General features: G+C 39.4%; 3 protein-coding genes across 3 annotated transcripts; 1 reads left to right on the top strand and 2 right to left on the bottom strand.

Annotated features, from left to right (window-relative positions):
• Positions 1-7,280: 7,280 nt before the first annotated feature.
• Positions 7,281-9,411, bottom strand: RWDD2B (RWD domain containing 2B; the record flags this gene model as incomplete). The annotated part of the gene is made up of 4 exons (XM_080696685.1): positions 7,281-7,515; positions 8,553-8,915; positions 9,037-9,104; positions 9,205-9,411. 4 exons carry the CDS (start codon positions 9,409-9,411, stop codon positions 7,281-7,283), a joined length of 873 nt encoding a protein of 290 aa, XP_080552811.1.
• Positions 9,412-12,633: 3,222 nt separating this feature from the next.
• Positions 12,634-52,752, top strand: USP16 (ubiquitin specific peptidase 16; the record flags this gene model as incomplete). The annotated part of the gene is given in 20 exon segments (XM_080696471.1): positions 12,634-12,694; positions 12,792-12,877; positions 19,276-19,514; positions 19,516-19,559; positions 27,951-28,132; positions 30,542-30,645; positions 32,721-32,824; positions 34,647-34,837; positions 35,573-35,668; positions 36,795-36,925; positions 37,247-37,334; positions 38,615-38,693; positions 40,404-40,495; positions 41,249-41,305; positions 42,708-42,884; positions 46,330-47,005; positions 48,495-48,589; positions 49,675-49,761; positions 52,364-52,520; positions 52,628-52,752. Coding segments are annotated over 20 exon segments (2,871 nt in total).
• Positions 52,753-54,273: 1,521 nt separating this feature from the next.
• CCT8 (chaperonin containing TCP1 subunit 8) lies at positions 54,274-70,197 on the bottom strand (the record flags this gene model as incomplete). Its single annotated transcript, XM_080696250.1, has 15 exons — positions 54,274-54,351; positions 57,623-57,742; positions 58,043-58,207; positions 58,288-58,359; positions 58,816-58,931; positions 59,015-59,102; positions 59,178-59,244; positions 60,160-60,338; positions 61,593-61,730; positions 62,801-62,862; positions 62,974-63,154; positions 63,836-63,985; positions 65,957-66,036; positions 67,157-67,247; positions 70,138-70,197. The coding sequence occupies 15 exons, from the start codon at positions 70,195-70,197 to the stop codon at positions 54,274-54,276; spliced, it is 1,647 nt and encodes a 548-aa protein (XP_080552376.1).
• Between the last annotated feature and the right edge of the window lie 1,892 nt (positions 70,198-72,089).

The following is a 72,089-nucleotide window of genomic DNA, read 5'->3' as shown; positions in this document are numbered from 1 at the left end:
ACGGTGTTCTTTAGTTCTTAGGCATCTTTACTGACCTTTTGTCTGGATGATCGGTCTAATGTTGTGAGAGGTGTGTTGAAGTCTCCCAGTATTATTGTATTGGGATTTATGTGTGACTTCATGTCACAAAGAGTTTGACTTACAAAAGTAGCTGCACCTATGTTCAGGCATAGATGTTGATTATTGTTATTTTCTCTTGCTGGATTATTCCTTTTACCAGTAAAATATAATCTTTGTCTCTTCTAATAAGTATGGGTTTGAAGTCTAACTTGCCTGATATCGTAGTTGCTACTTCTGCTTGCCTTCGAATACTGTTAGTGTGAATTACCTTGCTCCAGACTTTACCTTGAGTTTGTTCCTATCTTTACTTGTAAGGTTTGTTTCTTGTAAGCAGCAGAGGAATGGATTCTGGTTTTTAATTCATTTTGCTACTTTATGTCTTTTTATTGGGGAGTTGAGATCATTTACATTCAGTGTGATTATTGAGAGATAATATTTAATTCCTAACATGCTAAGATTTTATTTCTGTTTGAGATACTGTTTATTCTTCTTTGCTTAGTTGTCTGCTGGATGGAAAATCTTGTTTCTTTGGTTCTGGCATGTATTAACTATTTCTTCTTTGTAGTTAATCTCTTTGAGTATTTTCTCTAGTGCTGGTTTTGAAGACATAAATTCCTTCAGTTCCTGCTTGTCATTGGAGCTTCTTATTTCCCCATCTAATTTGATAGATAGTTTTGCTGGGTAGGAAATTTTTGGCTGGAAGTTGTTTTTATTCACTTATGGTTATTAGTGCACTGATCTGGAGCTGTTGCGTGTGTGGTGTGCTCGCCGCTGCCTCTGGCAATATTGTGCTGCTGCCATGCCCTTGGCAGGCGTGAGGCTGGCGTATTTCTTTTCTGGTTTTGAGCTCCGTTCTGAGTTCCTGGAGGGCATGATGAGCTTGGCCACTCGAAGTTTTAGATATTCTTTGCACTGAAAAAACTGCTGAATTACACCCAAATGATCCGCAGCCGCTCACTTCAGCTCCTTGTTTACCTGTCTTCTCTGGAGCCTGGGGGGTTGTTGAGTGTGCTGATCTGGAGCTGTTGCAGGAGTGGTGAACTCGGTGACACTGCTGGCAATATGCTGCTGCTGCTACACCCTCAGCTGTGAGGCTGGTATATTTCTTTTCTGGTTTTGAGCTCCGTTCTGAGTCCCTTTCTTCTCTGAAGCCTGGTGCTATGAGGTAAGGTGGCACCGGCACAGCTCCACCACCACAGTGCAGGCTAGTTTCTTTTCTGGTCTCTGGCTGTTCTTATAGCCTTCTTTTACTCTGTCCCTTGTATTTACAGTTTTTACTTCTCTGCTGATGTTTTTTTGTGGCTATGAAAAGCATTGATTTTGTGGTAATAGAGATCGATTGTTAGCGGGACTCATAAATGCTGTTTTTCTCAGTCGTCATCTTCCCCGAAGTTCTATTCTTTATTTTTGAAGCAGTCTCACTAAGTTTGTGGAATGCCTCACTAAGTATCTGAGGCTGGTCAAGAACCCAGATCCTCCTGTCTCAGCCTCCCAAGTACTGGAATTATGAGCATGTGCCACTATACCCAGCTTCAGGGTAGTTTTGATTTGTATCTCTCTGATTGCTAATGATGTTGAACATTTTCTTTGCTTATTTATCAAATGTAATTTGACTTAAGCCTGGTGTGGTAGCGCACATCGGCAATTTCAGTACATAAGAGGCTGAGACAGGAGGATTTAAGATTCTAAGCCAGGCTGGGCATGGTGGCACGCTTGTAATCTCCGTGCTTGGAAGGCGGAGACAGGAGGATCTCGAAGCCAGCCTCGCTGGATTAAGAGACCCTGTTTCCAAATAAAAATATAAAAAATAGGTCTGGGAGTGTAGCCCAGAGGTAGAAGTGTTTCCAGGAACCCCAGCCCCCCCCCCCCCCCACATACACAAAATCTAGGCCAGCCTCAGCAATTTAGTGAGACCCTGTTTCAAAATAAAAAGGGCTGGGGAGTAGCTCAGAAGTACAATGTTCTTTGGGTCTGCTGATGACAAGACTGGCTTTGACTTTGTTACTTAAGGCTCAACTAATTTGTATTTGTCGAATTCATTTTAGATTTTTGTTTCCTTGTTTGTTTTGTAGGATTTAGAAAATACTATTGGGGCCAGGTGTGGTGGCGCACACTTGTAATCCCGGCATTTGGGTTGCTGAGACAGGAGGATTGTGGTTCAAGAACAGCCTCAGCTACTACGTAGTGAGTCCCTTTGCAACTCAGTGAGACCCTTTTTCAAAATAAAGGATAAAAAATAGGACTAGGGATGTAGCTTGGAGGTAAAATGCCCCTGGGTTCCATTCCCAGTACCGCAAAAAAGAAAAAAAAAAAAAAAGAATACTGTTTGTATAGCAGTTACTTTTTTGCTGCATGAAGGGTGAAACTGAGGGATGCTTTACTACCAAACACTTGGGCTGTATAGCAATTACTTTTACAAATAAAAATTGGCAAATAGCTAATGTTTCTTGCCCTTTCTTTCTTTCTTTCTTTCTTTCTTTCTTTCTTTCTTTCTTTCTTTCTTTTTTGCGGTATTGCGGATGGAACCCAGGGGCATTCTACCTCCAAGCTATACCCCCAGCCCTATTTTTTATTCTTTAGTTTGAAACAGGGTCTCACTGAGTTGCAAAGAGCCTCACTAAGTAGTGCCTGAGTTCTTGCCCATACTTCTGATTCCTTATGGAAAACCTACCTGTTGAAAATTATTTGATTTTGAATTAATTGCTTTGCCGGATTTGTCATTATAGATAATTCCAGTTCAAATTACATAGCAGATTAATACAATAACAAAATTTTCATCGTGGAATGAATACACGTACAATCATACTATACACTTCTATATTTATTTTTCATTTTTGCTCCTATCTGAGATAAACATTGCACTGTGTCTCTCCCCAACCAACTCTGACCCTTAAAGGAATATCTGACACATGGTACTTATCTGAGTACTAACAGTTGGTAAATACTTAATAAATATTTAAAAAACTGATTTGTGGAGGCCTCAAACATCAAGCAAGGCTTTTATTTGACCATAGGTCAAGTTGCCAAAAACAAATGTACAAAAGGCCATTTCCAAGCAAAAATATGGTCAAAATCCAGTTCGCCCAAATCAAATTTTCCAAATTACTAATTTGATAAGACCAGTTAGAAAAGGTTAAGCTCTACCCCTATCTCAGCCTCTGTGAGGCAGGCCCAGGAGCTGAGCCCAACCATCCCAAACTGGAAATGAACTGCAAACTCCATTAGAAAATACTCCATTCCCAGCCTTATTTATTTATTTATTTATTTATTTATTTATTTATTTATTTATTTATTTAGGTGGTACTGGGGTTCCTGGAAGCCCTTCTACCTCCGGGCTACACTCCCAGACCTATCTTATACTTTTTTTTTTATAAATATTTGGAAACAGGGTCTCCTAAGCCAGTGTGCGCGGCTGGCTTAGAACCTGCGTGATCCTCCTGTCTCTGCCTCCCAAGTGCAGGGATTACAAGCGTGCGCCACCATACCTGGCTCCTTTTTATTTTGAAACCAGGTCTTGCTAAATTAACTTATACTGGCCTCCAACTTGTGATCCTCTTGTCTCAGCCCCTGGGACTATAGGCACGCACCACAGTGCCTGACTAACAAAACTGGTTTTAATTTCATAATAAGATGTCTAGAGATAGGCATGGGATTGGTGTTGGGTGAGCAGCCCAACAACATGGGGACTAACATTTCTTGACTCTTCCTGTCCTCATGACTCTAGGTCCCGCCATCACTGTTGTTTGTGGCAGAAAGATGGGGAAAGGTTGCTTGGCTGCCATCTATCACTTTTTTCCCCCCATTACTGGATATTGAACTCGGGGGCGTTCTATCTCCGAGCTAAACTCCAGCCCTACTTTTTAATCTTTTCTGTGAAAAAGGGTCTCGTTAAGTTACAGAGGGCCTCACTAAGTAGCCAAGGCTGGTTGTGAACCTGTGATCTGCCGGGGTCCAGCCCTAGAAGGAGTTGGAGGTCTGCTAGTGGTGGGGTGAGGAGTTGGTGGAGTTTGGTGGAGAAACAGCACACAGACTCAATGGAGGGTGAAGCTGCTCTCTTTATTTTTGATTTTGGCAAGCAATATATATATTTGGCTATATTTTATTATTACAATTTTTTCAGAAATAATACAATGGTAAATATATAAAGAACTAATTCATCAAGACAAGATGGCAGACAGCTAGGTTTTTTTTTTAAGAGACCATTTCCTCTTACAAGCAACCAAGTAAAAGATCAGAAGTTTATGCTGGGTGTGGTGGCACATGCTTGTAATCCTAGCATTGGGAGGCTGAGACCAGAGGATTGCAGTTCACGGACAGCCTCAGCTACTTAGTGAGGCCCTCTGCAACTTAGTGAGACCCGGTTTCAAAATAAAGAATAAAAAATTGGGCAGGGGGTGTAGCTCGGAGGTCAAACGCCCCTGGGTTCCATCCCTAGACCCACACACAAAAAAGTTTATTATTAACTACTAACGCAATATCATAGTAATATTCTATAAGCATTATCTGATTGATATATGCTTTTGTTTTTAATTAATAGGCACCACTGAGAAAAGGAACATTTTATACTTTTCCACGTCCCAAGGCTGTGCCTGGGTACCCATCTATTCTGCTGCTGTGCACATACCCAGTGTATGACCAAGGGGTAGGGTTACTGGTGGGTCAGTAGGCACTCTGTATCTAGGTGGGTACCATAGCCTACCTTTGATTCCCAGAACTCATGACGGTGGAAACAACTTGTCTTGGCTCTGTTTTAGTTTAAAAAAATTTTTTTTATTTTAAATATCTGCTTGGGAAACGCCTGGGGAGGATCAGTTACATTTAAGGCTTGTTCTGATTGTAATTGTCTGAGTCTTTATAGAATCTTTTGTTAGCTTGGTCATTAATAACATGTCTCAAGTACCTTTTTGGTAACAAGGCCAAATTCAAGAAATCCCCAAATACCCATGCCTAATACTGTTCCCCAGGAGATGCCGTGTGCCTGTTCCTGGGAATGTCTGCCGTGCAGCATTCAGCTAAAATGAGCCTTGCTCAAGTTTAGATTGGGAAGAAGACGCAGCAGTGATCCTCCTGTCTCAGTCTCCCAAGTACTGGGATTATAAGCATGTGCCATCAAGGCTGGCTCATTTATCACTTTTATTATAGGGAAGGAAACATTTTCCCCCAAATAATCCTGTAGATGTGCCTGAGGTCATCTGTGGTTCTAGCAGAGGCTAGAAGGGTTCCAGTACGCTTTCCCACATTCTTCTTTGAAGGTGGGTGAAGAACAACACTGGCAATGGCTGGCAAGTTGGACATTATCTTTATGTGTGTGTGTGTGTGTGTGTGTGTGTGTGTGTGTGTGTGTGTGTGTGTGTGTACTGGGGATTGAACACAGGGGCATTCTACCCCTAGCTACACATCTATTCCTTTTTTTTTTTTTTTTTTTTTTTACAGTACTGGGGGTGGAACCTAGGGGATATTCTACCTCCGACCTATACCCCCAGCCCTATTTTTTATTCTTTATTTTGAAACAAGGTCTCACTGAATTGCAAAGAGCCTAAGTACCTGAGGCTGTCTGCGAACTGTGATCCTCCTGTCTCAGTCTCCCAAATGCTAGAATTATAAGCGTGAGCCACCATGCTTAGCTTCCAGCCTTATTTTATTTTGAAACAAGTTCTCATTAAGTTGCTGAGGGCCTTGCTAAACTTCTGGCACTGAACTTGAATCTATGACCCTCCTGTCTCAGCCTCCCAAATACTGGGATTACAGGTATACACCACCATGCCTGGCCAACATTTTCACATGCAATTAATTTCTCTTTCAAGTTGGGTAGTCAAAAAATTTCTAAGCCAGGCATGGTGGCACACACTTGTAATCCCAGTATTTGGGAGGCTGAGACAGGAGGATTACAGGTTCATGGCTAGCCTCAGCTACTTAGTGAGACTCTCTTCAATTTAGAATAAAATAAAGAATAAAAAACAGGGCTGGGTCTATAGCTTGGAGGTAGGATGCCCCTGGGTTCCAAAAAAATTCAATTAATAATTTAAAGATTATAATTCGAAACTTGGTTCTTTTTTTTTTTTTGTGTGTGTGTGTGTGTGTGGTACTGGGGTAGAACCCAGGGGCTTTTCTATCCCTGGGCTATACTCCCAGACCTATTTTATACTTTATTTGGAAACAAGGTCTCACTAAATTGCTGAGAGCCTCACTCAGTAGCTGAGGCTGGCTTGGAACCTGTGCGATCCTCCTGTCTCAGCCTCTCAAGTGCTGGGATTACAAGCATGAGCCACCATGCCCAGCGAAATCTGGTTCTTTTAATCATGACTTTTTTTGTGGTATTAGGGATTGAAAACAGAGACATTCTACCTCTGAGCTACATGCCCTGCCCTATTTTATTTTTTGCTTTGAAACAGGGTGTGTCTGTTTCACTAAGTTGCTGAGGCTGACTGCAAACCCACGATCCTACTGTCTCAGCCTCCCAAGCTTGTATACCAACACACTCAGCTCATAATTTTTTTTGTGTTTTTGGTACCGGGAATAGAACCCAGGGCATTCTACCTCCAAGCTACACCCCCAGCCCTATTTTTTTTTTTTTTTATTCTTTATCTTAAAACAGGTTCTCACTGAGTTGCAAAGGGCCTCATTAAGTAGCTGAGGCTGTCCACGAATCACAATCCTCCTGTCTCAGCCTCCCAAATGCTGGGATTACAAGCGTGGCCACCACACCCCGCTATGACATATTTTTAACACGTGTTCCCGTTATATTACATTTTTCTGTTTTAGCTCTCCATTAACATTATAAAATAGAACTAAAATAAAATTAACTGTTCATTTTAAAATTATTTATTTTTGTAGTGTTGGGGATTGAACCCAGTGTCTCACATGTGAATAGGCAAGTGCTCTACCACTGAGCTACATCTACACCTTCTTAAAAAATTATCATTATTATTATTTTGTAGTACTAGGAACTGAAGTCAGGGGTATTCTTCCTCTGAGCTACACTCCCAGCCTTCTTATTTTTGTCTTTTTGAAACAAGGTCTCACTAGTTTGCTGGGAGTGCTGATGTATTGTTGAGGATGTCTCCAAAACTGTGGTCCTCCTATCTCAGCCACCCAAGTACTGATTGCAGGCATGTAACACCAAGCCTGGCTTAAAATTACTTAATCTTTCAAGAAAGAGTTGAAAAAAACCCTCAAAAGGTCAACAGTGAGAAAATACTTTCAGCCACACTTCTGCTCAGTCACTGTCCTTCAACACCAAAGTAAATCTGGAAAACATCCCCGCATCCTTTGGCATTTAAGAACTGATACAGCTGACCAAAGTCCATGTGGCTGCTTCTGGCTCCATTGACACTGAACACTTTTTCTTCAAAAATGGAAAATTTTCTTTGTCTTTCCATTCCATCAGTTTTACCATCAAAAGGAATGTCTTCTCTATGGCGAATTAAGATCCTCTTCCAGTTTAATTTTCTGAGTCTGAAAAGAAAATTTCAATTTTCTGAGTCTAAAAAAAAATTTTCAAAGTAGAAATTTCCAAAATGTGTTGTGTATTCTAGAGCACTGAAAACAGAAGTTATAAAACAGATTTATAACTGCCTTTTTCTTTAAGTAGAGAAGTCTACTTTTATCTCACGTGGGTTTATTATAGTCAGAGGAAACCGCTGACTTTTAAAGTATCCAAGGAACTTCTCTAAGTATCAGTAAAAAAAATATGAAATGCGTGACAATTTTAATGCTTCTAGAAGGTCCTTTGTTTCATAGGTTTTTATTTATTATTATTATTATGATTTATTTATTTTGTATGTATATAGTACTGGGGATTAAATCCAGGGGCATTCTACTTGTGAACTAGTCCTGGAGAGCCTTGCTAAGTTGCTGAGGCTGACCGAGAACTTATAATCCTCCTGTTTTAGCATCCCAAATACTAGGTTAACTGACATGTGTCATCACACCCAGCTTCACAGGGTTTAAGTTTACAGTATTAGGAGGATAATGGAAAAAATCAGATCCAAGAAAGTGGATGGGGTTTTACAGAGAATCCCAGGCAGGACTGGGCTTAATTCATCCAAACTATATTTACAGAATGCCAACTATGTGCTCTATGTCAAGTGAGGGGGTAAGGGCTGTGTGTGTGTGTGTGTGTGTGTGTGTGTGTGTGTGTGTTAAAGGAGATGGAACCCAGGGGTGTTCTACCTCTGGGCTACCCCCTAGACCTATTTTATATTTTATTTGGAAACAGGATCTCACTAAGTTGCTGAGAGCCTCACTAAGCTACTAAGGCTGGTCTCAGACCTTTGATCCTCCTGTCTCAGCCTCCCAAGAACTGAGATTAAAAGCGTGTGCCACCAAGCCTGGCTTCGGGGTAAGGTTATGTGTGATTTCTGCTTTATGCAGTGACTGGAAACTGAAACCCCCTAAAGATATATCCCTGGGACATACTTATTTCTCTATCTCTACTATCTTCTTTCCTATTGCAATTATTGGCATGATATATAAAATATGTGAAAGCAAACCTTGACCAGAATTCTTCACAGGCACTCTGTGGGCCTTCTACACAAACAACACCAGGTTTTCCAGGCATGCTAAACCCAGACAGAGAAAGCTCCTTTGCCCACTCTAGAATATTCCTTCTCTTGTATTTGTTGTAGATATGATGGCTATAGATCCAGAGTCTCGTAAGAATGCAATCAACTGGCTGGATTATATTTTCTGTGGTGGAAGAAGATGGAGCATCTCTGCTGACATAGTCAGAGGCATGTTCTCTAACCCACTCTGTGGCGTTCAATATACAGACATCTCCGGAGCAATTCTTCTGCAGGTATGTGGTCAGATCCGTGTTTAGCTGAGTCTGTTGTGATCTACTTAATAATACTGACCTGATCGAAAAGACAAAGGCAAACAAATCGATTTTCTTGGAAGAGAAAATAAATTCAAGAATTCCCTTTATTCTCTGATGCATTTTCACCTCAAAAGTTGGCCAGTAGTTTAAAAACATACCTGACAGTAATTTCAGGCAGGACTTCAGGGTATTTAAAGGGAAGAACGCAAGCCAGAGAAAACATCACCTGAGAAAGGGAAGAGACAGGAGAAGAAGGAAATGACTGCCATAAGTGTTGTTTTAAATCCTGACATGTTTTCATTCTCCCCAAAACAAAATTGAATTACCGCTGCTTCCTCAGATATGTCCAGGTTCATGTTGATTGTATAGTAGACTTTTGAAGATCGCCCTTCCATTGTCCTCTTTTCAACACAATCTTTCAGTTCTGCTAAAGCCAGGTGATCGTGCACTACGAGCTCATTCTCACCGGGGAACATACTGGCCAGCAGGTCTATCTCAGAGAGCTGGGCCTCTGCCTGTTCGAACACACTCATTTTTAAACACTTGTAAGTTCCTAAGGAGGTAACGAGGAGAGAGCAATTGACATACACAATTTTGGGAGAACTCAATAGGTCAACATGGCACTTATGAATTGAAGGTATGTGATTTCTTTGTAAAATGTAAAATTTAATCAGTTTCACTCCCACCTGCCTCCATTGTTCTACTTTCAGAGGTAATATTATGCTAAGGATCAAACGTATGGAGCAATCCAGTGAAAGAGATAAAAACTCTTAATAACTAGGTTCTAAATACCTTTGTATGTGTAGATTCCCAAAGTGGGAGATACTAGCCCCTGGTGTCACTAAGATGAAATGTAAACAAATAAATGAACACAAATTTGTCTCTGTATTTGTTTAATAAATAAATGAACACAAATTTGTTTCTATGTTTTGCTTAGAGAAGGTAGATTTTCAGGGAGCACTGAGTAATTCTTTTTTAAAGGAGGTGGTAAGCCAAAATAAGTGTGGACCTCTGACAGTTGATCTGGCATTTCCAGCTACCACAATGACCAATTTTATTGAAATAAACAAATTATGTAGTAGAAAAGCTATATTGATGAAACAGCAGAAGAGAGGATGTGACTTGTTACACTGGAAATCCAGAATGAAGAGAATAAGAAAGCTTAGTTATATGAATAATTAATTTTTCCTAAGCAAATATTAATATGTATTCATTTTTAAGAAGTAGAAGATTGTAATTAAGAGAAAATAAGGGCTAATCATCCCCTAGCTCAGATAATGCCCGTTATATTAAAGAAAGTACAAGGTTTGACAATTCAAATGGTACAAGAAAGCTAAAACATAAAGATTTAGTCTCCTGCTAGTGAACGTCTCCCTTACCTGCTAAAAGCCTACATCCAAGGCAGAGTCTTGATGTTTCTTATCAGAAAACTAAAAATGTTAATTGCATCATTACATAGGTTAAAAAAAATCAGAGCCAGACACAGTCTCTAAAGATGGAGTTGAGATGCTTAAACCTACAGAAATGAAGGACTGTATAGACATGAATTACTATAGTTCCATAAAATCTCTAGGCTTTTTAGGGGGAGATAAGGAAACAATAAATTTGGTGTTTATTAGAGAAAATAAATAATTTTTAATTGTAGTGGTTTAAAGTATGGACTCTTATCAAATTGTCAAGGCACAGCTCCTAGCTCTGCCTCTTATCAGCTGTGTGACTTTGGCCTTAGCTTATCTGAGCCTTATTCTACCCAGCTCTAAAGTGGTAATGAAAAGATTGCTATCAGGATTCAATAAGACTGTGTAGAAAGTGCATAAAAGAATAAGTGGTAACAGCAGTAAGAGGTATATGAGTGTTGGCTACTTTATTTTTTTTGCAGTACTGGGGACTAAACCCAAGGGCATTCTACCTCCAAGTTCATCCCCAGCCCTATTGTTTTTATTCTTTATTCACTTATTTATTTTTGGTGGTCCTGGGGATGAAACCCTTCTACCTCCGGGCTACACTCCCAGACCTATTTTATATTTTATTTGGAAACAGGGTCTCTTAAGCCAGCAAGGCTGGCTTTGAACCTGCACGATCCTCCTGTCTCCGCCTCCCAAGCGAGGGGATTACAAGTGTGCGCCACCATGCCCAGCTTATTCTTTATTTTGAAACAGGGTTTAAGTTGCAGAGGAACTCACTAAGTAGCTGAGGCTGGCCGCAAACCTGCAACTGTCCTGTCTCAGCCTCCCAAGCATTAGCCACCATGCCTGGCTTGTTACTTTTATTATCCACTAAACACATGTTTCTCAAACACCTATTACATGCCAAGCATTTTCACTGTCATTACGAATATAACAGTAAATACAACTAGCAAAAAAACTCTGCTGTGATAGATATTTAATCTAGTGGGAGGAGCCCATGAAATAAAAAACCAAATGTATGTGCCCCCTGGATAATTATTATGAAGAGTAAAGAGAGTAACAAGAATAAGGAGCAACAGTGGGGCAGAGGGAAGTTAGACTGCATACAGTGTTGACAGAAAAAGTGGCAGTAAAAAAGAGACCCAAAAGAACAGAAGAAGGAAACCACATGCTTTTTCAAGGCAAAGAGAACAGCATATTCAAAGGCTGGGAGGCAGGAAGGTGCTAGTCCACCTGGCTAGAGCAGAGTGAGCTTGGAGCAGTGTGAAAGAAGAGGCTAAATGACTATGGGGTCGATTACTTTGGGACTCTGAGGGCGTGGCCAGTGTAACATTGAAAATGGGGTGGGGGAGTTGTGAAGGAGGTAAACACCAGCTGAAGTATCAGAAAAAGCTGCTTTAATAAAAAAACTGGCACCTTCAGGTGAGGTCAGGTAGCTTGGACTAGGAAAGCGGTGCTCAAGGCAGTGAACAATGTTCTGGACCTACAGAGCAGAGCCACACGATTTACTGATTAGTTATAAGAGCTGTGTAAGAATGACCCCAAGGTTTAAGCTACAGGAAAGACAGACTTACCATTTACTTAAATGGGGACAATTTTGGAAATCTGAGGTTTGGCTTCTGACACAAAGTAATGAAGTGCCTACTAAGCCACCTGTTAAGTAGAGATATCCAGCAGGCAGTAAGACTAATAATTAGAGTGTTTACTAGAGATTTAGCTGGAGGTATAATTTTGGGAGCCATTAATATTTATTTTTCTTGTTGGGGTACTGACGATGATCCCAGAGGCATTCTACCTCCAAACTACACCCCCAGCCCGATTTTATTTCCTATTTGAAAACAAGGTCTGGTTAGTTTGCTGAGAGCCTCACTAAATTGCTGAATTTGAACCATCCTTCAGTCTCAGCCTCCTAGGTAATGGAATTACAGGTGTGTGCCACCACGCCCGGCTCATCAACTTATTTAAAGAGAGTGAAGTTTGGAGACAGTGCCACGTGTTTGGCGTCTGGAAGATGAACGGGAACTAGTAAAGCAGCATGAGGGGGAGAGACCTGTGTAAGGCCAACTATGGAAGTGATTTACTTATTTGCCAAATTATTTTCATCGAGATTTTAGCCCGCCCTGCTCAAAGAATTTTTTAAGCCAAGATTTCAGTGATTGCTAAAAAAACAGAGAGTGAAACCTGAGTCTCCCGGGTGGAGTCTTTTTCCTTGGCAGATTTTTTCTTTTTTTAAAAAGCCGGACACAGTCTCCAAAGACAAAGTCTAGATGCCCTGAAAGTTGCCCAGCACTCAGGCGCTGTTGCTCCTAAGAACTGATTAGGCCTAGGAAGAGATGTAGGCGGGGCCAGATGTCGGCTCTGACCAATGAACGGACCACAGGGCACGCACCTTGCAAGTTCCAGGAAGGTGGTATGGTGCCTGCTGGGGAGAAAGAGACCTCTGTCTTGTTTGCTGCTGGCACCCTCTGAAAGACTCACCTAGAGCTGCGGCTCCCTCATTGTTGTAGGTCTGGTTTTTCTGGCCGCACTGACACGTCAGTTTCTCTTAGGAGGGGACAAAGTTCCAGGGCACGGTGATGGGGTGGCGGTGGAAGTGAGCTAGCCCACTCAGGCGCCTGCGCGCTGGAGGCCGTGAGTCCTGGATGCTAAGACTGTCCTGAGGTCAAGGCTGCAAAACACGGTGTCTTGTTTTTGTCGGATTTGGAACCAGAGAATGATTTGGCCTGTAACGTGCTTATGGGTTGCAGTTTTCATTCTTATGCTCCATTGTCATTTCTCAGCTGCTTCCGCTGTCCACGTATAGAGGAAGCTATTTAATACGGCCGGGATCGGTCCATGAATATAACTCTCCTTAAATGGAACTGTGTGAACAGACCTGGATTAGAGAAAGATGGGTAGAGAAGGCAATTACAAATCCGTTTTTTTTTTTTTTTTTTTTGCGGTACTAGGGATGGAACCCAAGGACATTATACCTCCGAGCTACACCCTCACTCCTATTTTTCATTCTTCTTATTTTTCGAAACAGGGTCTCACTGAGTTGTGAAATGGCCTCACTAAGTAGCTGAGGCTGTCTGTCAACAGGGATCCTCCCGGTCTCCACCGGAATGCTGGGATTACAAGTGTGTGCTACCACCAAATTCAGCTTTTAAAATACCCTCTCACAGCCGGGCGTGGTGGCACACGCTTGTAATCCCCGCGCTTGGGAGGCGGAGACAGGAGGATCGCGCAGGTTTGAAGCCAGCCGCGCTGGCGTAAGAGACCCTGTTTCAAAAATATAAAATAGGTCTGGGAGTGTAGCCCGGAGGAAGAAGGGCTTCCAGGAACCCCAGTACCACCAAAAAAAAAAAAAAAAAAAAAACCCTCTCACCCTTGGGGATAGTTTTTGACCTTGAACTATAAAATAGTCAGGGTGTCGATGTTCAAGCCCAATAACCAAGCTGGGAGGAACCTGTGAATGCAGATTTATCTGTTAATAAAAGGACAGTTTTATTATTTATTTATTTATTTTTTGTGGTACTGGGGGGTGGAACCCAGAGGCTTTCTACCTCCGGGCTATACTCCCAGACCTATTTTATATTTTATTTGGAAACAGGGTCTCACTAAGTTGCTGAGAGCCTCACTAAGTAGCTGAGGCTGGCTTCGAACCTGTGCGATCCTCCTGTCTCAGCCTCCCAAGCACGGGGATTACAAGCGTGTGCCACCACGCCCGGTAAAAGGACAGTTTTAAAAAGACTTCAATATGAGAGTAACTAGAAAATTTTTTATTCCCAATTCAATTACATGTGTAACAGTTTAGGATGTCACTGTGGGTTCTTGTTCTTGACTAGCTTAGGGGAAAAAAAATAGCCAGATATGCACTGCTGCAAGCTTAAGTTTTATTTCAGGTAGAAGGGGCAACAAAACAAAGCACTATATCAGAGGTGACACAAAGTAAGACGCTGAGGAAACACAAATATTTTTTATAAGACTTCATTTTCAGCCGGGCGTGGTGGCGGAGGCTTGTAATCCCAGCATTCGGGAGGCTGAGACCGCAGAATCGCAGTTCGCGGACAGCCTTAGCTACTTAGCAAGGCAGACCGCAACTCAGTGAGACCCTGTTTCAAATTAAAGAATAAAAAATTGGGCAGGGGGTGTAGCTCAGAGGTCAAATGCCTCTGGGTTCCATCCCCAGACCTGCCAAAAACAAGACAACAACAACAACAACAACAACAACAACAACAACAACAACAAGACTTCCGTTATCTACTTTCTCACATCCTGCTTAGCCAATAAGCCTTTTTTCCCAGCAGCTAGCCAGTTATGTCTGCTGTGTAAGCCTTTTCTGTTAGGCTTCTTTGTTCATCCTCACAGGGACAGACAGGTCTGACATAACTGATCAAAATGTGTTACTTAAGCAAGGTCAGGGGCTGCATGGTAGAAGCCTGCTTTAGTTTTGTTTTTTAATTCTTAAAGTTCTCAGCTTCTCCTTATCTCTATCTGCTGAAATTTACTTACTATATTGAAAACTTGTTTTAAAGTAAAGAAAGACACTCCACAGGTTTTGAGGTTATTATTATTTTTGTGGTACTAATAATTAATACTGCATTAATATTAATAACTTGCTTGTTTGCTTCTTATCTTTCAACAGTTTAGTCTAAGCCCAATTTTTCATTCATTATTATTATTATTATTATTATTATTTTTTTTTTTTTGGTGGTACTGGGGATGGAACCCAGAAGCCTTCTACCTCCGGGCTACACTCCCAGACCTATTTTATATTTTATTTGGAAACAGGGTCTCTTAAGCCAGCTGAGGCTGGCTTTGAACCTGCAATATCCTCCTGTCTCAGCCTTCCAAGCACGGGGATTACATTCATTCGTTATTTTGAAACAGGGTCTCACTGAGTTGCAAAGGGCCTCACTAGGTAGTTGAGGGTGTCCTTGAACCCCGATCCTCCTGTCTCTCCCAAATACTGGGATTACAAGTGTATGCCACCATGCCCAGCTTCTATAATTCTTTTTCTAAGGGCAGATATCTGTATTTTAACATTCAGTGTTTAGCTGGGCTAACATGCCAACTTTTAGCTGACCAAGGTCAAACTTGGCTGCAGCTCGTGGCTGACAGCTTAGACAGAGAAGAGGATTTTATTGATCTGCCTAACTATGGAAGCTTGTTCTTATTAGCAATGAATACCACCGTTATCAGCAATCAATACAGGCACAATCCCCATCAATATGCAGTACACTTTTCTTTATAATGCTTATTTTAGAAATATAAGATTTAGTTCAAGGACAGCCTCAGCTACTTATTGAGGACCTGTTTCAAAATAAAGAGTTAAAACTAGGGCTAGGGGTATAGTATGGAGGTAGAATGCCCCTGGGTTCCATCTCCAGTATCACACACACACAAAAATATAAGATTTGTAAATCCCGATATCCATTGATACTAGACATCCCTGCTAATTTTCACACTTTTTTTTTTTTGTGGTACTGTAGATTAAACCCAGGGGCATCTATCTCTGAGTTATAACCCCTACCTTATTTTTTTATCCTTTACTTTGAAACAGTCTCACTAAGTTGTGGAGGGCTTAAGTAGTTGAGGCTGGCCATGAACCTGTGATCCTTCTATCTCAGCCTCCCAAATACTGGGATTACAAGCATGCACCACCATGCCTGGCTCATTTTTTTTAGACAAACGTAAGATAGTACATGGGTTTTCATGTACTTTTTCATGCATTTTTTTTTTTTTTTTTTTTTTGTGGTACCGAGATTCCCGGAAACCCTTCTACCTCCAGGTTACACTCCCAGACACCTATTTTTTATATTTTTATTTGGAAACAGGGTCCTTAAGCCAGCGAGGCTGGCTTCCAACCTGCGCGATTCTCCTGTCTCCGCCTCCCAAGCACGGGGATTACAAGTGTGCGCCACCATGCCCGGTGAGCTGCATCTTTTATTTGATGATTTTTAGGCACTTTTCAAATATTTTTCTTCAACTATTATGAAAAATTTCCAGCATAAAGCAAAGTTTAAAGACCTTTTACAGTGAAACAGTAAGGCAGTTTTCAAGAGAAAAAAGGACCTTCCCCTCTGTTTACATAGAACTGGAAGGGTACTATTGTAACCTAGTAGGTAGAGTCCAGGAATTTTGATCAACTTCCTATAAAGCAAGAACATCCCTTATGACAAAAAAATGTGCTAGTTTAAATGTTGATAATATTGAGCCTAGAAACTCTAGCCCAGAGGCTATCATAACTCTGTTCTACCTGCTTTGTCGGATATCGTATCAATCCATCTATTTTGATACATAGCAAAGAATTGCAAACATTAGGACAGTTCTACCTAAGTACATCAGCAAATGCATACATCTGACCTTTTAAGATATATAACATTACCATCACCTCAGAAAGTTCATGCTCCAAGTCAGCCCCTACCCTAATTCCCTCAAAAAGCAATCACTCTTCTGCTATTGTTTTCCAATATAGTTTTGTCTGATTAATATAGAAATGTTGCAGTAGTGCTCTTGTGTGCGACTTCTTTTTGTATTTTTTTTTTATTCCAAGTACTGATGTTGAGAATTAAACCTACTGAGCTACATCCCCAACTCTTCATTTTTTATTTTGAGACAGGGTCTCAATAAGTTGCCCAGGCGGGCCTTGAACACAATTTTCCTGAGTTGATGCTGCTTTCAGTATAATATAGTAAAGATTCATCTATGTTCTTGTATCAGTTTCTTTTGACTAGTAGTTTTCCATGATATGGATATGTCAAGTTTTCCATTTTGTATATGTGTGTGTGTGTGTGTGTATATGGGGTACTGGGGATTGAAACCAGGGCAGTCTACTGCTGAGATACACCCTCGGCCCTTTTTATTTTTTGTTCTGAAATTAGCTCTCCCTAGGTTTCTGAGTCTTGCCTAGTTGCTGAGGCTGGCCTTGAACCTGTGATACTCCTATATTAGCTTCTCAATGGAGCCATATCTGACTCCATTCTTGTTTTGATAGAAACCTAGGCTATTTCCAGATCTGAGGCAGGAAGTGTTTACAAACATTCTTGTACTGCATTTTATTTGTAAAGACTATTTTGCCAATACATATAAAGCACTTAATATGTTCCAAATATTTCTACATACTAGAATTAGAGAGAAGAGCTAAACAAAGATTCCCCATCTCTCACAGAGCTTACATTTATTTGCATATTTCTGCATATGAACGGAGAAGGGCAAGTATATAGGTAAAGAGAAAAATACCAGATAGCTGCTGTGCAGAGATATAAAGTAAGATGTGAATGATCCACCAAGCTCCTGAATTTCCTCATGTTGAGCATGGAAACTAGAAAAATGACCTTCTGGCCCAGACTGGCACTAAACTGACATTCTAGGCTATTAAATTTAGATCAGCCTGGCTAAACCTACCTATGTATATCTCCTGGCTTTTCTTTCTATAAGTTCTAATGAATTCTGTAGGATGGAGAAACAAACTAGCTGTTTCTTCTGTTTGATAAACAAACAGAATAAAATTCACTTTTCAATTCTCCATCCGTTCTTTTTTCCTTCTTTGTTGTGTTGGGGATTGAGCCCAGGGTCATTCTACCTCCAAGCTACACCCCCAGGCCTATTTTATTTTTTATTTGGAAACAGGGTCTCACTAATTTGCTGACAGCTTCACTAAGTTACAGAGGCTGGCTTCAATCTTATGATTCTCCAGTCTCGGACTCCCAACTACTGAGATTACAGGTGTGTGCAGTCAGGCCTGGCTCTTTGCTTTCTTTCTGTGATCCGGTCAGGCAGCTGAATCCCACCATCTGGGATCCAGGCAGGTTCCTTTGCTTGGCTGCTGATAATACAGTGACTATGTTAGCGAGGAAACTCAGTGAATATCTTTGAGAGAAACTAAGGAGTGAAAGAATAAGAAGATACCAAACACCAAAGATCAAGGCAGATAATTCAGAGCAGAAGTATATTGGCCCCAAAGTTATGTTTTACAACAGGGGCACACCTGCTTTCTCCTCGAAGTTGGAGCTTCGAGGAGAAAGATTTTAAAAATTACCACAGGAGCAACGAACAGGGAGGCCAGTTCTCTCCCCAAATTTAACCAAACATTACTTTGGCCAATTAGGCTAGGAAGCCACGGTATTCATTTATTTATTTTACAGTACTGAGGATAAAACCCAGGGGTATTTTACCTCCGAGATATACTCTTATATTTTTTATTCTTTATTTTGAAACAGGGTCTCACTGACTTGCAAAGAGCCTCACCAAGTAGCTGAGGCTGAGAACCATGATCCTCCTGTCTCAGCCTCCCAAATGTTGGGATTACAAGTGTGCACCACCACGCCCAGTATTTATTTCATTAAAAATGTCTATTGGTGCATTGTAGTCATACATATTAATGGTGTAAAAGATAGTGTAGGCATATAAGCACACATCACCCAATTAGCCCTTACCCAATTCCCACCCCATTCACTCCCTGCTCCTTCTAATGTTTTAAGACACTCTCTTAATCTGCTTCCTTGTGGTTACTACTAAGGTTGGATAGTTCATTTATTTTACGACCAATTGTTCCTTTATTGTGAATTACCTGTTTACATCCCTTGCCTATTTTTCTATTGACACCTGCCTCCCTTGTCCCCCCGTAACGATCCCTGTGTCTTCTATGTTTTCTAAACTGCAGGGCTGAGAAGCCCAAGTTTAATCGTCTCACAGAAGGCTTGGCAAAGAGCCAGCACTTAGATATTTTCAACAAATAAACAGTAAATGCTTGACAATGCTACCCTCCATTTGTCTTCAGTACCTTCCTTCAGCTTTGCTTTAAAGAATTGCTGAATCTCTCTCCCTGCTTTACCTGTTCATTCAGACAGGATGCGTCAAGGTTAACTGAAGACAATTTACACACTCAATTTTGGAAGCTGCAAAAAAGGGAACGGAAACTTAAACGGTTTCTCTTAACCAGCCTTCAAGACGCAACGTACTTAACACAGGTAACGGTGCAGGAGCCTCTGATCCTCAGACCTCCAGGTACCGACGCTCGAGAAGAACCTCAGGAGCTCAGAAGAGTCCTACCGGCCAGGCCCGCCCTCCGCCCGCGCTTCCGGCGCGCAGTGCGCAGGCGCCGACTCGCGTCAGCGCGGCGGGGCGGGGCCGAGTCCCTTCCCAGAATGCCGCGTCCCGGAAGTTGCTGATTTTACGGGTCACTCTGGGTTCGGCTTGTCGCTGTCTGTTCGTCCCCGGGAGGAAGACGGAGCCGGCGGCCCCGCGGAAAGGCCCATTAGGGGATGCAGTTATGGGCGCTGTGGCCGTGGGTGAGTTCTGGTCCCACCGACTCGCAGTCGCCACTCTGCTGCCTTCCTGCTCTCGCAGAGCCCGGATTTAGGGGTTTCAGTCTCGTTCTCGGCTGGAAGGCCCCTCGCTTACGTTATCCTGTCCCTTCCGGTACCGCGCTCTCGTTGGCCGCATGTCCTGTCAGTTCTAGGACTTGGCCAATGCGGGTCTGGGCTTCTGGACCCGGGGACCCCGAGATTCCCCGTGGGTGCCCCGCAGTAGGAAGGGAAGGGAAAGGAGGTGTGGCGGCACCGGGGGTGGAGGTGGGCGGCTGGCTTGCGGCCGGGAGCTCTCCGAGCTGGGTCTGGGCGCGCAGCTGCGTCCATGTGCTTAGTTGGGAAATCAGGAGCTGTCACCTCTCCGATTGAATGCTGCTAGCAGAGCACCCGTCTACGCTAAACTTGAAAGCCACCCTTTACGAAAGATCTGCTGACAAAGTTTTCCACACCTTAAATGTGTAATGGAACCGACTAGGCAGGAAAAGACTGGGAAGGCTTGGTACAAAGGGAAGGGAATCGAATACAAGAGCTGGAAGGACTAGCTTTGATTTACATTTTGCGTGGAGTTCTGTAAAGAGTAATTTGTCTAAGACGTTAATTCTTCTTAAGACGCACCTGAGAAACCTCATAGATTTATTGATGTTTTATAGCTGATGACAAAGTATTTTCCTTGCATGACTCATTAGTTGCCCTTATAGTTGTCAGAAATTCACTAGAGCTCTTTCTGCAGCATTTAAGTGAGACCCTGTGCTTTTGCCTGCGGCAATTACAATTAGCCCTTTTTCTTTGGAGTGTGAGCTACTGCAGTCCTTAAACCAGATTTACTAGTGCTATCTTCACCACTGCCTGCTTCTGACTTCTTCATTCTTATCTCTTTTCTTTTTCACCAGATCTTGTTCGCTTCATTCTCATGTACCTACTTTTGTACCTTGTAATCATCTTTTATGCCTCAGGTATTATTCTGTTTTTCTATTTTAATGCAACAATTGTTCTCGGTGAACTACTGTGTACTTACATTTTGCTTGATGCTATAGGCAGCTCAGAAGTAATGCCTGCAATCATTTCTTTTCATCAAGAATAGAAAGAAAAATAACATGTTCAGATTAAAGACTTAAGCCAGCCGGTGGTGCACGTTTGTAATCCTGGCATTTGGGAGGCTGAGACAGGAGGATTGCGGTTAGTGGATAGCCTCAGCTACTAAGAAAGAGAGAGAGAAGAGAGAGAGAGAGAGACACACACACACACACACACACACACACACACACACACACACACTTAAGCGGTCCACCATAGTATCTGATAGAGGGACCAAATACTGGAGAAGTTCATTGGAAAGGTTTATTTAGAATAGAAGGGTTTTGTACAAGGCTTACTGAACTGCAAAGAAACGGAAAGCTTGGAGGACTGGAAAATTTAGAAAAATGGAGAAAACACCTCAGCTAGAAATCAAAGGCACCCAGGTGGGGCAAACTGTTTTGAAGTAGTGGATACTGAAGAAATGGACCTGGTTGGAAGAGAAAGAATGTGCTCTCAAAATCCAAAGATCTACAGTTTAGTTACATTTCTGTCAACGTGTAATCTTTCACCATTTTGCCTCGGAATTTTTTGCTTTTAGTGAAATGCCCTCATTTAAAGGTTGTAGAAATCAGATATGATAATATTAATATTATGGAAGGGCTTTGAAGATCAAAAGCACCATTTAATTATAACTTTAGTAGTTTCTTGTTGAAAGAGTAATGAGAGCCAGGATTGCCAAAGCATTGAGGCCAAATTATAAAGGACCATGACTGTAAAGTTCAGCAGTATGCAACTATTAAATGCCTTCAATCGAGAGAGCAGCGTGATAAAAATGACATTATTGGAAACAAATCTGGCACTGGAATTCAGTAAAGTTTAGAGGGAATTAGATAGGAGGCAAGATTTGGATGCTGTTTTTTTTTTCTTCTAAAATCTACAAATTTATTTTATGTAATTTTTTGGTATTGGAAGCTGAAACCCAGAAGCATTCTACCTCTGACCAATACTCCACTCCTATTTTATTTTTATATTGAGATACAGTTTCACTAAGTTGCTGAAGGTCTTCCTAAATTGTTGAGGCTGGCCTCAAACCTGTGATCCTTCTGTCTCAGCCCTCTTAGTACTGGGATTACAGGTGTGTGCCATCGTCCCCAGATTAGTCTACAATTTTAGATAGAATAATGTATATGAAATATTAGGATTAGTATTAGAGATTGAACCCACGGGCATTGTACCTCTGAGCTACACCCCCAGCCCTATTTTATTCTTTATTATGAAACAGGGTCTCACAAAGTTGCAGAGGGCCTCACTAAGTAGCTGAGGCTGGCTATGAACCTGCGATTCTCCTGTCAGCCTACCAAGTACTAGGGTCACAAGTGTGCGCCACCACGCCAGGCTTGTTATTTTTAAGGTGAAGAAAGGTACTTAAAATGTACCTCCTTTTACATGTTTCTGTATACTTTTTTCTTTGCATATTTATTTTGTAAACATTTTAGATTATTGTGGGGAAGAATAATTAATGCAGTTCTAATTTTTTATATAAATCTCTCTGAATTACCTTCAGTTACACTAACCCATCAGTATTAAAAAAAAAAAATCTTCTAAGACCGTAAACTAGGGTGACCAGTTGATTACAGCTAATAATAATAATAATAATAATAATAATAATAATAATAATAAATAAAAACAGTTGAAAGTGGGGCAGGCCGGGTATGGTGGCACACACTTGTAATCCTAGCATTTGGGAGGCTGAGACAGGAAGATCATGGTTTGCAGACAACCTCAGCTACTTAGTGAGGCCCTTTGCAACTCAGTGAGACTCTGTTTCAAAATAAAGAAAAAAAAAAATAGGGCTGGGGGTATAGCTTGGAGGTAGAATGCCCCTAGGTTCCATCCCCAGACCTGCCAAAAAAAAAAAAAAAAAAAAAGTTGGGCTGAGGATAAGGCTTTGGGGTAGGCAAACTGCTTTGTAGCTTTGTATGTATATATGAGGCTGGGTTTTATTCCTATCACTGCAAAAACAAAACAAAACAAAACAAACAAACAAACAAACAAAAAACAGAAACAACCCCCCAAAAGAATAATAAACTGGAAATTTTTTTCCAAGCCCCATTTTTCATTTGTGGAATCAAAATATTAATGAACATTTCAGGTAAAATAATTATTATGGTCATTTAAAATATTTTGGCACTACTAAATTATTCCTGGACATAGTTGTGCACACTTGTAATCCCGTATGTTGGGAGGCTGAGAGAGGCGGATCACAGGTTTGAGGATAGCCTCAGTAAATAGTGAGATTCCTCAGCCAAGTAGGACCCTATTTTAAAATAAAAAACTAAAATCGGCCTGAGAGTCTAGCTCAGAGGTAAAAGTCCCCTGGGTTCAATCCCCAGCACCACACATATACGCGGAAAAATACAGCTTTCCAAAATAATTAACATAATTTAAAGTTAGACCTATATGGTCTTTCATCATTTTTTATATTCTCTCTCTGTGTGTATGTGTGTGTTTGTGTTACTGGGATTGAACCCCAGGGCATTTTACCTCTTGAGCTATACCGCTAGCCTTAATTTTGTTTTTATTTTGAAACAGGGTCTCACTAGGTTGATATGTTTCGCTACTTGCTGAGTGAGACTCCTCAAACTTGCCATCCTCCTGTTTGAGCCTCCCGAGTACTAGGTTTACAACTGTGCACCACCATGCCTGGCTTATTTTATTAGTGTTGACTAAAAGGGTGAAGATCTGATGTGCAGCTAGATTTACTATCGCCTTCCAAAATGGTTTTGGCAATAACATAGGAATGTAAATAATTGAGGATGGAGCTGTGATTAGTTCTCAGGGAATACCCATAGGAAGGAAATCCTGGTGCAGAAAAACACTTAGCTTTTGCTGTGTGCGTGTATGTCACTGTCACTGTGAACTACATTATGATGTGAGACTCTAATGCATCAATAAAAGTACATATGACAAAATCACTTTATATTTGAAGGCTAACATAATTTTTATTAGAATGGTCACATTTTTGTTTTACAATGATAAATTAGTTTTTTGCAAATAAATCACTTAAGTGAAATATCACAATGAAGAAATGACTGGAAGGCAGCTTAACATACAAGATATTTAAGAGAAAGGCAAAGTTACTTGATTTCTATGTTTGCAGACTTTGTCTAGTAAAAGGATCAGATCACTTTTTATATTTGGCTTTGAAATTACCATGCAAATTTTCTAACTCCTCAGGAGGTTGTTTTCAGAATTATTATTATTTTTATTTTATTTATTTATTTTTGTGGTACCGAGGGTGGAACCCAGGGGCTTTCCTACCTCCGAGCTATACTCCGAGACCTGTTTTCTATTTTATTTGGAAACAGGGTCTCACTAAGTTGCTGAGAGCCTCACTCAGGAGCTGAGGCTGGCTTCGAACCTGTGTGATCTCCTGTCTCAGCCTCCCAAGCGCTGGAATTACAAGCGTGCCACCACACCCGGCTCAGAATTATTTTTATAATTTTTAAAAATATTTTTGCAGTACTGGAGATTGAACCTAGGACCCAGCACATGCTAGGTGAATGCTCTACCACTGAGGTACATCTTCAGTACTGAGTGGCCCTGGCTGGCCTTGAACTTTTGATCCTTGCCTCAGTTTCCTGAGTAGCTGGGATTATAGGCAAGCACCACCTCAGAATTATTTTTAATTTCTGTAGTGAGGAGTTGAATTCCTGTTAGTGTCAAGTGCTGAGACTCTTTAAGATCTTTGTAAGAAGACTGAGGTTTTCTGCACACCTTGGCATTTATTAAAAACCTTTTACTTTTGCTAAAAATCATTTTTCTAAGCTCTGATAAACAGGGATTTCATCTACTTCAAAGTTTTTATTAAAAATTAGAGGATCTTTGTCAACGGTCTTTGTAACTTATAAAGTGTTATATACGTGAAAAATATTGTATGTGGTTTGGCTATTTTGTTTTTGTTTTGTAGAGAAATATAAAATAAACTTTTTTGGTCACAGTAATTTTATCTTGTTTTCTAGATTATTTTGTATCAGTAAGTAATCCATAAAGTGCCAACATGGGAAAGAAACGGACAAAGGGAAAAACTGTTCCAACTGATGATTCCCCTGAATCTTCAGGTATATTTTACTAGTTGAATCTTTAATATTTATATTTCTAAATGGGTATTTTAGCATACAAAATAGTATCAAAAAGTATAATATTGTTATATAATCTTCATTTTAATGTTTGTAACTTCATATCATTTAGTATTGTTGTATTTTAGTAGCATATTAGTCCACTGATGTAAAGGACCATATTTTATAGTTATTTAATTCTCTATTGTTACAGATTTAGATGATCTTTAACTTCTTTGCTTTATGAAGGAAACAATAATGAATATCTTTGTTGCTAAATATCTGTGGACATGCAGTTATTTTTTGGTATTGAACCTAGGAGTAGAACTGTTTTGAATCAGAAAATCAAGATTTTTAAGGCTCTTTTGCTTCTTTTGTCAAATTGCAATCCAGAAATGTTAAACTAACTTCCAGGCTCCCTCGGCACACAATGAAATGTCTATTTCCTTGACCCTCTGCCACCGTGGGTTGGTCTTGAGCTCATGGTGTGAAGTGTGAGCCGTGAAGTCAGAAAGGCTTTTGTTTAGATTCTGGCATAGACACTCAGTGGTCACGCGGCCGTGGGCACCAGATCTTGGTTTTCTCCTTTCTTATGGGGAATGATAATGCTTACCTTCTAGGTGACTGTTAGGATAAAGTTTAAAAATTTATAATGGTAAATTAATTATTTAATAAATTTAATATTTAGTAATTGTGAGGAATGAGTAATTAATAAATACTTATTATTAGTAGTATTGTTCAGGACTGCAGATGTTACCTCCCCTGTGAAACTTTATTTAGCGGTACTGGCATTCTACTGCCAGGGCCATTCTACTTACATGCTGCACACCTGTCCTATTTTTTAGTCTTTCTATTTTTTTAAAACAGGGTCTCACTGAGTTGTGAAGGGCCTCGCTAAGTAGCTGAGGCTGTCCACAAACCACGATCCTCCAGTCTCTGCCTCTCAAATGCTGGGATTACAAGAGTATGCCACCATGCCTGGCCTCCTTTTTAATTTTTTGCTTTGAGACAGGATCTTGCTAAGTTGCCCGGGCTGGTCTCAAACTTGTGATCCACATGTCTCAGCCTCCCAAGTCCTGGGATAACAGGGATGCACCACCAAACCCAGCTGAAATTTTTGGTGATTTTAGTATTCTCTTCTTAAATGATGATATAGCATGTTTTGGAGATTCTTATACATTAATATTTATTTATTTAGTTACTGTTTCTGCCATAATATGAGCTATTCAAAAGAAGTGTGACTTGGTCACTTTTAGGTTCCCAGTTAGCATAATTCTTGGTCAGTAATATGCTTGTTGTTGACTGAATAAGGGATCTTCTCTACAACTTAAGATAAAGAGGACCAAAAATATGATAAAGGGCCTTACCTTAAGGAAAATAGCCAAGTAAATTGAAGTGAATTAATAGGGGTGGTGGTGATTATATTTAGGACTTCAAAAGGGCAAAATTTCAAATTTGTATAAATTTTTTTTTTTCTCAGGGGCTACAGATCATAGCTCTGTAGTAGAATACTTGCATGCTTGGAAACCTAGATTTGTTCACTTCCGGGCGGAAAAGAAAAAAGCCAGGCATACATACTGGCACACACTTGTGAATCCAGTACTTGGGAGGTGGAGACAGGAGGATTTTAGGTTCAGGGTTAGCTTCAGTAACTTAGCGAGACCCTGTTTCAAAATAAAAAAATAAGCCAAGCATGGTGATGCACTTCTATAATCCCTAAGGCAGGGACAGGAGGATCACAGGTTCGAAATCAGCCTCAATAGCTTAGTGAAGTTCTCAGCAACATAGTAAGATCCTGTTTTCAAATAAAACATAAATAGGGCTGGGGGTATAGCTTGGAAGTAGAAGGCCACTGGGTTCCACCCCCAGTACCACACACACACAGATAACAAAACAAAATAAAAGGACTATGGATATAGGTAAAATGCTCCTGAGTTTAGTCCCCAGTACTTAAAAAACAAACAATAACAAGAAAAAAGTTTCCTCAGAAATCATCTTATAATATTCTCACATCAAGCAAGATTTTAAGTTTTCTGATTATCTAAAAGGTTATTTATACACTAAATCTACTTTTGAATTTTGAGTGAGGAATAACTTTTGACATTAACTGAATAAAAACCTGTTTTTTTTTTTTTTTTTTTTTTTTCTCATTTGGTCGTGGCATATTCTTTTTTTTTTAATTTTATTTTTTATTTTTTTTAATTTATTTTTTATTGGTGCAATGTATTCATACATCATAGTGGTATAAAGAAAATACTTTTGTAGACATACATGCACATCTCGCCCAGTCAGCCCCCACCACGATCCCCACCCCATTCCCTCCCCATCCCTCCTTCCCACGCTTGGCTCACTGGTCGACATCTAGTATTATAGCAATTTATACAATATTAACATTGATAATCTCACATAACAGTTTCATTTGTCTGGTACCAAACTTTTGATGACTTAAAGATAACATTTCAGTATTTCTTTTTGCTTTCTTTCTTACCAGAGAATATTTTTTTCTTTTTTTTTTTTTTTTTAGGTGAAACTATCATACATTTATTTATTTATTCCTCAGAAAAAATCTATCATGATATGGAATATGGACTCTAGATACCCAAAACAGTCTCAAAAAAGAACAAAGCTAGAAGATGTATACTCTCCGATTCCAAACCATATAAAGCTACAATAATTGAAACAGTGTAGTACTGTTCCAAAGGCAGATATATAAACCGTTGGAGCTAAACAAAAGCCCAGAGATAAGTTCTTCCATACATTGTCAAGTTATTTTTGACAAGGTTTCCATGAACTTTTGGTGGAGGAAATACTAGTCTTTTAACTAAATATTGTTGAAAAATAATAATAAATGAAAAAGAATAAAATTGGACCCTTACCTAACACATATACAAATATTAACTCAAAATAGATAAAAGACCTAAATATAAATCTTAATACTATAAGCTTTTAGAAGAAAAACTGGGTCATAAAACCTGTTTTTAACCGGGCATGGTGGCGCTCGCTTGTAATCCCCGCGCTTGGGAGGCAGAGACAGGAGGATCGCGCAGGTTTGAAGCCAGCCACGCACGCTGGCTTAGGAGACCCTGTTTCCAAATAAAAATGCAAAAATAGGTCTGGAAGTGTATCCCGGAGGTAGAAGGGCTTCCAGGAACCCCAGTACCACAAAAAAAAAAAAAAAAAAAAAAAAAAAAAATCTGTTTTTATCTTCATATATTCATTATTTTATTTGTTTTAATAGAACCTATGTGCAGACACATTAGAAAAGGATTGGAACAAGGTAATTTGAAAAAGGCTTTAGTGAATGTGGAATGGAATATTTGCCAAGACTGTAAGACAGACAATAAAGTAAACGATAAATCTGAAGAAGAAACAGAAGAAGAAAACCCTTCAGTTTGGCTGTGTCTTAAATGTGGCCATCAGGTATGCATAGATTTTGATCAGTATGAGAATTTAGGAAACGCTGAACTTGTTTTAGAAGGTTGTGTAAAAGTACTGTATGGCTGACTGGGATGCGTATTCTCTGGGGAACTGATTCTGAGACCGAGACCTGTGTATCGGTGGTTTATTGGGAAGTGTTCTCAGATACTACACTGCTAAACAGGATTAGGTAGAGGGAGAAGTCGAATGAAGAAGCTTTTGCAGTAGGGCTTCAGCTAATTGAACAGCAAACCCTGGCTTTTGAGAGATGTACTGAATTGAAGCTATGAGTCAGGCCTTTGTGCATAGACCAGTCATTGGATGTGGCCTGGCCCTGAAGAGTAGTGATCCTGGGCAGGGAAGTTCCCTCTTGTTGAGGATGGACTAGAGATGGATGGGCTGGGCTCTCTTCAAGCCACATTGTAGACAAGTGGAGGAATGAGTACCTTGGCCTTGAAGGATAAGTGGGTATCTGGCTGATTTCCTTGGTGCTGAAGGTCTAGACTCTCATTCACCCTTAATGATGGCAAATTAAGTTTATATGTTAGGAAACTGGACAACTAGGGAGTCTTGTCATGATGCTACAAGGTGAGGCAGACAGCCAATTCGCTTTTCCACATTTATTTTCCCCCAGTACTGGGGATAGATCCTAGGGGCATTCCACCTCCGAGCTACACCTCCAGCCCTGTTTTTTTTCTTTATTTTGAAACAGGATCTCACTGAGTTCCAAAGGGCTTCACTGAGTAGCTGAGGTTCTCCATGGACTGCAATCCTCCTGTCTCAGCTTCGCAAATGCTGGGATCACAGGTGTGTGCCACCAACCCGGATGAATGTTTAGCTTTTAAGGAAACTGCTAAACTGTTTTCCAGAGGCTGTACCATTTTCTATTCCTACCAGCAGTGGATGAGTGACCCATTTTCTCTGCATCCTTGTCAGCACTTACTGTTGTCATGATTTTTTACGTTAGTCATTGTGATAGATGTATAGTGATATCATACATTGTGGCCAGGCAATTGAAAAAAACTGTTAGAAAAGAATGTATATTTTGCTGGGCATGGTGACGCATGCTTGTAATCACCGCGCTTGGGAGGCGGAGACAAGAGGATCGCACAAGTTTGAAGTCAGCTGTGCTGGCTTAAGAGACCCTCCCTGTTTCCAAATAAAAATATAAAAAAATAGGTCTGGGAGTATAGCCCGGAGGTAGAAGGGCTTCCAGGAACCCCAGTAACACACACACACACACAAAAAAAAAAAAAAGAGTATATTTTGTATTTAAAAGATTTTTTTTTTTTGCAGTACTGGAGATGGAACCCAAGGGCATTCTACTTCTGAGCTATACCCCCAGCCCTACTTTTTCTTCTTTATTTTGAAACAGGGTCTCACTGAGTTGCAAAGGGCCTCACTAAATAGCTGAGGCTGTTCTCGAATCATGATCATCCTGTGTCAGCCTCCCAAATGCTGGGATTGAAATATTTTAAATACATATGGTGAGCATAAATATATTTTGCTGTTCCAGTTTTCTTTTTCCCCTTATGTTACTGGGGATTTAATTTAGGGCTAAGCAAGTACTCTGTTTGTGAAAATGCTGATTGTAGTTTTAGTCGATAGCTGGAATGTGAATGGGAGATTATGGAAATTGACACTGGAAAGGTAGGTTGGGCTCAGAGTATCAATTCATTAGGGGTTTGTTTGCTTGTTTGTTTTGTGGTGATACTGGGAATGGAACTTGGAGTATTATACTTCTGAGCTACATTCCCTGCCATTTAAAACAAAATTTTTATCAGGTTGCTGAGGGCCTCACTAAGTTGCTGTGACTAGCCTCAAACCTATGATTATCCTTTCATAGGTGCCAAGGCACACACCACCATGCTTGACTCACCCCAAGCTCATTTCCTTTTATTTTGAAACAAGGTCTTGTCTCAGCCTTCCAAGTACTGGGTATATAGGTATACATCACTGTGCCCAGCTTTGTTATGAGTTTAAGAAAGGAAATATAATTTTTGAGGTCACAGTATGTGAACAGAGCTTTGGTTTAGAAACAATAAACTGAAAAAATATGTATGTGATGAAGGAGGCTGAAGTGAAGAGAGTATTTGGGAGGCTGATAAGGAGTCCAAACAAATATGATGAGTGACTGCACAATGTAGTTTAATTGGGACCAAAAGGATGAGACGCAAAGGAAGAGTACTTTTAGTGTATGTTTTTCTAAATACTTTTTTCCTTAGTGTTCTGTTGCCTTATAGATATTTAAGCTTGAACAAAATCCCCGACTTCCTAAAGCTTAACATTTTATTTTCGAAATCGTAAGAATGACAGATGTTCTTGCAATGACTTCCACATTCATGATAGATTGTGAATTCTTTCTTTTCCTGAAGTTTTGTGGTTTTGAGGTTTATGATTATGGTTCTCTAGGGCTGTGGCAGAAATTCTCAGGAACAGCACGCCTTGAAGCACTACCTGACACCAAGATCAGAGCCTCACTGTCTGGTTCTTAATTTGGACAACTGGAGTGTATGGTAAGTTTCAATTCCTGTGCCCATTGGGTGGAAATCATCTGAAATGTTGGAGAACTAAATTGTTTGAAAATATTTTAAGAAGCAAGAAAGTTAAGCTGTGTGTGGTGGCGCACGCTTGTAATCCCAGTACTTTGGAGGCCAAGGCAGGAGGATCACAGGTTTGAGGACAGCCTCAGCAAATAGTGAGACTTTCATCAACCTAGCAGTACCCTGTTTCAAAATAAAAATAAAATAGGGCTGCGGATGTAGCTTGGAGGTAGAATGCCCCTTGGTTCAATTCCTAATGCCACCAAAATGTTAACCCTTTTTTTATTTTTGCCGAACTTTTTTTGGGGGGATTGCTTTGAGCCCAGAGGCATTCTACCTCTAGGCTATATCCCCAGCCCTATTTTTTAATTTGAAACAAGGTCTCACTAAGTTGTGGAGAGCCTCACTGAATAGCTGAGGCTAGCTGCGAACCTGTGATCCTCCTGTCTCAGCCTCTCAAGTACTGGGATTACAAGTGTGTGCCACCATGCCCAGCTAAAAAAGATAGACTTTTTATAATATGTATTCACCATCACAGAAGGCTAGAGAATGTGTTATTGTGAGCAGCTTTTGTGTGTGTGTGTTGGGTGTGGTACTGGGGGTGGAACCAAGGAACTTTTTTTTTTTTTTTCTCTTTTGGTGCTGGGATGGAACCCGGGGGACATTCTACCTCCGAGCTACACACCCAGTCCTATTTTTTTTTTATTCTTTCTTTTTTTAATTTTTTGGTGGTACTGGGAATGGAACCCTTCTACCTCCGAACTATACTCCTAGACCTATTTTTTATATTTTATTTGGAAACAGGGTCTCCTAAGGCAGCGCGGCTGGCTTTGAACCTGCACGATCCTCCTGTCTCCGCCTCTCAGGCGTGGGGATTACAAGCGTGCGCCACCACGCCTGGCTTTAGTCTTTATTTTGAAACAGGGTCTCACTGAGTTGCAAGGGGCCTCACTAAGTAGCTGAGGCTGGCTGCGAATGCTCTCAGCCTCCTGAATGCTGGACTTACAAGCATGTGTCTTTATGCGCAGCTTCCTATTTTATTTTTATTTGTCAACAGGGTCTCACCTATTTGCTGAGAGCCTCGTTGAGTTACCTAAGCTCTTTTCCAGCCCGTGATCCTCCTTTCTCAGCCTATTAAGTGCTGGCATTACAGGCATGTCCCACCACACGTGGCATTGTGAGCCTTGATATTGTACAAAAACAAATCTGCAGCATATGGAAGGCTTCGGGTCTTCACCCTCGTCTTCAGTTTTCATATTATAAAACATGGTGTATTTTTAGCAGCTTAAGGGTTAGAACACTGAGAACAAATTTCAGATAGATGAGAATATAATATATTTTGGTCATGAATTTATATGAAATAAATGGCAGGTTAATATGTTACATTTTCACATCATTAAAACAAATTTTTACTTCTTTAGAGACTGTTTTAGTAGTAGTGTTTATTGAACATATCTATTAATTGTAAATTTGTTAATTTTGTGTACATCTACAGTTTGTGTGTGAAAAATCACCTTTACTTTAATGTTATACACAGTCCAGTAAGATGTGTACAGATTTTTGTTTATATGTGTGTGTAGGTTTTAACAGTGTTTATACACAGGCATATTTCTGGCCAACGTTATTAGTAATATTCCAGTGCTAATATACATAGTCTTCTTCAAGAAAACAGAATTTTAAACACCTGTGTGGTGGCGCACTCTTGTAATCCTAGCATTCAGGAGGTGGAGACCGGAGGATTGTGGTTCAGGGACAGCCTCAGCTACTTGGTGAGGCCTTTCACAACTCAGTGAGATCCTGTTTCAAAAATAAAAAGACTGAAAAAAAAAACACCAAGCAACTAGGGCGGTGGGTATAGTTTAGAGGTTTAATACCCCTGGGTTCCATCCCCAGTACTGCAAAATAAAAAAGAAAACAGAATTTTAATTTCCATTTTTTTAGTAGAACAATTTGGCAGTGCATACTTTGCATTTCAGTAATCATCATTCTTCTCTCCCGTTTTTGATTCTCAGTTTGACATTTTTCTCCTGTGATCTTTTGGGATATAGGTGTTACATCTGTGACAATGAAGTTGACTATTGTAGTTCAAACCGATTGGGCCAAGTGGTTGATTTTGTTAGGAAACAAGCTTGCAATTCAACTCCCAAACCAGGTAAAATTATTTGTTTCTCAGTAGATCCTGTAATGTTGATTCACGTATCTCATTTATACTATTACTTGGCATTATGTATAGCTGAATATCAGTTATGGCTGATATTAACTATGAAACTGGTTTTGGCTCAGTATATGAAACAGTGAAGATTGATATAATTATGAGTTGTTAGAAGGGTTGTGAGAAGTTATTTAGTCATGTGTGATGAAGGGCCTGGCCTACAGTGGTGGGCGGTAGGCTCTGTTATAGGAACAGTGTTTACTCTAGTATTGCCTCATACTCTATTTGCTGTGGTGTAGTTTGTAATAATGTAAGTTATTTAAGTTTCAACTTGGAGATTTTTAACTCCTTCAGTTGGTCAAGATACTGCTCAGGTTCCTTGTACATGTAGTTGCGTACAGTGTTTTGCTTCAGGCTTGTTCTTTAGATATTTATGGTCATAAATATTTTTGTCAGAGCAAGAGTTGCTTTTTGGTTTATGGAATTCATTTTAAATTTTATTTTATTCAGAAGAATCATAGGTTTGGAGAATAGCCTCAGCAATTTAGCAAGACTCTTAGCAAAGCAACATAATGATACCTTGTTTCAAAACAAAAATAAAAAGGTTGGGTATGTAGCTCAGGTGTAGAATGCTCCTGGGTTCAATCCCCAGTAATACAAAAAGAAGTCCACCTTTTTTTGTTGAGGTACCAGGATGGAACCCAGGGGCATTGTACCTCCAAGCTACACCTGCAGCCCTATTTTTTAGTTTGTTAATTACTTAATTAATTTATTTATTAATTTTGCAGTACTGGGGATGGAACCCAGAGGCATTCTATCTTTGAACTACACCTCCAGCCCTATTTTTTATTCTTTATTTTTTGAAACAGGGTCTGAGTTGCAAAGGGCCTCACTAAGTAGCTGAGGCTGTAGGCAAACTGCAGTCCTCCAGTCTCAGCCTCCCAAATGCTGGGATTAAACTGTGCGCCACGACACCCACTGTAGTTTGTTTGTTTGTTTGTTTATTTATTTATTTATTTTTATTTAAAATTTTTTCTTTGGTGGTACTGGGGATGGGACCTTTCTACCTTCGGGCTACACTCCTAGACCTATTTTATATTTTATTTGGAAACAGGGTCTCTTAAGCCAGCACAGCTGGCTTCGAACCTGCGTGATCCTCCTGTCTCCGCCTTACAAGCGTGGGGATTACAAGCGTGCACCACCACACCTGGCTAGTTTTTTTTTGTTTTGTTTTTTGTTTTTGAAGCAGGGTTTCACTGAGTTGTGAAGGGCCTCGATCCTCCGTTCTCCACCTCCCGAATGCTGGGGTTACAAGCGTGCACCACCACGCCCCTGGCTTCCACCTTCTTTATTGTTTATCTCATGTTCTGCTACCAGTAGGTAAGATATACTCATTTTAAGAGAATTCTTATGTAATAAAAGAGGGAAAGCTGGGCGTGGTGGCGCATGCTTGTAATCCCAGCATTCAGGAGGCTGAGACAGGAGGATCGCGGTTCGCGGACAGCCTCAGCTACTTAGTGAGGCCCTATGCAACTCAATGAGACCCAGTTTCAAAATAAAGAATAAAAAATAGAGCAGGTGTGTAGCTTGGAAGTCAAATGCCCCTGGGTTCCATCCCCATACCTGCAATAAAAAAAGGGTAGATTCATATCAAAGTTGTATACACTGGTTTTGTTGGTCAAATTAATGTTTATATTAGTTCTGAATAGTTATCTCTTGGTAATGTTTAAAATCAAATTATCCTTCGCTCCAAGTATAACTTTGCTTTTGATACAGCTATATTACACATTTCATCAAATCTTTTCTTCTTTTTCTCTTAAAGCATTGAAAGATAATGGAAACATTGAACTTGAAAATAAAAAATTGGAAAAAGAGAGTAAAAATGAACAAGAAAGAGAAAAAAAGGAAAACACGGCTAAAGAGATGAATTCTTCCCAAATGAATTCTTCCCAAATAACAGTGAAAGGACTCAGTAATCTGGGGAATACATGTTTCTTCAATGCAGTGATGCAGGTAAGAGTGCCATTTTGTTCTTTTACAAAACCAAACCTTTTCTCATAGGATCTTTTACTTACTGTTGAGTTTTTTCCCCTTCCTTGCATTCAAAGTAAACTCAAGGAAATGTATACGACAGTAAGTCATTGTAGTAGCCGGGCGCGGTGACACAGGCTTGGAATCCCAGCATTCGGGAGGCTGAGACAGGAGGATCAAGGCCAGCCTCAGCTACTTAGTGAGGCCCTTTGCAGCTCAGTGAGACCCTTTTTCAAAATGAAGAATAAAAATAGGGCTGGGAGTGTGGCTTGGAGGTAGAATGCCCCTGGGTTCCAACCCCAGTATCGCAAAAAAAAAAAAAAAAATCATTGTAGTAAGCACTGGAATGCAGATGGTTTATAGCAATCACTGTCTCTGCCCTCTTGGACCTTGCATTTCGGTCAGGGCAGCAAGGATAACTTGTACAGAAACAAATATGTAGTTAACAAGTGGTGTGAGCAGTGGCAAGAGAATTGTGGGTGTGGGGTGGGTGCTCCCCTCTGGTGATGAGAGGTGCGTGCCCTCTGAAGTGTTGAGTGGGCTTAGGTGTTTAGCCAGACAGAGTGGGAGGGACAAGCACCCGCTGTAACTTGTCATATTCCAGGTGCTTGGTGTTGGTCAGGATTTTCTGTTTTGGTGGAGTAGGTGCTTAAGAAATATTTCAGTGAATTAATTTGCCTTTATAGAATTTTCCTTTTCTTTTCCATCCTGCTCTAGAATTTGTCACAAACACCAGTACTGAGAGAACTACTGAAAGAAGTGAAGATGTCTGGGACAATTGTAAAAATTGAACCACCTGATCTGGCACTAACAGTACGTAGTTACAAAGATTTTTTAATAAGCACCTTAACTTTTCTGTGATTATTCCCATTCTAAACGGTTTTAAAGAATTCAGACTCATTTCTGCTTTTCTCATTTGTTTTTTGTTTTGTTTTATTTTATGCTACTAAGTTAAACATTTTCAGGCTGATAGAACTTACAAGGTGCTTTTACATGTGTTTGCTATATATTTGCCTTGATTTTCTGTGAGCTAGTGTTCTTTTTGTAGTGTTGATATTTGTAAAGCCCTAGGGCTGCGTTTTTGTTTTTAATCCCCCCCCCCCCACTTTTTTTTTGCGGAGGTTGAACTTAGAGCCTTGTTCATGCTTGACAAATGCTTTGCCACTGAGCTACATCTCCAAATTTTGTTTTACACATAAATTATGTGTGTGTGTGCTGCTAGAGCTTGAACCAGGGTAATTCTACCTCTGAACTATACTCCCAGCCCTGTTGTATTTTTTATTTTGAAACAGAGTCTCACTAAGTTGTGGAGAGCCTCACTATGTGGGTGAAGCTCACTGTGAACTTCCGTATCCTCCTGTCTTGGCTTCTCATGTACTGGGATTACAAGTATGTGCCACTATGCCTGGTTTAAACATCTTTTAAGGTACCTTAAGTGCTGTGTAGCCAGACAAATTCAATTTTGTTTATATTTTGCTTTGCCTCATTCAGTTCTTAGGTAGTAAGTTCCTGAAACATTTAAAATAGAGCTGAATTCTTCATAAAATAGTCTTTGATGAGAAAGTTTCTATATCTTTTTATATGCACTTCAAAGTTTTATTTTATTTTATTTATTTATTTATTTTTTGGTGGTTCTGGGGGTGGAACCCAGGAGCTTTTCTACGTCTGGGCTGTACTCCCAGACCTATTTTATACTTTATTTGGAAATCCCAAGAGCCTCACTAAGTAGATGAGGCTGGCTTCTAGCCTGTGGGATCCTCCTGTCTCAGCCTCCTAAGTGCTGGGATTACAAGTGTGAGCCACCATGCCCGGCTCACTTCAAAGTTTTAAATAGGAGAGGTCTATCAGTAACATTGGCAACATATGACTAGTTACATTTTGGCAAAGTAAATGATTCCAAAATTTGACTGAAAAAAGTAATTTTTATTCCCATATTCAGGAACCCTTAGAAATAAACCTTGAGCCTCCAGGCCCTCTTACTTTGGCCATGAGCCAATTTCTTAATGAGATGCAAGAGACCAAAAAAGGAATTGTGACGCCTAAAGAACTCTTTTCTCAGGTCTGTAAAAAGTGAGTATCCACATGATTGTGCCTTCAGTGCATCAGCAGGATGCTGAGAAATACTTAAGTTAATAGCACTAGAGACAACCCAGTAAATGATATAGATGCTAAAGCATCACTTATTTCATTCATATTTAAGGAAATATGCTTTATGTGATAATCCTGTCTGCCAAGAATGTTATTTGACTGAACAGAAACTTTGAGAAAATCACAGCACTCATATTTGGGATATGATCCCAAGATCTTTTACAGTCAGCTTCTTATTTTAGTAGACTCATCATTGCTTTTCTTTCTGTTTCTGTTTTTTTTTTTTTTTTTTTTCCCCTATAGAGCAGTACGGTTTAAAGGCTACCAGCAGCAAGACAGCCAGGAGCTCCTTCGCTATTTATTGGATGGGATGAGAGCAGAAGAACACCAAGTTAGCATATTATGACCATCATCTTTTATAATTCCATCTCATGAACTTATTTGCCATCTGCTGTCTTAATAGCTGTTAAAGCAATGGGAGCTAGTCTTTGGGGTTGTTTTACTTTTTTTTTTTCTACACTAGCGTTTTCAACCAATATTTACTTTATTAGGATAGATCAAGAGAATTAGGAATGCTTTCTCTTTTTGCTTGGTTTAAACATCTTTTTTTTTTTTTTTTTGCTTGATTGTGTACAGTAATGTTGTGCTTTAAGGACTCTCTTGTGTTAGCTTCTACTAGGAAAGCTACAGAGTATTGGAAAATATTTCTCTCAGAATAATTTCTAATCAGAGTATACTCTTGCCCTTTCTTAGCATGATTTGGTACAATTTTTTGAATCTAGGAAGCATTTTTATTTTATGAGAACAGGAAATATTTGTTGCATTTAAGAATTTTTGACCTGGGCATTATGGCGCACGCTTGTAATCTCAGCATTTGGGAGGCTGAGATTTAGGATCACGGTTCGCGGACAGCCTCAAGCTACTTAATGAGGCCCTCCACAACTTAGTGAGACCCTGTTTCAAAATAAAGAATAAAAAAGAATAGGACTGGGGGTGTAACTCGGGTATTTGAATACCACTGGGTTCCATCCCCAGACCTGCAAAAAAAAAAAAAAAAAAAAAAAAAATTGAGTTACCAGGATGTAAAATAATGTACTTGGCAAAGTGAATTTAATTCATTATTAATAGTGATGATAGTTAATAAGTTAGTATTTAATTCAGCACTTACTTTATACCAAGCACTATTCTCAGTGACTTACATGAGTGCCTTAGTTCCTCGCCCCATAGGTGCCAGCCTGTGGGATGACACTAGCCGTCGTGGAGTTCAGTCCCTAGCTCAGGGCCTCCCCCAGTAAGGATGGAGCTGAACGTGGAGAGCTGGGGTCAGTTCCTGCAGTTCTCCTGTAACCACTCTTCTTCTAGGACAGTGGTTTCAGTGTCTTTCCTGAAGAGGTTAGCATGTTTTGAAAAGCTTTGGTTTGAATAGGTTTAAGACCTTCAAATGATAAGACAATACTTTTATTCAGGGGTTAGTGATTGCTTTATAAGTATAATTCTTTTTAGCTCCTTGAATTAATTTTGAAAATGATTTTTTTGAGACAGTTTTTATTTTAGTAAATCTTGGGAGCTACATCTTGATCTTTCCTTGACTTGCTTACAATATTTTCTAAGGAAAATAAATATAAAACTTAAAATTTAATAGTATATATATATCCATTTTATTACTTTTAGAGAGTGAGTAAAGGAATTCTTAAAGCATTTGGTAATTCTACTGAAAAATTGGATGAAGAACTAAAAAATAAAGTGAAAGGTAATGTCTGACTTTTTGAACTAAAACACTATAGTTGAATTCCTCTGTACCCTAGGACAAGATGACTGGCACATGTATTTCAAATCCACAATTAGTAACATATCTCTGTATCACCATTGATTTTTAAAAATATTTAGTATTCCAAAGATGAATATTCTAGAAAAAATTAACTTGTGATCTATTCTTTTATGCACTATTACAGTGAAATTTATAATGATAGACCTAAGATAATTTTTTGTGTGTGTGTGTGGTACTGAGGGTGGAACCAGAGACTTTTCTACCTCAGGGCTATACTCCCATACATATTTTTTAATACTTTATTTGGAAACAGGGTCTTATTAAGCTACTGAGAGCTTCACTATGTAGCTGAGGCTGGCTTTGAACCTGTGTGATCCTTCTCTCTTAGTCTCCCAAGTGCTAAAATTACACGTGTGTGTCACCATGCCCAGCTTGATGACATGACAATTTTATTTTTCAAAAATTTAGAATTAAGCTTTGCATGCTGGTGCATGCTTGTAATCCCAATACTTGGGGGTCTGAGACAGGAGGATCGCAGATTTGCAGCCGGCCTCAGCTACTTAGGCCCTGTGTAACTTAATGAAACCCTGTTTCAAAATAAAGAATAAAAAATAGGGCTGGAGGTATGGTTCAGAGGTAGAATTTCCCTGGTTCCCCAGTACTGAAAAAAATTCATTTAAAAGTTTGGAATTATAATTAGCAGTATTATATGAATCCCACTTATTAATATGAGTTGTCAGTAGTAGTCGTCAACTATGGAGCCAACTTACTGTTGGGTGGCATGTAAGGATTTAGGACAGATCTCCCAGTAGAACTTACCATGGTTAGGGAATGCTTCTTAGATGTGGTTCTGCATAGAAGTCTCTAGCCACATCTGTCTCTCAAGCACTTGAAATGTGAATGGTGAAGCTGGAGAGCTATTGTTTTTCCTTTATGATTTTAATTATATTTAAATGGCACGAGTGACTAAGGGCTCTTGGATTGTAAAGCTCAGGCTCCAGTCACCTCATAGGAACGGCCTCCTTTGTGCCTTCTAAAACCTGACCAGTCACAGAGAACATGGCTGCTGCCACCATTTCTCTTAAAAACAGGCTTTTCATAAGTGGACACCTATCATTTGAATAATACTTATAAATATTGTCATTTGAAAAAGGAGGTGATTAGTTAAGATTATGTAACTTACACTAAATGTACCATGATTGTTCTTGAGAACATAGAAAATCAAGAGGAAGATTTGTTCTGAAATATTTTTCTGGAGTCTTTTTAAGTGTCAAAGGAGTTCGGTCTTAAAGTTTACAAAGCAAATTACATACATTTCTTTCCAAATTTGCCACTATCTTTTCATTATTGAGTATTAGAAGTAGAATATATTCAGCCTCACCTGACCTGTTCATTGTGCTGATAGTGCTATTGACACACAGAAAGTCTCACTGAGTTGAACTCTTGTTCAAACTAATATATCTTAGATAAAAACTTTTTCTTACTCATAAAAGTTGATTGTGTTAAATTGTATTATGCTCAGGTAGAGTATATGCTACTGACTTCTATAGCATACAAATAAATTATAGTAATTATAAATAGAGAAAATTATGGAACAGAAAATTAAAAGCAAAAGTTTAGATTAGGTAAATAAGTAGCTTTAACTTATTCAATTAATTATATAAAATAATTATAAACTTTTTTTCTTTACAGATTATGAAAAGAGAAAATCAGTACCAAGTTTTGTGGACCGTATCTTTGGTGGTGAGCTGACTAGTACAATCATGTGTGATGAATGCAGGACGGTGAGTGGATGTAGTGTGGGCTGCATTTGTTCATTGATACTCATTTAGTCTAGTTTATCAGTTGCTCCTTTCAAACACTGAAATGTCTAACTTTGTAGATTTTTTTTTTTTTTGTACTAAGAATGGAGCACAGCTCTGCACCTGAGCTATTATCTCTAGCCCTTTGTGAGATGAGTTCTTCTTGAGCTGCTCAGGCTGGCCTCAAACTTAAGATACTCTTGACTCATCCTCCCATAACTTCATAGACTTTTTTTTTTTAACTATCCAAATGTGTATGGTTTTTTGCTGGAAATATCAGCATTTCTAAAATCTTGAAGAAATTTCCTTTAAGAACTTAATTCCCCTAACCCAAAGTCCTCTACCATTTTTCATTTCTAATTTTTTTCAGCTCTTTTTTATTAAAATGTAGCCCTCTTACCCATGTGTGGTGGCGCACACTTGTAATCCCTGCGCTTGGGAGGCTGAGACAGGATCGCACAGGTTCAAAGCCAGCCTCAGCTACTTAGGCTCTCAGCAACTCAGTGAGACCCTGTTTCCAAATATAATATAAAATAGGTCTGGGAGTATAGTTCGGAGGTAGAAAAGCCCCCAGTAGTATAGTTTGGAGGTAGTTCCACCCCCAGTACCCCCCCCCCCACACACACACACACACTCACACAAATTACCCCCCACTCCAGGGTGGGAAGGGTCTTAGTATGTATGTTTAATGTGAATTTCTTCTGTTCTTTACATTTTCTCTTTTGGTTGTTTAAGGTCTCCTTGGTTCATGAATCTTTCCTTGATTTGTCTCTTCCAGTTTTGGATGATCAGGTAAGACTATTGAATTTAGTATTGAAGTAGGTTGGTTTTTTTTTTTTGTTTTGTTTTTTTTTGTTTTTTTGCAGGTATGGAGGTGGAACCCAGGGGCATTCGACCTCCAAGCTACACCCCCTGCCCTATTTTTTTATTCTTTATTTTGAAACCGGGTCTCACTGAGTTGCAGAGGGCCTCACTAAGTAGCTGAGGCTGTCCGTGAACCACGATCCTCCCATCTCAGCCTCCCGAATGCTGGGATTACAAGCGTGTGCCACCATGCCCGGCTAACTTCTGTTAGATTTTATTGGGGAAAGCTTTGTCACCTTTTTCAAATTTATACTTTTCAGAGCTGGGTGTGGTGGCACATACTTGTAATCCCAGCACTTGGGAGGCTGAGACAGGAGGATTGCACAGGTTTGAAGCCAGCCTCAGCTACTCAGTGTAAGCCTCTCAGCAACTAGTGAGACCCTGTTTCCAAATAAAGTATAAAAAATAGGTCTGAGAGTATAGCCTGGAGGTAGAAAAGCCCCTGAGTTTCACCCCTAGTACCACAAAAATAAAAATACAAACAAAAGATTTATGCATTTCAAGCCCGTGAGAAATTTTTTCTTCATCTAGTTCAGATTCCTTTTAGTATTGAGTGTGTAAATGTTAGAGAAGTACAGTGTCAGTTTTAAACCATACTTTTTTTGTTCCCTTAAGTAGTTTTAGGAAAAAAGAAACAGACTAAGAATATTTGATAAGTCATTATTCAACTTCATAGGAATTAGGAGTCTCTTACCCTGTTACTTAATGGCTAGCATCACACCACACTTAATTTTCTGTAAAGCTATCATTTACATACCAGAAAGAAAAGAAGTACCTGTGGGGTTTATAAACAAATCACTTAAATGGACATATTTAGCCGGGCATGCGTGGTGGCGCACGCTTGTAATCCCAGCATTTGGGAGGTTGAGACTGGAGGATCGCGGTTCACAGACAGCCTCAGCTACTTAGTGAGGCCCTTCGCTACTCAGTGAGACCCTGTTTCAAAATAAAGAATAAAAATTTGGGCAGGAGATGTAGCTCGGAGGTCAAGTGTCTCTGGTTTCCATCCCCAGACCCGCAAAAAAAAAAAAAAGGAAATATTTACTATGTGATTCAGACTATATCTATTAAAATTTAATTATATTTCTTTTTATTAAACTTATGTGAAATTCCTTTATGCGTATTTTTTTTTTTTGTTTGCTCAGTATGTGAAGATTGCTTTCTAGTATTTGAGGTGAATGAATCCTGTCCTCTGTATGTTTTCAGATGTTGTGGAAAGTAAAGCTAGTAAAACAAGAATAGGAAAATTTTTAGGTAACATGAATTGTTTTTCACGAAATGATAATTGTAAAATTTTTGTATTGACTCATATTTTCTCCACATTTTTAAGGGTGTTAAGAAAACGATAAATGATAAAAATCTAAAAAAGACAATGGAGGATAAAGATAACGATAGTGAAGAAGAAAAAGATAATGACAGTTACATAAAAGAGAGAAATGATATTCCTTCAGGAACAAGTAAACACTTACAGAAAAAAGCGAAGAAGCAAGCCAAAAAGCAAGCCAAGGTGCGTAACCGGAGAAACCGTGATTTGTATAGTTTGAAATTTTGAGTTTGTAGTCTGAATTCATTTGGCAGTTACCAAATTATCTCATTTAGTATTCTCTATTGAGAAAGCTTTGATTATATCAGCTGGGTGTGTTGGTGCACGCTTTTGCAATCCCAGCATTTGGGAGGCTGAGACAGGAGGATCGAAGTTCACATCCAGTCTCAGCTACTTAGTGAGGCCCTCTGCAACTCAGTGAGACCCTGTTTCAAAATACAGAATAAATAGGGCTGAGGGTGTAGCTCGGAGGTAAAATGCTGCCCCCCTCCCGGTTCCATCCCTGTTTCAAAAAATAAAGGAGGGGGGCTGTATTTCTTTTTCTTTACTTAATTTTGCATTGTTTGAGGACAACTTTTTTTGGGTACGTTTAATTCTTTTTCAACTTAATTTTTTGAGTTACTAATACTTGACCTTCAAAAATTAAAAAATTAGAAGCCAAGTGTGGTGGTACATACTTATAATCCTTGTACCTGGGAGAGGATCATAGGTTTGAGGACAGCCTCAGCTACTTAGTGAGACTCTGATTCAAAATAAAGAATAAAAAACAGGGCTGGAGTTAATAGCTTGGAGGTCAAATGCACTTGGGTTCAATCCTCAATTCTGCATAAAAGATAAAAAGAATCTTTAAAGGTATAGAGTGAAATCTCCCACCACTCTTATCTTATGACATGAGAAACCAGTGTCATTAGTTTGATATATATCCTTCTGGAGCTTTTTGTGGAAAATATGAGCAAATATATGTTGTCCTCCTCGCCCCCTTTTAACTGTACACACTATTCTGGACCTACTTTTGTTTGTTTACTTATACTTAATTCGATTCTTGGTTACCTTTTCATTTCAGGACACAGTGTTTCTTTATTCTTTTTTTCAGCAACATAGTGTTCTATCTCATGGATGTACTATAATTTATTTAACCATTTTTCTATTGCCCTAGGTTCTTTTTTTTAAGATTTAAAAGAGTTTATTTAAAAGATAGAAATACAGAAGACAGTTACAGCCCCATGCCATTCAGAAATGGCACGGGGTGGGGGGTGGTTCAAACGAATTCACTGAAGATACAACATATGGACCAGAATTTTTATACACATGTCCTCCATCTTGTTCACATAATTCTGACGTAGTAAATGTCCCTGTAAGGTTCCTCCCCCAAGGTGCCTTCTTTCATGAAGGTTGACCCCCTCCTCCCATCCTAGCTAGATTATCCATTTATTATGTAAACCTATCTTTAGAATGAGGATGAGGAAGTCCTAGTTCCCCTCTCCTGTTGACTTGCTAATTACCTTTAGCTAGGTTAATTTACATTGGAATAATTGCCTGCTGTTTTGGACAGAAACCAAGTCCTTTCACCAGTTTTTGAAATATATTAATATTCAGAGCTTTCTCAAATCTTCCTAGGCCATTCCCTCTACTGGTACATTCCCCCCTCTGTTTAGTAACTTCCTGATACATGTCAGGCCAAATGTAAACATAGAAAATACATTTTGACTATTACAATTCCCATAAATTCTTTCCTATTATCATTACATTCATGTACCCATAGCAAAGGAATAAGGGTGATGACTCATCGAGCTTCTTGAAGCTGAACAGGGGTGATGTAAGGGGGCCCTGGCTTAGGGTACACATGTATGTAATTGCCATGGGGAAATCAGATGGGTCCATGTTGTATGCCGCTATGACCATCCAAAGGGCTTCGATAGATGCCCTTGTCAGTTTCTGTCTGTAACACCATCTGAAGTCTGAAAGCTTCCAGCCTTCAAGATGCAGTGGCTTTCGGGGTACCGTCAGCTGGAGTTGCCTTTGGCTCGAAAGATAGCCTCGTGTGGGCACCAAAAATGTTACAATTTGGGAAACCGTGCCCAGAGATCTCTGTTAAGACCCCTGGGAATAATTCCCCGAGCCCCCCCCCACTCCTCCCCCCAAAAAACAAAACAGAAAAAACCGCGGGTTCTTGTCCTGAGCTAAGGATAAGTATATAATAGCCCGGACTCTTGCTGAAGATTTAAAAGAGTTTATTAAAAAGATAGAAATACAGAAGACAGTTACAGCCCCGTGCCATTCAGAAATGGCATGGGGGGGGGTGGTTCGAACGAATTCACCCGTTTTAGGTTATTTCTAGTCTTTTGTTTTGAGGGCAATGCTGTAGTGGGTAACCTTGACCTTGTGTCATCTGTACAGTAAATTTTGAGAAAAAGGATTGCATTCTTAGTTTTGATAGGTATTACCTAGTTTGTTTGTTTGTTTGTTTATTAATTAATTAATTAATTTATTTATTTATTTTTGCAGTACTGGGGATGGAACCCAGGGGCATTCTACCTCTGAGCTACACGCCCCCTGCCCTATTTTTTATTTTTAGTTTGAAACAGGGTCTCACTGAGTTGCAGAGGGCCTCACTAAGTAGCTGAGGCTGGCCGCAGACCATGATCCTCCTGTCTCAGCCTCCCAAATGCTGGGATTACAAGTGTGTGCCACCACGCCTGGCTTATGTTACCTAGTTTTATTCCTCAAAGATTATACCAGTTTTTATTCACACCATTAATATCTGAGACTTCCTGTTTCTTCTGATCCTTGACAGCAGTGTGTTAGCAAACTCCCAGATTTCTTCTGTTCTGATAGATGGGAAATCTTAACTCAGTGATTCTGTTTTGTACTTATTTTAATATAAATGAGGTTAAGGCTATAAGGTTAGCCTTACAGGGGCTGTCCTTTCAGTTACAAACAAAAATGCAAACCCCTTTGGGTCTTTAGATATTTTAGTAACAGGATTTTGATGAAATGCCATTTTTTCATCTTCTAGGATATAGACTACAAAGGCAAAAAGAGAAGTGATTTATAGGAGGAAAAATCTTTACTGTCCTTTTTACATGTATCCATGTGGCTTCCTTGCATTGTTGTTAACTTTGGGGCACTTTTCCCCAGAATACTTTCATCCATCCGTATGTACAAAGCAGTCCTATATTGTGCATCCTTGAGTTTTCAGTTTGTTATTTCTCAGTGAAACTTTAACCCAATCATCATAACTCTTACACATCTTTCTGTATTGAGTTAAATACACCATAGGGTTTAAAACTTGGCTGCTTCGTTTTAACAGTCACAGTACTAGGTCATGTCTTTTAGAACAGAGATGGTATCTTCCACATTTTTATTTCCCCAGTGGAACAATTATTTGGTGATTGATGATTTTTCCTGATTTTATTTAAAAACTTTTCTTCATAATTTATTTGAACCCTAATAGTACAGAAACTTTTAGAATTAGATTCTGAGAGTGAACTCCTCCTTATGAAAATATTTTGATTGATAAACAGTCAAACTTGATGGTACATGTGTGCTCTTTCTGTTTCTTTTCCTGTCTAAGCATTTCTATCTTTATCTCTTCTTTTTATTAATGTTTAATATTCCTTTTACATAGAACCAACGAAGGCAGCAAAAAATTCAAGGAAAAGTTCTTCCTTTAAAAGATATCTCTACCGTTGACCATCCTGAAAATAATGAAAGTGAGGCTGAAATCTCACTCCAGGAAGAAGTTGATATCACATCCAATCATCTTTCACAAGAGGAAGTTGCACATGAAGAAATTTGTGATCACCAGAAAGATCTGAATGGCCAAGAAAAAACAATAGAAAGTATAATGACAGAAAGTATAACTGACAATCAGACACCTGTAGAGGAAATAGATATTAAAAATGTTAGCATGGCTGCTGGCTTAGAGGATTTGGCATCTTCTTCTGAACCGACTAGGATTTTAAATGGTGCCCACGTTAAGGAAGAGAGCAATGGAGAAGAGGACATTTCCAGTAGTTTTAAAAACCTTAATTTAAATGCTGTTCTTCAACCTGATGAAATAGATATAGAGATTCTGAATGACAGTCATCTACCGGGGACAAAAGTATATGAGGTTTTCAATGAAGATCCAGAAACCGCTTTCTATACTCTTGCAAATAGGGACACTTTTAGTACAGATGACTGTTCGATCCAGCATTGTTTATATCAGTTCACCCGTAATGAGAAACTTCGAGATGCGAATAAACTGCTTTGTGAAGTATGTACACGGAGACAGTATAATGGATCTAAGGCAAATATAAAAGGTATTTTTGTTTTCTCACTGTATATAAAATTAATATTTTGGGGTACATTTTGCACTGCATAGAGTACTCTTCTATTGTAATCATAATGGGATTTGAATGTCAATAAGTCCTTTGTGTGTAATTTTTTTTTTTTTTTTCGGTACTAGAGATGGAATCCAGGGGCATTCTACCTCTGAGCTACATCCCCAGCCCTATTTTTTATTCTTTATTTTGAAACAGGGTCTCACTGAGTTGTGGAGGGCCTCACTAGGTAGTTGAGGCTGTCTGCGAGTATTTATAAATGATTAGATGATAGGAAAATCACTTTGGACCCTAATTAAAAAAAAGTTATGTTCCCTATAATAATTTCATTCTTTCTTTTTAATAGAGTAAAATCAGACCCAATTATTTCTATTTAAAAAAAAAATTTTCTTTGGTACTGGATGGGGATGGAATCCAAGGGCATTCTACCTTCAAGCTATACCCCCAGCCCTATTATTTTATTCTTTATTTTGAAACGGTCTCACTGAGTTCTGAAGGGCCTTACTAAGTAGCCGAGGATGGCCGCAAAATGTGATCCTCCAGTCTCAGCCTCCCATATGCTGGGATTACAAGTGTGTGCCACCACATCCGGCTTATTTCTAAACGTTTTTGTTCATAAAAATTTTATGTACACCAGGTATGGTGGCACATGTTTATAATCCCAGCATTTGGGAGGCTGAGACAGGAGAATCTCAATTCGCTGACAGCCTCAACTATTTAGTGTGACCCTTTGCAACTCATTGAGACCCTGTTTCAAAATAACAAATAAAAAATAGGACTGGGGGTGTAGCTTGGAGGTAGAATGCCCCTGGTACCACAAAAAAGAAAACAAAATTATGTACTGTTTTTTTACATGTAAATATCTAGAAAATGTCCTTGATTTTGCTTCTTGGTCCAAAAGCCTAAAATATTTATTGGCCTTTATTAAGTTTGCTCTGTGTGTGTGCATGTGTGTTTTACTGGGGACTGAACCCAGGGGTCATTCTATCTCTTAGTTACAGCCCTATAGTCCTATTTTATTTTTTATTTTTATTTTATTTTTTATTATTATTATTATTATTTTTGGTGGTACTGGGGTTCCTGGAAACCTTTCTCTCTCCAGGTTACACTCCCAGACCTATTTTATATATTTTTTTAATTTGGAAACAGGGTCTCTTAAGCCAGTGTGGCTGGCTTCGAACCAGCGCAAAGTCCTCTTGTCTCCGCCTCCCAAGCATGGGGATTACAAGCGTGCACCACCACACCCAGCTTATTTTTTTATTCTTGAAATAGGTCTCACTAAGTTGTAGAGGACCTACGTTGCTGAAGTTGGCTGCAGACCTGTGATCCTCCTGTCTGAGCCTCCCAAGTAGTGGGATTACAGGCATGAATCACCATGTCTGGCTAGTTTGCAGTGATTTCATAACAAATCTAAATATTCTAGAGGTTAAAACGCTTTTCACATACTAAAATTTCTCCTTTTATGTAGGTGAAAGGCAGCATGTTTACACCAATGCCAAAAAGCAGATGCTAATTTCTCTTGCTCCTCCTGTTCTTACTCTTCATTTAAAGAGATTTCAGCAGGTAATTCTTTTTTGTTATCTAAAATTGTATTTTAAATATATAATACTTTACTTGTTATTGTCTCAACATATTATTGTTTCTTCAGTTTTCTGGCTTTATTCCTAATTCTAACTTCTTAGAAGTAAGAAAGTAAAAAAGTAAAAAAAAAGAAAAAGTAAAAAAGTCATCCAAGTGAAAGAGAAATTTAGACATAGTCCTTCCTCATCTTTCTTTCTCTTTCTTCCTTCCCTCCTTTCTTCCTTCCCTCCTTCCTTCCTTTCTTTCTTTCTTTCTTTCTTTCTTTCTTTCTTTCTTTCTTTCTTTCTTTCTTTCTTTCTTTCTTTCTTTCTTTCTTCTTTTTTTGGTGGTACTGGGGTTCCTGGAAGCCCTTCTACCTCCTAGCTACACTTGCAGACCTATTTTATATTTTTTTTATTTATTTGGAAACAGGGTCTCTTAAGCCAGCGAGGCTGACTACAAACCTGCGCGATCTTCCTATCTCTGCTTCCCAAGCGTGGGGATTACAAGCGTGTGCCACCACGCCCGGCTTATACTTGTTTTTTTTTTTTTTTTTGTATGATGTATTTGATCTAATTTTTACTGACACTTGATTAAAAAAATATTGGTTCCTTGGACTTTTATCATTTTGATGACCCTGTGCTTCTGGAATATGTACTATAGCACTACAGCTTTCAAATTATGTTCCAAATCCTGAAAGTACCCTTAAGTTCTTCAAGAAATGTTCCTTCTTATGGTTGGTATGGGCTAAGAGTTTATGTTTCATAGAAAAATATTCTGCTATTGCCAAGTTTTCAGCACTTAAAACACTTTTTGTCTAATCTGGCTTTTTTGAGTGACCAAGGTAGAAATGGTGAGCTCTCATTCTCAGCTTTCTTAATGTTTTAGGGATAGATAGATAGATGTGATGTGTAGTTAACAAAAACAAGCCAACTTGGAATCAAGTAGTGGTCAAGAAAATAGAGTCTCCCGAGTAGATTGAAGCAGAGCTGGTTCTATTGTCTTTGCATATTGGAAGAGGACTACAATTAACATATATAGCTTTTCCTGGAAAAGAACTGAATGTTATTTTATTTTTTTTTTTTTAGGCTGGTTTTAACCTACGCAAAGTCAACAGACACATAAAATTCCCAGAAATCTTAGATTTGGCTCCTTTTTGTACTCTTAAATGTAAGGTAGGTAAAAGTGGTTTTATTTTTGGGAGAATCCCTTAAAGAGAAATCAGTTGAATATTACGAATGTGATATACAGAACAGATGGGGTATGTATGCACTTGATCTGGCATGTTACTGGTTCAGGGAAGTCATGCCTATAAGGTAGACCGTGCCTCAGCTAACTTAGGAGTGACAGTGTGATGAATCAAAATGAAATAAGCTTCTCAGGCAAAAAGAAGAGCAGGAACAAAGGCACAGCAGTGTAAAAATAGGGTGGCGTGTGCCAGAGACTGGCAGTGTAAGCAGTCGCAGAGCTTACAGAAAATGGGAAATGAAGCCAGAGAAGTCAGGGCTTTGATGGTGAAGACGGTGGCCTTTATTAGGTATGCAAGAGGAAGTCACTGAAGGGTTTAAAGCATTTGGATATACATGTCTGAGGCCCTGGGCAGAGGTTAGGGCTAGAGAAAAAGGCCTGGAAATGATTATGTAGGTGGTTAAAAGTGAGCTGGGATTCCTTGTGTAGAGCATACAGAGAAGGATAATGTAGCCAAAAGCAGGACTCAAAAGCATCGGAGAGAAAGAGGCAGAGGCAGAAGGACAGGACACCATGAATCTCAAAGAATGTCCATGTTAAAGAATACTGAAGCTTAGTCTTAGACCACACTATTTACACATTTCAAATGCTTCACTGTAAGCATATTAAGTCTTCTGTATAAAATTTGAAGTGATTGAGAATCTACCCTTGTTCCCTCCCAATGTTAACTTCTTCGTGCAAGGTACAACTTCAGAATTGGTGATTGTAGTTATTTTTGTTACCAGTACATGCTAGGTTAGTTTAGTTGGTAAATAGGAGTACCTCTTACTACTTTTGAATTAGGAATTCATCCTTGTTCATTAAGAATTCATCTTTGGCCTAAAGTGCCATTGCCTTGTGCTCAAGTTTCAAAAAGACTAATTGCCCTTAGTGTCAGGATATCAGAGAAAAGGACTGTAAACTGTTTATGGATTAGACAGTGTAGAGGTCATGGTAAAAATGTTCAAGAATAGCATTGGGACCGTCAGTGGGATATGGTGGTGAAGTATGCATATATATTTAGAGGCTTTGGTAAGAAAAAGTGGTGGATCAAAAAGATTGTTTCTTAAAAATCTGTAAGACTTAAGTAGGTTTGTAGGCCCAGAAAAAAATCTGGGAGTTTAAGATAAAGCAGACTGTTGATTGAGCAAGATACAGGAGATTAGAAGGGGTGGGTTGAGGATGCTGAGTAGGAGTTTGTCTTTATACATAGGGGAGGTTCTTTGTCTTCTCAAGAATGGGCAGCATGTAGTTTTCCTTAAGTGAAGTCAGTGATAGTGAATAAAGGGTTTGGTTGCAATGGAAGAGGCAGGTAACATGAAGTCTCAGTTCTCAAACTTTCAATGTGCATGATTCACCTGGGAAGTAGACCTATAAACGGATGCTATAATTCTGGGGTGGGATCTAAGATTTTACATTTCTGATAAACTTGAGTAATGCTGCTGCTGCTTCATGGACATCTGAATAGCAAAGAGCTGCCCTGCACATGGGGAGGATGCCAAGAGGCTTCATGGGCCAGGAGAAAGTGAGGACTGGTGGATCCTGTTAGGTTAGAGAACAGCTGAGGTGAACTGGAGTAGAACTGTGGACTGAGACTAGATGAGTATGCTTCCAAACTTTTGAGTGATAATGACTAAAGCCCAGAATCTAGTCCTAGTGATGGTATTTGGCTAAAATGGAGTGGTTGTGAAAATCCCGAGCATCGTTAGTGAACACACAAACTGCTGGGGATGCTGGCAGGACTTGGGGTGGAAAAGTCAAGTTTTTTTTTCGGTGGTACTGGGGGTGGAACCCAGAGGCTTTCTACCTCCGGGCTATACTCCCAGACTTATTTTACATTTTTATTTGGAAACAGGGTCTCACTCAGTTGCTGAGAGCCTCACCAAGTAGCTGAGGCTGGCTTTAGACCTACGCAATCCTCCTGTCTCAGCCTCCCAAGCGCAGGGATTACAAGCGTGCGCCACCACGCCTGGCTCAACAGTTCTTGAGTGAAGTTTGGCAGCATAGATGAGCTGGAATGTAGTAACAGTACTACTAAAGGACAGTGGTGCCTGTTGAGGACTTTTTACAAGAGAACGTAAATGGAGCCGTCTGTAACTGGCCCCTGCCTGAGAGAATGCTTGTCTGCTTCCATTGCCAGCCCTAATGACATCTGGGGTCTTAAAAGAAGCAGGAAAGTGAGCACTTGAGAGTCTGCTTGGGCTTCTGATCCCAATGGGCCCTTGAAAATGTAAAGGGTATTGTAGAAAGATGAATGTTAGCCTCAATGGCTAGGGCTATTAAAAGTATTATTATCCTAAAACTCTTATTAAAGAATCTCTGGCAAGTTCAGTCCAGTTATTTAGTATCTGGGTAAGTTAAAGATTACATTAAGTGGCTCACTTGTTTTTCTTAGAAAGTTGCAACTGTTAGAGGTAGGGGAATAACAGATCAGGCTCATGAGTAATTTCTATACTCAAGGGATAAAGACTAGAAGTATAAACTTGTATTGCCAGTGACGTGTGTATAAATGAAACTAAAATAACTTTTGGATTCTATTCATTTTTAAAGAATGTTGCTGAAGAAAACACAAGAGTACTATATTCCTTATATGGAGTTGTTGAACACAGTGGTACTATGAGGTCAGGTCACTACACTGCCTATGCCAAGGCAAGAACTGCAAATAGTCATCTCTCTGATCTTGTTCTTCATGGTGATATTCCACAAGGTAAGCGGTCTGGGAAATTTCAGACACGGAGAAGATTATGACAAAACCACAATATAACTAACCTGAATCTTCCCATTTGTATTTACTTTTATATTTCCTCTTGACAGATTTTGAAATGGAATCAACCAAAGGGCAGTGGTTTCATATCAGTGATACACATGTGCAAGCCGTGCCTACAACTAAAGTACTAAACTCACAAGCGTACCTCCTGTTTTATGAGCGAATAGTGTAACAATGAAAAAAGTGCTTTCTCTGAAAACACACTTATGGCTTTTTTAATGGCTGTAATAACAATAAAAAAATTAAAGACTGTAAATCATGTTCACTTAATAGGAAGTACATAAAAGCAAATCATGTTTATTTAAATATTGAAGGCAAGAATACTTAATCCTCTGGTTTTGTATTATCATGGTGGTTTTTATTATTTTCTTGGAAATTCAAATTATTTAAGTCTTTTGTGCTTAATATGTTTGGGTGGTGGGTTGTGACACATCAATAAACTGACTTACCCCCAAAACTTGCTTTATTACTTAAAGTTGCTTTGACATACCCTACTAGGTGACATTTTAAAGAAATGTTTCAAGCCCGGTGAGGTGGCACACTCTTGTAATCCCAGCATTCAGGAGGTTGAGACCAGATGATTGCAGTTAGAGGTAAGCCTCAGCCAAGTCCTTTGCAACTTAGTGGCTAATGAAACTGCATTAAATATTAAATTTTTTTTTTTGCTGTACATGGGATGGAACTCAGGGGCTTTCTACCAAGGAGCTACACTCCCAGACCAATTTGTTATTCTTTATTTTGAAACAGGTTCTCACTAAGCTGCAGAGTGCACCACTAAGTAGCTGAGGCTAGCTGCAAACCCAGATCCTCCTGTCTCAACCTTCCAAGTACTGGGATTGCAAGAGTGCGCCACCATGCCCAGCCTAAGTGTGTTAATTTTATGAGCACAGGTGTTGGTAGCAATATTAGGAGAAAAACCTGCATATGTAATCCTGATGCCATTCAGTGTGCATCTGTCAATTGACCCAAGGTGCACATTTCATGACACAGACATTTTCATGCCCAGCCCTGCAACTGGGTACCAAGTCCCCTTTTGTGCCAGGACAGCAGAGAAACCCTGTAACATGTCCTTCTAATTAATTCCTCTTCTCCCTAGTTAGCCAATGTTTCAATTATGTACAACCCAGAGAGGCACCAAGCCTGTGGGAACTTCTTGTGAGTTTTCCCTTCAGGCCTGACAAGCAGCAAACCCTTTTTGCTATGTGATGACATTTATCACTCTTCCTAACACCTGGTGAGCTTATGTAAAAATCAGCAACACTACTACTAAATTGAGTTGAAATATAAGCCTTTCATTTAATAGGTAACTCATTGCTATAAAAGTCATCAGAAGAGCTATGAAAACACTATAGAAATCTAGTTTAGGGCTGGCAGAGGTATATATTTTAGGCTTTCTGGGCTCATTTGGTCTGTCACAACTACTCCCTTTAAAAAATAGTTTTTGACAATATGTAACTATTCGTGTGTTTTCCAATAACTTAATCAACTTGCCTCACACTAAGGTTGAAACACTTCAGTCAGACCCAGAAACTGGTCTCCAGACAATGAAGCTTTTATAGTAACATTTATTAAATCATTCAGCCAAGGAAGGATACAAACACAAAACACTTCTTAATTTAAGGAAAGTAAGAAACAGGCAATTCCTAGAATACTATTGTTATATAACCTTCACCTACAGTAAAAATTAGGCCATTCAATCATTCTGGTCATCATCCCAGTCCTTCTTTCCACTTGGAGGCTTGGGTCCACCTGCTGGTTTTGCCATGATGATCTGCATAACATAAAAACACATAAGTATGCTTACAAACTCAGCCTTTAGAATTCAGAAATTTTAATATTTGCCTGATTTAAGATTTAGCAACCATCTCAATATGAACAATCTATTATATGTTGCATATAGAACACTATAGCATAAACTTCTAGCTTTTTTGTTAAAAATTAAACTGAAAAACAAGAAAGCTTCCTTGCTTTTGTGGGTAATACAGCAACAAACCCACGCAGATTAGTGAAGGACGTTCCCAGACAAACACTTTGATATCTGTATGCATCACTGGCATAAATCACTGTGGCACCTGATTTGTTACTTATATATGAGGCTCATCTTGCCAACAATCTTTATCCCAATTTCCTTGTGGTTTAGGAGCTTTAGGTCCACCTGACAGTTTTGCCATTATAATCTAAAATAACAATGAAATATTCTAATACCTGTGAGAGCAAAATAGCAAGTGTTTGCTCATAAATCCAAGCATCCAGTTCCCTGGTAACTTAAAAATTATACTATGAGCCCATATCTAAAATGTGCCAAACCTAATCACTTCCAATTGTATCATTCAACATTTCAAGATTAACATCTAAAGAGAAAAACTAGTGGTGGTTTGGGCTTATAATTTTGGGAGAAGCTAAACACTAATAAAATAATCACTGCTTTCCAAATTTGTATGATGGAAGAGATCTTCCTGTGTTAATAAGCATCAAAGAGTTCACCTGATGTTTCAAGTAATATAAACTATAAAGCACCTTTACTAATACCAATAGATTTCACACTCTAAGAAATCTAGGCCTGAGGGGGATGGGAATGTATGTGGTTCACTGGTAGAGTGCTTACCTACAGTGTGTGTGGCCCTTGGTTTGAGATGCCTAGCACAACCCTCTTTTCCCAAAAAGAAAAAAAGTTTAGTGAGCACTTGAAGGACTTAAATTGACTTGAGGGACCACTTTCAGAGTTTCTGATTTAGTGGGTCTAAAGTGAAATTGGAAAAAGCTATTTTTAGCAAGCTCTAAGATTATATAGTGATGGTATAAATCTGGGATCATACTTTGAAAATAAGGATGGTCAATACTTATCTTTAAGTTTCTTTCCAGAACATATACTGCATAAAACCAGGCATAAAAGTCTAAGTTCACTATAAGGAACATAAACTGGACAATAAACATGTACCTGGGTGGGTTCTTTAGATGTTTATGCAGAGTACAAAGACCAGGGGCAATACCAACAACCTCTCCTCATAAATAGGACTTCTAGTTTAAACCCAAAACTCAGTAGTTCCTTTGTGACTAAGTTTCTTGCTTGGGTAAATAATTATTTTAAAAGTTCCAAAAAAGAGCCGGGCGTGGTGGCGCATACTTCCAGCACTTGGGAGGCTGAGACAGGTTCGAAGCCAGCCTCAGCTACTTAGGCTCTCAGCAATTTAGCGAGACCCTGTTTCCAAATAAAGTATAAAATAGGTCTGGGAGTATAGCCCGGAGGTAGAAAATCCCCTGGGTTCCATCCTCAGTAACACACACACACACACACAAAGTTCCTATTAAGAAAATTACACTTTCACAATTTGCTCACCCTCCCTTTTCTTGTGTGCGGTACTGGTACGGGGATGGAACCCAGAAGTGAGCTATACCGCCAACCCTATTTTATCCTTTTTTTTTTGAAGTAGGACCTAAGGTTGCTAAGGCTTCCCAAGTACTAGGATTACAAGTGCGGGTCATCCTGCTGGCTCACCTCAATCTTCTACTTAGGAATCCTATCTTAGATACACTGCAATTTCTAGAATAAACATTTCCTTAGGCTTCTCTTTATTGAAAAACTAAAAGCAACATTTTGCTGCAAACTACTTAGTAAGCAGTACAGAAACCCCTATTAACAAATTTGGTATATACCAAACACCTCGCCCCCCACCCCTTTTTGGTGGCACTAGGAATTGAACCTAGGACCTTGCACGTGCTGGGCAAGTGCTCTACCACTGGACTACATTCCGGCCTCTGCTTATTTCTGATGAGTTGAAGCTAGAGATCTACTTCCATCTTTGATCATCTCTGGCTATGAAAAAGTTCTTCCTTATTCAGAAGTATGTTGTTTTGCCATATAATTACCATCAACTGGTCCTTACTGTGCTAAGAAATAAGACTAGTTGTCTTCCTACTAATTTTCAGCTGGGAATGTTTTCCAAGTTTAATTTGGCATGATTTTCAATTAAATGTATATTGTTCCCCTAGTAATTACAACTTTATGTTAAATACTTGTTAATAGTTCACTGCTTAAAAAATACTTTTGTGAGTTCTGTGCATAAATGGATTTCAATTTCCTAGAAAATAACTTTCTGAAAGATAATTATGAAATCTGGTTTACCACTACACCAAGAATAATCTTTACCATACAGTTACAAATCCAAACAAAAACTGTCATCTTAAAAGCCTTTAAGATCTTATAGGAAAGCTGGGCATGGTGGCACACACTTGTAATCCCTGTGCTTGGGAGGCTGAGACAGGAGGATCGCACAGGTTTGAAGCCAGCCTCAGCTACTTAGTGAGGCTCTCAGCAATTACTGAAACCTTGTTTCCAAATAAAATATAAAATAGGTCTGGGAGTATAGCCTGGAAGTAGAAAAATCCCTGGGTTCTACCCCCAGTACCAAAAAAACTTACAGGAACTCAAGCTGTAATTTGTTATAACATAAATTTAAAGGTTCAGGTCTTATCTCTATAGTCAGCTGGGAACTTATATAGTTTTTCTCATATTCACACTTAGCACAATAAAGTACTATGATTATTTATACAAAACGGGCTCTAACACTACTTTTGGACAATTAAAAAATGGCAAGGTTTTTTTTTCTTTGAAAAGATCTTTAAACTAGTTACAATATATTCAATACAATTTAAAATTGAAACAAAACAAACTGGGGGCATTTTAATATCTCTAAAATGTGAGGGTAAAGAAATATTGCTTTGGCCGGGTGTGGTAGTGCATGCTTGTAGTCCCGTGCTTGGGAGGAGGAGATAGGAAGATTGTGCAGGTTTGAAGCTAGCCTCGCTGGCCTAAGAGACCCTTTTTCCAAATAAAAAAAGTATAAAATAGGTCTGGGAGTGTAGGTCTGTCCGGACAAAGAAGGGTTTCCAGGAACCCCAGTACCAACACCAAAAAAAAAAAGAAAGAAAAATAAATATTGCTTTGAATATAATCAGAACGATGTTACATTTTAGTTTTGTGAAAACATAGTATTGAAACATGAAAATGAACACTTTAAAGATCAAAATTTCTTTAAACTCACCTGATCTACTCTAAGTACAGTGACTGCAGCATTAGTAGCCAATTTGATAGCCCAATATTTTCCTAGGTAAGTATCTAGAACACCAGCTTCCAACATGTCCTTTACAGCAGGAACCTCAGCCTGTCAACACAAAACAATTTACATCTTTCATTTTTAAATGAAAATAATTATACACAACAACAAAATCCTACATTATTCCTTAAACTGTACTAGAAGAGCAACCAAGCATAATACTACTTGTATACAATATAAAAGGATAACAGTAAGACAGAAAAAACCCTAAATTTCTATCAGATTAACTAAATAAAAACTGTTTAAAAATAAGTTAAGTATTTGCTCATAAATTACTCTGATTTTTTTTTTCATGTACTACTATCATTTTTAGGTCATACATTAACAAAATAATATTTTAAAAAATACCTCGATATCTAATCCAACATTTTTGTTTCCTTCTTGGTGAACTGCATAAAGTTTAGAGATTACTTCATTGGCCTTAACTCCAGAGTTTTCTGCCAATGCCCGAGGAATAGCTTCAAATGCCTCAGCAAACTTCTTAATAGCATACTGTTCGAGTCCAGGACATGTCTAAAACAAAATGTGTTTATTATTATAGCATTTTATTTAAGCAAAGGAAAGGAAGCCAATTTATAAAGAAAAAGGCATACCTCTCCATATGAAGTGATCTGCTTGGCTAACTCAATTTCTGTGGCTCCACCTCCAGGTACAAGACGTTTATCCTGTAAGTTTGAAAAAGTCATTGAGAGGCAGTTTGCTAATAATTTTGTACTTCATTATTCAAAGAGACTAAAGGTTTTAGTCAAGCACTATTACTCAAATCTAATTATAAACTTTGTAAAAATGAGTTAAATATTTGTAAAGAGAAGACCAAAGTGAAGAATGAAAACTACCCTGTTTCTTATCTGCATTTCCAGATACAGCAATAAGAACTGCTTTAGAAACTGTGGTACAATGTAATAATAATAAAAAAAAAACTCACAAATGATCCCTTTAACACAAAAAATAGCTTTGTTATTCTTTTTTTATAATCATTTATGAAAAGTCATATTCATCAGAGGCTGACAGAGACAAGTTGTGTTCACATAAACCCCTCATTTTAAAGTTTTTGTAATGTTGAGGATTCCATCCATCTTGTTTTTAAGCCCATACAAATTTACTAGATTACTAATACTAACCCTTGTGAGAACTTTGAAAGTATTGACACCATCATCTACTGCCCTTTCAATATCATCCATCAGATTATCTGTAGATCCTCGAAGTACTAAGGTAGAAATAGCACCATCTTCTTTTTCTGTCAATAAATATATTGGGGATTAAATACAAGAAAATAAGTACTTCACACTTACACAAACACATTTTGCCATTACTACTTACCATGCTTAAAAACCACCACCTGAGTGTCTCCAACTTCTGAGAGGCAAACATTGTCACAATGACCCATTTCTTCAAGGACAGGAGGAGTCTAAAAAAAAAAGTGATGTTCTAATACAAAGTCAAGTAACTTCAACTATCTTTCAATGTTTTCCAAAATACGTACCAATCTAGGAAGAGCTGTGGCACCAACTGTCTTACATAGTCTTCTGAGATCCCATTTGGAGTTCAACCTTTAAAAAAAAACAACAAAACACCAAGACCTTAGGAGAAGTTTTAATTTCATTATGTAGAATATAAAGTGTAGATTTTAAATAGCCATATGCCAGCCCACAAGTAACATTCTATTTACTCTGGATTCAAACTCAAAATATACATGGACCACACTGAGTTCTGCTAAGCAGCTGATTTCTGACCCCGTGAATAAGCCAGGCCACCAGCATTACCACATAGGGCATTATTCTAGAATTGAGAGAGTTGAAGTCACACCAGGGAACAGGTGTACACAGAGAAAACTTCTGCTTTACTTTATGCAATCAACCACATCTGTATGAAGAGTACAGTGATTTATTGTCCACATCTGATCAAGTGCTAGGAATGGTAGTAGATGGGAATAAAGTTGTCCAGTACACTAAGATTAAAAGGCATCTTTTTCTGTGTGTGGCTCTGGGGATGGAACCCAGGGGCATTCTACCTCCAAGCTATACCCACTACCCTATTTTTTATGCTTTATTTTTGAAACAGGGTCTAAGTTGCAGAGAGCCTCACTAAGTAGCTGAGGCTATCCACAAACAGCGATCCTCTAGTCTCTGCCTCCCAAATGCTGGGATTACAAGTGTGCGCCACCACCCCAAGTCTAAAAGGCATTTTTCTGACGTTACTCTAGCTGAGCAATTTTTAGGATTGCGTCTCATCTCTTTAGCTGCTCTTTTTGCCTGGAATGCTTTTTTCCCTCCTCTTCCAACAGTATCTACTGACTGCTCCTCCAGCTCTTAAGTTTCTCAGATGTACTTCCTAGCCCTGTAGACTAAGCCCCTTTTCTATTTGATCTAATGCTTATTAACTGTTCTCATAGTTTGTTAAACTTGTTTAATCTCTCACCATCTAAAACCATGTACAGTGTGGGCTAACAGACACAGCTTCCTTACCTCACCAACATGATGCTGTACTTGTTTGCATAGTGAAGAGCCATGTCTGCCACCTTGCCACCCGTCACTATGACATTTGCACCAGCATCAGCAATAGCCTTGACTTGTGCATCCATGAGGTTTTCTTCGCCTTTACTAAAATTCATTAATTCTTCAGCAGTTTTTATCAACACGGTTCCCTGGCAAAAAAGCAAGCACTCTCTTTAAAACCACTTAATTACTTTGCTGTTTCAAATCACTTCCTTACTTTGTAGAAGACAAAGATACACACGATGTATTATGAAGCAGAATATAAAATCTATATGAAATTAAGACAGACTGCTCCTCCTCGACCCCCTCCTCCAAAACAGATGTATATTCTTTTTTTTTCTTTTGGTGGCACTGGAGATGGAACTCAGAGGCATTCTACCTCTGAGCTACACTCCCAGCCCTATTTTGTATTCTTTATTTTGAAAACAGGGTCTCACTGAGTTGCAAAGGGCCTAAGTAGCCGAGGCTGGCCATGAACCATGACCCTCCTGTCTCAGCCTCCCAAATGCTGGGATTACAAGTGTGCACCACCACACCCGGCTGCATGTACTCTTCAACAAGCATTTTGGTGAAAAATTTAGAGGAATACTGTTAACTTAGGTTGAGCAGGTATCCTGAATTTTTTCCCCCAAATATCAACTATCGTTACCAAAATAGCAAGATTGTGACTCTTGAACTTTTCTGGAAATGTATACTAAATAAACCCTCCCCTCCCCCAATCCTGAAAACATTTCTAAAGCAACAACATGGATTTCGAGAGCACTAGGGATCAAGTCACTACTGAGACTACAAACCTCATTAATAATATTTTTAAAAGCAGACAAAAATAAAATCAAACTATATCACCATACTTTTTATTTCAGTATGCTACGAAATACCAACATTTAAAAAAGCATTTCCAAGAAGAGAAAAAGTGTTCCTATTATTTCACTTGCTCAGTCAAAGCAGTATGTCAGAATATAAACAACACTGTCGGAGCCAGGCGTGGTGGTGCACACTTGTAACCCCTGCGCTTGGGAGGCTGAGACAGGAGGATCCCACAGGTGTGAAGCCAGCCTCAGCAACTTAATAAGATCCTGTTTCCAAATAAAGTATAAAAATAGGTCTGGAAGTATAGCCTGGAGGTAGAAAAGCCCCCGGGTTCCACCCCCAATACCACACACACACACACACACATATACAAAAAGAATATAACAATACTGTCACAATCTATTATCCCAAGGTTGGTATTTAGGAAATGGACTAGACATCCAAGGAATATAAATTTACCTTAAAAAATCTATGATCCTAGTTTTTGTTATTATCAAGTACCGAGGGCGTCAAGAGCAAACTCTACATCAAAACTGAACAGTAATCTGATATAGCAACCCAAGTTTTCACTTTTAAGCTTTAAGTCTACATACCTTAGTTTCTGTTATCATGCCATCAAAAGGACAAGAGTAAACTGCTATTTTTGCATCTTTGACAGATGTTACATCACCTTCAGTTTCCTTTTTAAAAACCATGCCGTGTAATACTGAAGAGGAATAGATACCAGAGCCCTGAGAAGTTGAAACACCAAAACCATCATTAGTGCTTAAGTTGTTGATTCTCTATGTACCAAAAATATCCTTTTCTAAAATAAATACACCAAAGCAGAGACCAGGGAGATAGGAAGGAGTAGGGGGCATAAAGCAAACCATTCTGCTCAAGGTAGGAAACTCTGTGGAGAGCGGCTGTTATGAAGGGGTGGTCCTTCAGTATACTAGGAGCAAGGTAGAGAAAGCCCTATACCTCTGAGCCATTTATTAAATAACTCTTAAGTACCTGGTGCCACTGTACCAAGCACAGCTGTCAGAACTAAAAACAGAATGGAGAACAAAGCCAAGATTTTATTCTATCCCCATCCCTTATTTTGGTAGGAACTGGCTAAGTTGCCTAGGCTGGCCCTGAACTTTTGATCCTCCTGCCTTAGTCTCCCAAACACCACCATGCCAGATTAAAGATTGTGCTATTTCAAGCTTGCAAGTTAACAGGGAAGGTGGTGGTAAACATATGGAGACACAGACATATATATGTCAGTCACACATATAAAGAGCACACATACGTCTCTAAGTTAAATTCCACATTAAATTGCATGCTAAATGTGCAAAACTATTGCAATCATGCTGTACTACATAAAAATGATAAAAAATGTACTTGAAATTTAACATTAAAGGGAATTTACTACTACAGAGCAAAAGGACAACTTCCATCCCACTCAAAATTGTCATTCTACGTTTATCATTATATTAAAGCATATAAGAAAAAAAAAATCAGCCAGATTACACATGCCTGTAATCTGTTCTTGGGAGACCTACACAGGAAGGAGGATCACAACTGAGGGACAGCCTTAGCAATGAGGCTCTCAGAAACCTGTTTCAAAACAAAACCACAGAAAGAGCCGAGGATGTAGCTCAAAGGTAGAACGCCCCTGGGTTCAATCCCCAGTACCAAAGAAAGAAAGCTATGAAATGATGCTTAGCTGACAGTGAAGTACTGTCTAAAACAAGAGGTGTAGATTTATAAAGTTTTGTTTCCTTCAAAAAGTAGCTGGCCCACTTAGATAATGTTAATCAATTTTTAAACTTACCAGAATTTTACAAACTCTGATGTTATCAACATTGAAATGGCCAGAGTCAGGAAAAATAGACACTGTTAAGAAAACAAGACATATCAAAACATATTTTGGGACAAAAGAGAAAATATCTTAGTCATGTTAAAGATATTTTATTTTGGACTCTTCATTTACTAGTGTTTACTTACCACATGCCTGAGCAATAAGCTTGGCCAGAAATGCTTCGTTACCATACTGTTTGCTCATTATGGAGGTTCGAAGTAGAGATGACACCTCATCAACATCTCGAAGGTTTTTTGCAGAACAACATACTAAATCAGGAAGAATCTCATGGGCTTTTCTGCAGGCAATTTCATAGCCTTCTATGACCTAAAAGGTGTAGGAAAAAAACTTTACTTTAAAACATCTTTGATGACAAAGCACTTTTGTAACTTAACAAATATGGGCACTTATTTCCAATATAAAATGTTAGCATATGCTTACAGAATAGCAGGTATGGAGCTAATAGAATAGCAGGTTTGTAGATAACCAAAATTTGAATCCTGACTCCACCAAGTAGCTACACAATTTTCCTCATGATCCTCATTTAAAATAAAATGGGCTTACTAATCCTTACTAATAAGGTTCTTCTGAGGATAAAGTGAGATACTGCCTGAGAAGGCTATATACAACAATTCCGGACAAAGCAAACTGCTCAATAATGTTAGCTATTCCTTTGATAATGAAATTTTTTTTTTTTTTTTTTTTGGCGGTACTAGAAATGGAACCCAGGGGCATTCTACTTCTGAGCGACACCCCCAGCCCTAATTTTTTATTCTTTATTTTTCCAAACAAGGTCTCACTGAGTTGCAAAGGACCTTACTAAGTAGCCAAGGCTGGTCTCGAACTGTGATCCTTGAAAAGCATCCGAAATGTTGGAATTACAAGCGTGTGCCACCACAGCCGGCTCAATAATTTTAAATTTTAGATAGCAGTGTATGCATACTTACATGAATGAACGCATGTGTATACCAAAACTAAATAGGAGTAAGTTATAAAATGAATGCTTGCCTCTGAAACTGACAGACCGATCCTCAGAAGTTCTTCAGCTAAGTCCAGAAGAGCTCCAGCAAATACTAAAACAAAGTTTGTGCCATCGCCAACCTCCTGTTCTTGCATATGAGAGGCCATTACGATCATTTTTGCAGCAGGATGCTGTACCTGGTATAAAAGAGCATATTTGTTCTTATAATAAACCAAAGAAACATTCATTTCCACTATAAACTAATCAACTCCAATTTCCGTTATAGGCCAGATAATTCCGTTTAATCACAGCTATATCCGACTTAAAATGTATGGCCAGGAGAAGAAAATCCTTCTAAGCCTATTAGCACAAATGTATTACCACAAATCAAAACAACTTCAAAGTACAAATTCTTCTGATAGTAAGCTGTTCACTTTACACAATTCAATGAGGTTCAGCACATCAGTTTGAGGACAGCCTCAACAAGTACTGACTCTCAGGAACCTAGTGAGACCCTGTTTCAAAATAAAAAAAATAACATGGGGCTGGGGGTGTAGCTTGGAGGTAAAACGCCCTTGGAATCAATCCCCAGTTCTTGTAATAAGGGGTATCACTTGTAACTTTATTCTCAGGAGTTCCTAGTAGACTTTTATTTTTTGGTAGTAGAAGATGGAACCCAGAGGCATTCTACCTCCAAGGTATGCCCCCAGCCCTCTTTATTCTTTATTTTTGAAACAGGGTCTCACTGAGTTGCAAGGGCTTCACTAAGTAGCTGAGGCTGTCCACGAACCATGATCCTCTTGTCTCAGCCTCCCAAATGCTGGGATTACTAGCATGCGTCACCATGCCTGGCTCCTACTAGACATTTTTATATAAACAAGCAATGAGTAACTAGTTAACAACAAACACAAAAAGAAAACCATAAAGCAAAAAGTCAACACTATGGTTTTATTATTCTGACAATATCCCAATTACCTTTTAATGGTTCTTTAGAACATCTGTGCAGAACATTAATTTTCACAATGACAAGTTCCTCCACAAATATTCTGTGGAGTTAAATGTGTCCTTGAGAAAATATTGCTACTTAAGCCGGGCGTGGTGGCGCACGCTTGTAATCCCAGCATTCAGGAGGCTGAGACCAGAGGATCCCGGTTCACAGACAGCCTCAGCTACTTAGTGAGGCCTGCTGCAACTAAGTGAGATCCTGTTTCAAAATAAAGAATAAAAAACAGGGCAGGGGGTATAGCTCGGAGGTCAAATGCCCCTGGGTTCCATCCCCAGACCCGCAAAACAAACAAACAAACAAACAAACAAACAAACAAACAAACAGCTACTTAAAATATTAGAGACATGTTCTTGTAATTTCATTTAAAATATATGATTAAGTACTTCAACTTTTAATGACTAAGTTTCAGGAAACTTCCCCGAGGCTGAAAATATCCTTTAATTTTTTTTTGGTTTTTTTTTTGTGGTACTGAGGGTTGGAACCCAGGGGCTTTTCTACCTCTGGGCTATACTCTCAGACCTATTTTTATACTTTATTTGAAAACAGGGTCTCACTAAGTTGCTGAGAGCCTCACTAAGTAGCTGAGGCTGGCTTTGAACCTATGCGATCCTCCTGCCTCAGCCTCCCAAGCTCTGGGATTACAAGGGTGTGCCACCACACTCAACTATATCCTTTAATTTCAAGGCAGCTAGATGAAATGACTATGTGCATTTACGACCTTCCTCATAATAACCCTGCCAGAAGTATCTACTCTATAGATTCCATAATACTGAAACTTCATCTGCACAAAGCAAAATTACTAGGCAACTGATTTTATTACCATAAATCAGAAAAAAAGGATCTTTAAAAGAATGTTTTATCAGCTGTTTATGCACAGCGGAGTAATTCCACTTCCATGTCACTCTATACAAAAGACAATAACCAGTGTGACATGATTATTAGCAAATATAGTTTATCACACTCAATCTCTGTACAAAAATAAGGTTTAACTGAGTGGCTAAATGTGAAACCTAAAGAGGTCTTTATATATCTGTATAACAAAATCACAAGTTGAAAAAAATAGCTCCTTATCATCCAATCTGAAATAAGAGATTTTCCTATGTTAAAATATAATTTTTGATGTCCCTAAGCCATCTTTTGGTTTTGAAAAAAAGTAACTTACTTCTAACTCCCGTAAAATAGTTGCTGCATCATTTGTCACGAACAACTTCTCCAAGTGGTTGATAACCATTTTGTTCATACCTAAAAATTCAGTTAAAAAGAGAAGAAAAAATTCATCATTACTTAAATGATTCCCCAAATACCCAGCCAACTCCAGCCAAGTATAAATTCATATTTCTTAAAAATAACACTGTAAAGCTCAACATATACTATTTATTTTTCGGGTCGGTCTCAGCCCCATGGCCTTTCCCTGGCAACACATTCATATTATTTCTTTTCTTTGTCTCCTACAATGTTTACTTGAGAAGATACCAATTCCACAACATTTTTCCTAACTTCTACGCTGCTTGCAAATTGCTTGGCATTCAACAAGTGCTCAATAAATGGAAATTATATTAACAAACATAAAACCCAAAACAATATAAGTATGTTTCATTTCATGCTTACCTCATAAATCTGTACCTCAAATTTAACTGGTGGTTGAAAACAAGAGGAAGAGTAATGGTTTTTTTTTTTTTTTTTTTTTGTGGTACTGAGGGTGGAACCCAGGGCTTTTCTACCTCCGGGCTATACTCCCAGACCTATTTTATACTTTATTTGGAAACAGGGTCTCACTAAGTTCCTGAGACCCTCGCTCAGAAGCTGAAGCTGGCTTTGAACCTGTGCAATCCGCCTGTCTGCCTCGCCAGTGCTGGGATTATAAGTGTGCACCACCACGCCCAGCAAACATTTGCTTTTTTAAAATAAAATAAGTGTTCAGTCTGTCACGATGAGTATTAGGTACTACATTAACAGTGAAAGTGCTAGCTGGGCATGTTGGCACATCCTTGAAATCTCAAGCCACTTGAAAGCCTAAGGTAGGAGGATTCCAAGTTTGAGGCCAACTTGGGAAACTTGGCAAGATGCTATCTCCAAAGTGTGTGTGGGGGGCTGGGATGCAGTAAGGCACCCCTGAGTTCATTTAATTCCTAAAATACAAATACACACACAGTGAAAGTGCTAAAATTTTTTTAGTCTCTCAATATGATAAAAATATTTTATGTCCTATTATTTCAAAGATCTGAGTTGCTGACTAAAAGTTAGAAATGTACTAGTATTAATTAATGAAATAACTTTCAAAGTCATAGTGTAAACTATAAAAGCCTCAGAAGGCAAGTCTGAAAGAAGAGCTAATACCAACACTCAAAATTTGGAAAATTACCATTTGGTCCATATGCTGTACGAGTGGTTTGAGCAAGCTCCTTGCATGCCTGGATATTTCTATAAACAGCCTCTTCTAATCCTGAAAAATGCTGGGGGGGGGAAAAAAAAACATGCTCAGACAGGAAAATGGAACAAGAATTTCAAACACAATTTTTTTTCTCTCTCAGATTATTTCTAATAAAGGAGCAATATCACTCAAGTTGGTACATGGGATCCAGAGTCTGAATGGCTGGTTACAAATCTTAGCTTTCTGGTCAATTACTATATGAGCCTGGGCCATTCTTTTCATCTGTAAAATAGAGCAATAATACTACCTATATTTCACAGGGTTGTTGAGATAATCAAATGAGATTTATATATGTAAACAATGCCTGATAGTCACAAAAATGATAAATTTCTTCACTGGTTGAGTAAAAATGTGACATTTTTAGGGACAAGGACCTACTTAAACATAAAAAATGTAGGACTATAATTTTTTTTTTAGGAAAAGGCGCTACGCCCATTTAAGAGAGGATATGAGGTATTCCAGGTATGGTGCCTTTTCTGAGTTTACTAGTATTTTCTAAGAGGTCAAATATCATTTTTTTTTTTTGCTTGTAAAACCAACAATAGTTCCAAATTCATTGAGAATTCTTATTTAAGTTATCCGTAGCTGAAATGATTCTTATTTAAAATAAGTTATCTGCCCTGAAATGATTAGTGGCTAAGCATTCTTTGGAACTGCAATACAGTTCCAATGTGTACATATTGAAAAACAGAACTGTTCACAATACTCAGTTTCTCCAATTTTACACTACATTTTTTTTTAAGAGTTAGGGTTTACTTGTAGCTTCTGATAGGTTTCAGCAGCCTGCAGTTTATGTGAACATTCTTTTGGCACTGTAGTGCCCAACAGAGAAGCTGCTAAGCACATGTCGCTATTTCAAGTTATCAAAATAAAAATTCAGTTCCTCAATTATACTAGTCATAATTCAATGGCTCTACATGGGTATTGGTTATTATACTATATATAAATATCTCCATTAGCGCCAAAAGTTCTACTGGACAGTACTACTCTAGAATACAAAGCATGGCTTTTATATTTATAAAAAGAACTGTGATCCAAGTAAAGACAATAACCACTATAAGTGTCTTCAGCAAGAAGTGTTGGACAACTCCAACAATATTTGTGATTTCCTTCTGTCTTACACTTTGCTTCTTCCCATTGCTCCTATTTTCCAAGGAACAGCCCATCTGATCATTAAGTCAGGTTAGAATAAAATGTAAACTCCTCTTCAGAGACACAGGTCCCTACATTCTCTGGTCTCTGCCTTACAGCTTATAAATTGGTCTTTTAACTATTCTTGCCTTCCCTTGGTAAGCTTTGGTCCAATGACCTTTCATACTTTCGTTTTTTAAAACTCACTACATCCTCAAGATCTCTGTATTATGTGGTCCTCCAATTTTTAGCATTTCCCTCTCTAATTTTGGCTTGCTCATTCTGTCACTCACTACTAAGCTAAGAATTCTTCCTGAAACCACCTATTTGTTTTATCTACCCCTGGCCCTTCCTTTTTCACAAAAAGTAAAAAAAATTGGATTATCTCCCTAATATGTGGAAGAAATAGGAAGAAAATGGGTCATAGGAAGAACTCTAGACAAGGAGGGGAAACTACAGATGAGCAAAAAAGGTGACCTGAGGGGGATGGGAGGAGGAAAGGGGTAAATTCCCTAATGCACATGATGTACACTCACAAACATATCAGAATCAATCACTAAGCCAAACAGGAGGAAGGGGGGGGAGGAATGGGGTGGGATTTGGGGAAGGGCTGAATGATGTGTGCATGTATGCCTCTACTATCTTGTACCCCATTAAGATGTAGGTCTACAATGAACCAATAAAAATATGAAAAAACTACCAGTACACGGATGACAATGAACTGTGATGTATCATTTTCCAAAGGTAAATAAGCGGGGTAAAAAAAGATCCTAACTGGAAGCTGGTTTCAGCCTGATTTTAACAGTGCAATTAATGTCATTTTCAAAAACTTACCGACACTTATATTAAACGTGGCATTTACGAAATATAAAAAGTGCATCGTACCAACAAGAACCTAGCTCCCTAAAACTGTTAAGATTCCCTCAGTCTCCCATAAAACCTTAAATTGTATCACATGTTAAGCCATGCTTTGGAGCAAGCATAGGAAATTTGGGAGACAAAAAGGAGCACCACTATTTGACAGCTTGAGTAGCCCGAGAGAGAAATTTCTCAGTGTGCAGTAAGATATTCTCAAGACCTATACGCCTGAAATTATATAAGACCATAAAACTAAGGAGTTTTATTCGAACTGGGTGTTATTTATCCTGTGGGCGACACAGGTAAATAAGACAACTGGGAGCTCAAAGACACCATCGTTTGGTCCAGTCTCAATTCAAAAACGAGGAAAAAAAACGGGGGCCCATCAAGCCAGCTAGCTGACTTAAGTCGGGATCAAAACCCATTTGGGCTGTCCTACCAAAGCGCTGCTTTCGCGGCCTAGACAGGGAGCACCTCCTTCCCATTTGGAAGGCGGCACGGGAGCCCCAGCTCCTCGGCCCGTCTCCTCTCCCGATGGCCTGGGCTCCTCGCTCCTGAGCATCCTACAACCCACGGAAGGCGCGCCCGGTTCCCAAGGCACGTCACCTCGGCACTCGGCTGCACTCACATGTCCCTGGAAGGCCGAGGCCCGATCGGCCCTGTTTTGCGGATGGAGGGGGACGCACGAGTGGCTGGCGCTGTGGACGGCACGCCCTGCCCGCCCGGCCTCCCGCGTCCCCTCGGGCCTCCCCGGCGAGGGAAGGTCGGCGCCGGGCTCGGGGGTACCCCGCCCTTTCTGGAACCTTCTCCCCGACCGCAGGCCCGGGAGGGCACTCCGCGCCTGTTAGCGGGCCATCCTCCCTCGCCGCGGCCGCCGCACCCCATGCGGCCCTCCCGCCTCGCCCTCTTGCCCCACCCCTTACTTTCGCTCCCTCCTTGAGCATCTGGGCAAAGCCCGGGGCCTTGGGGACGTGAAGCGCCATGGCTGGCTTGCAGAGAAACGTTCACGCGCTCGATCGGAAGAGCCGGAGGAAGCGAGGGGCGCGCACGGCCTTGTGGGAACGCGGCGGCTCACGCCCCGCCTCCTGCCTCCCCGCCCTTCGCCCGCCGCTAGATCTGAACTCTCGCGAGAACAAGAGTAGCTCCGGCAACCAGACCTGATGTGACGGTCCTCGATCAGGTCGATCAGGCCGAGCGCCGAGCGTGCGTTGGGGCTTCGGGCATTGGGCTGAGGGGTGAGAGGGCAGCCCTGGTGGTTGTGGCTCGCGCGCTCCGGCTGCAGCTGCCACATTCAGCGGGCTGGACGTTTGGTTTCTTGCCTGGAAAATACACTTCCTAAACTTGATTTCCACATGATCTTCCAGATCCAGCCACCAGGGGCAGAAGTGTCTTTTCTTTCCCAGGCGCGCCTGTCTTTGTCCCCAAAACTACCCCTGGGTGTCAGTCTCTGTGCTGGGAACCGAAGATGATATCCTGAATAAGAATTGCTACGTACCGCGTGCCTGTATGTGCCGGGCTCGGTGTGGATTGCATTATTTGCAATCTTTTGTTAACCGTCCAGCATACAAGTTAATATTGTCTCCGCTTTTTGGAAGAGAAACTAAAATTCACCAATGTTAAATCATATGCTGAAAGTCACAAAGCAAATAAATATCAACGCTGACATGGTGGTGCACACGCTGACATGGTGGGAGGATCCGGGTTCTCGACCAGCCGCAGCTACTTAGTGAGGCCTTCTGCAACTAGTGAGACCCTGGTTCAAAATAAAGAATAAAAAACTGGTCTGAGGGTGCAGCTCGGAGGTAGAATGACACTGGGTTCAATCTCTAGCACGACAAAAAACAAAACAAAACGCTGAGATTCCTACCCAGATCAGACTGATTGTAAGTTGTAGCTTCCTGACCATTACCCTTTTCTACTTCTAGAAATAACACACACCCTTTACTCTCCCAGAATCTTTTCCAAACCTGACTATTGTGTCTTTCCACACCAACACATAACTCATTTCAAAAAGAATAGTTTTCACAGCGAAACTAATCTACTCGTAGAAAATAGAGAAGACACGAAATAACACTTTGGTAGGTCCTTTGGCTTTAATGAGTATAAGTTAACTTTTTCGAAAATCAGCGACAGGTTTAGTGTGCTTTAAGAAATAATCGCATGTATCAAGTTATCTGCAGTTACAGTTTTTCTCTAATACCTACTTAAAATATACAATTATGAAAATGTTTTCTTGCCACCTCAAGTAGAATGGTTTGTGAGCCATCCACCGGGAAACATTGCAAGAGATGAGCTGTTATCAAAAGTGTGGTCTAAGGACCTCTAAGGCTCTCGCAACATTTTCTCAGGATCCATTGGGACTAAAATATTTTCATAATAATTTTGAGGAATTTCCTCTGTCATTCTCATTGTGTGTGTGTGTGGGGGGGAGTAGAGGCCAACAAGATGTTGACCTTAGGACATCTGGAACTGTGAAAGGCCTGAGAACCCACTTGTCCTCTACTAAGCCACAGTGATTGAGTTGTGAAACAGTGAAACATTGCCACTTGCCTAATTCCTCCCCTTCCTTTGGAAAATAGTGACTTTAACCCAGGAGTTGTGGCACACACCTGTGTATTTGGGAGACTGAGACAGGAGGATCACAGCCAGCCTCAGCTACTTAAGGCCCGCTGCAATTTAGTGAGACTTTGTTTCAAAATAAAAGAATGAAAAATAGGAAAATAGGAATGGGAATGTAGCTTGGAGGTAGAGTGTCCCTAGGCTCAATTCCTGGTACCAAGGGGGGAAAATCAACATTAAGATACTTATTAGATTTTGTTTATTATATACCAACTTTTTTTGTGTGTGTGTGTGGTCTGGGGATGGAACTCAGGGG

This window comes from Muscardinus avellanarius (genome assembly GCF_963383645.1).
Source record: "Muscardinus avellanarius genome assembly, chromosome: 5".
Lineage (NCBI taxonomy): Eukaryota > Metazoa > Chordata > Mammalia > Rodentia > Gliridae > Muscardinus > Muscardinus avellanarius.
This window is presented reverse-complemented; position numbering and strand designations above follow the sequence as displayed.